This window comes from Schistocerca serialis, chromosome 3 (genome assembly GCF_023864345.2).
Source record: "Schistocerca serialis cubense isolate TAMUIC-IGC-003099 chromosome 3, iqSchSeri2.2, whole genome shotgun sequence".
Taxonomy (NCBI): domain Eukaryota; kingdom Metazoa; phylum Arthropoda; class Insecta; order Orthoptera; family Acrididae; genus Schistocerca; species Schistocerca serialis.
This window is the reverse complement of record NC_064640.1, coordinates 211,643,727-211,715,815: the sequence shown is the minus strand read 5'-3', so window position 1 is coordinate 211,715,815 and position 72,089 is coordinate 211,643,727. Positions and strand designations below refer to the sequence as shown.

At 43.5% G+C, this 72,089-nt stretch overlaps 1 protein-coding gene across 1 annotated transcript; it reads left to right on the top strand.

Annotated features, from left to right (window-relative positions):
* Positions 1-31,494: 31,494 nt before the first annotated feature.
* LOC126471569 (trypsin-1-like) lies at positions 31,495-65,601 on the top strand. Its single transcript, XM_050099794.1, has 7 exons — positions 31,495-31,557; positions 36,930-37,021; positions 41,899-41,987; positions 42,205-42,346; positions 61,550-61,663; positions 61,766-61,918; positions 64,998-65,601. Exons 1-7 carry the CDS (start codon positions 31,512-31,514, stop codon positions 65,142-65,144), a joined length of 783 nt encoding a protein of 260 aa, XP_049955751.1. The 5' UTR covers positions 31,495-31,511; the 3' UTR covers positions 65,145-65,601.
* The last annotated feature ends 6,488 nt before the right edge of the window (positions 65,602-72,089 follow it).

Sequence of the window (72,089 nt, the reverse complement as noted above, 5' to 3'; positions counted from 1 at the left end):
CCGGACACTGCGAGAGGGCTGTACAAGCAATGATCACACGCACGGCACAGCGGACACACCAGGAACCGCGGTGTTGGCCGTCGAATGGCGCTAGCTGCGCAGCATTTGTGCACCGCCGCCGTCAGTGTCAGCCAGTTTGCCGTGGCATACGGAGCTCCATCGCAGTCTTTAACACTGGTAGCATGCCGCGACAGCGTGGACGTGAACCGTATGTACAGTTGACGGACTTTGAGCGAGGGCGTATAGTGGGCATGCGGGAGGCCGGGTGGACGTACCGCCGAATTGCTCAACACGTGGGGCGTGTGGTCTCCACAGTACATCGATGTTGTCGCCAGTGGTCGGCGGAAGGTGCACGTGCCCGTCGACCTGGGACCGGACCGCAGCGACGCACGGATGCACGCCAAGACCGTAGGATCCTACGCAGTGCCGTAGGGGACCGCACCGCCACTTCCCAGCAAATTAGGGACACTGTTGCTCCTGGGGTATCGGCGAGGACCATTCGCAACCGTCTCCATGAAGCTGGGCTACGGTCCCGCACACCGTTAGGCCGTCTTCCGCTCACGCCCCAACATCGTGCAGCCCGCCTCCAGTGGTGTCGCGACAGGCGTGAATGGAGGGACGAATGGAGACGTGTCGTCTTCAGCGATGAGAGTCGCTTCTGCCTTGGTGCCAATGATGGTCGTATGCGTGTTTGGCACCGTGCAGGTGAGCGCCACAATCAGGACTGCATACGACCGAGGCACACAGGGCCAACACCCGGCATCATGGTGTGGGGAGCGATCTCCTACACTGGCCGTACACCACTGGTGATCGTCGAGGGGACACTGAATAGTGCACGGTACATCCAAACCGTCATCGAACCCATCGTTCCACCATTCCTAGACCGGCAAGGGAACTTGCTGTTGCAACAGGACAATGCACGTCCGCATGTATCCCGTGCCACCCAACGTGCTCTAGAAGGTGTAAGTCAACTACCCTGGCCAGCAAGATCTCCGGATCTGTCCCCCATTGAGCATGTTTGGGACTGGATGAAGCGTCGTCTCACGCGGTCTGCACGTCCAGCACGAACGCTGGTCCAACTGAGGCGCCAGGTGGAAATGGCATGGCAAGCCGTTCCACAGGACTACATCCAGCATCTCTACGATCGTCTCCATGGGAGAATAGCAGCCTGCATTGCTGCGAAAGGTGGATATACACTGTACTAGTGCCGACATTGTGCATGCTCTGTTGCCTGTGTCTATGTGCCTGTGGTTCTGTCAGTGTGATCATGTGATGTATCTGACCCCAGGAATGTGTCAATAAAGTTTCCCCTTCCTGGGACAATGAATTCACGGTGTTCTTATTTCAATTTCCAGGAGTGTATATAGCCTGTATCCTTCCGAATATTCATTAGACTATTGTGTAAAAATTTGAAGTAAATTGATCAAGAATTTGTCGAGCTTTTGCTAAAACCTTTTCCCGTTTGTATAGTAACTACATATTTATATGTATATGGTATACATTTAAAACATCTTCGCCCTGTGTCCTTCCTAACATTTATTAGAATATCGAGCACAAATTTGAAGTAAATTGGTCAAGTAATTTTTGAGATTTTTGTTAACAGCCGTTAACAACGACCTGTCTTTATACAATGTGCTCAAAAACAGTGTCGAATACTTTGAGAGGTGGTACTACTCGTCGAAACAAGAAAAATAAGTCAAACAAACATGGGTCCGGAAACGAATACTAACCCAGAGAAACGTGAGTTTATAGGAAGGGCTGTGCGACGCTTGGTTGTGAATATTAGCACAGTCGTTGCATTGCGCTCCGCCAAACATGTCGTCAGGGTATTACGTCTTACTCACAGTACTCTACCTGCCATTAGGTAGTCTGCCGTCAGTTGTGTGGTTCGAGTCGTATCGTAGGCTACGTTATCTTTCGTCACGTTTGTGTGCCTTATTGCACGGTAATGTCAACCCTGAGCGCCTGTCATGATGTTTCACCTTCTTCCAACTGCAGATTAACTGTTATTGCGCTGTTAGCACGCGCAAATGGTGTAGTACATTTACATTTTTTCTCTTCCATCGCTTGTTAGCAACGGAAGGCTACTACTCGATGAGTGACATGGCGGATATGATTTTCTGCTGCGGTTTAGCAAATGGATGTAACCTGCGAGTCCGTGCCCTCTATAAAGAAAAATACCCACAGCACAAAATGCCCCCTGATAATCTGTCGGGCAGATTTCTCCTGTGTCTGAGGGACACATGTACCCTTGCACCTCGGAAGACTGACAGTGGAGTTTTCACGCCTGACATGGAGGAGCATGTGCTACGTTCGGTGGAAGAAACCCCTGGGACCAGTGTTCGATGAATAACAGCAGCAGAAGGCGTGTCTCATTCCCTTATCTGGGCAGGGGGTTACTTCCTGGACGATTGCTGTACCCACATCATCTACAGCGCAGGCGGCGTTTCTGTCAATCGCTGTAGCATAAATGTGCCGCAGATATACTGTCGATATCCAAGACTTTATTTACCGACGAAGAAGGTTTACAAGAGATGGTGTTGTGAATTTTCATAACTAACATATTTGGGCAGATGTAAATCTCCAAGCAATTCAGAAAAGAGGGCATCAACAACATACATGCAGGCGTACTTGGCCATTCGTGCTACCGCATGGGTTAACTGGGGCGCATTATCTGGACTTCCTCATTAATGTACTGCCTATCTTGCTGGAAACTGTGCCACTACAGCAACGAATTCAAATATGATTCATCCATGGTGAAGGAATCGGTCTACGCCACACCAATCAACGACGTGCGGACACTAGAGGGTCGCGTCTGCAATGCGTGCTAGCAGGTACACGACAACCGGGTATACTTCGAAGGGTACGTCATTTCTTATGCCGGAGGCCAGAGGGGTGATTGTCATAAATGGACGGTACGTTGAACACCTCCTGTAAACACGTGTTTATCGCAGAAAGTAAGCCTTTCCGGACGCATGTTTATTGGACTTATCTCAGAAAGTATGCATTTCCAGATCTGTTTATTGGACTTACTTTCTTGTTTCGATGAGTACTACCACCTCTCAAAGTATTCGACACTTTTTTTTTCGCCGGCCGTGGTGGCCGAGCGGTTCTAGGCGCTTCAGTCCGGAACTACGATGCTGCTACGGTCGCAGGTTCGAATCCTGCCTCGGGCATGGATGTATCTGATGTCCTAAGGTTAGTTAGGTTTAAGTAGTTCTAAGTCTAGTGGACTGATGACCTCAGATGTTATGACCCATAGTGCTTAGAGCCATTTTTTTGAACTTTTTTTTTCGAACACCCTGTATAGTAGTACAGATTAAGTTTTTACAGAACCCTCAGATCGCGAGCCCTACTCACACTTGTCCGGCTTTTTTTCTTTTTTTTCGCATATCACCTTACGGTACCTGTGGATTATACTTCGTATTCCACATTTATTTCCCCTCTTCCCGCTACAGCCGCGAAGTACATCAACATCTACATTTATACTCCGCAAGCCACCCAACGGTGTGTGGCGGAGGGCACTTTACGTGCCACTGTCATTATCTCCCTTTCCTGTTCCAGTCGCGTATGTTTCGCGGGAAGAACGACTGCCGGAAAGCCTCCGTGCGCGCCCGAATCTCTCTAATTTTACATTCGTGATGTCCTCGGGAGGTATAAGTAGAGGGAATCAATATATTCGATACCTCATCCAGAAACGCACCCTTTCGAAACCTGGACAGCAAGCGACACCGCGATGCAGAGCGCCTCTCTTGCAGAGTCTGCCACTTGAGTTTGCTAGACATCTCCGTAACGCTATCACGCTTACCAAATAACCCTGTGACGAAACGCGTCGCTCTTCTCTGGATATTCTCTATCTCCTCTGTCAACCCGACCTGGTACGGATGCCACACTGATGAGCAATACTCAAGTATAGGTCGAACGAGTGTTTTGTAAGCCACCTCCTTTGTTGATGGACTACATTTTCTAAGGACTCTCCCAATGAATCTCAACCTGGCACCCGCCTTACCAACAATTAATTTTATATGATCATTCCAATTCAAATCGTTCCGTAGGCATACTCCCAGATATTTTACAGAAGTAACTGCTACCAGTGTTTGTTCCGCTATCATATAATCATACAATAAAGGATCTTTCTTTCTATCTTTCTTCTGTGCAAGTGGAACGACTATAGCCAATTTTCCGTGTGAGCTCGAACCTCTCCAATTTTAGCTTTGAGGCCACTTCGCGAGACATGTACAGGAGGCAGTAATGTAGTAGTTGATGCTCTCAGTATTTTAACAGTAAGCCACACCGTGATGCACATCGTCTCTGTTGCACCTTCTGCCATTGCCACTGGAATACGCATTTGCGCTTACTAAAGGAACCCGTCCCCGAGCGCGCTGCTCGTCTTCATAATTTCACTATTTCCCTATCAGTTTGACCTGGTGTGGATCCCATTATGAGAAGCAATGCTCAAGCATTGGTTGAACGAGCGTTTTGTAAGCTACTTCCTACACCTCCTGTGGATTCTTCCAATAAATCTCAGTCTGACCCCGCCTTTCCTACGATTTCTGTTATATCCTCGATCCACTTTAATTAGCTCCGAATTATTATACACTGATCAGCCAGAATATTATGACCACCGACCTGTTATCAGTTGATGTGCTGGCCCCCTAGCTAGCCAGATCTGAAACCAATCGAACACATCAGGAATGTGATTGAACATAATGTCAGAGCTCATCGCCCCCCTCCCCGGAATTAATCGGTATTAGGTGACTTGTGTGTGCACATGTGGTGTCAACTCCCTTCAGCGACCAACCGAGGCCTCATTGTTTCCATGCCGCGACGCGTCACCGTTGTTATTCGTGTCAAAGGTGGACATACCGGCAATTATGTAGTTGGTCATAATGTTCTGGTTAATCAGTGTACGTGTCTGTTTCCAGGGATTGTTTGGCAATCGTGTGATCAACCAAAATAACACGTCTTTCAGTCTATCTGCGAGCGATATCAAACCGTGCTCTAAGTACAGACCATTCTGCAGTTGGCTATAATTTTACAAAGTTACGACATCTCTATTTAAAAGAGCTTCATCAGCTGACAGCCTCATGGAGCTTCTGACGATATTCACCAGCTCATTTATGTATATTCTGAAGAGTAACCTATAAACCTACCTCGGCGTGAGCCTGAACTATTTTTATGTCTAAGGATTTCTCTTCGTTAAGAATAGCATGCTGTATTCTATTTGCTAACGTCAGTCCAGCCACAAAGCAGCCGTACGCTTGTTTCCATTCGCTAAGTGTGGAACAATAGCAACAGTCTTCCCTAGGCCAGTAAATACGGCATCAATCTCGGCGCCTGTATTTCCTTCCCTTTTGGTGCTGTGGACGAACAAAGCAGGCTGAGTATCGTTCTTTGCAGAATCCACGTTGATTCCTACAGAGGATATTTTTGGCCTCCAGGAGAGTTATAACACTTGAGCATGTACATCTACATCTACATGATTACCCTGTAATTCATCTACATCTACATCTACATCCATACTCCGCAAGCCATCTGACGGTGTATGGCGGAGGGTGCCTTGAGTATCTCTATCGGTTCTCCCTTCTATTCCAGTCTCGTATTGTTCGTGGAAAGAAGGATTGTCGGTATGCCTCTGTGTGGGCTCTAATCTCTCTGATTTTATCCGCGTGGTCTCTTTGCGAGATATACGTAGGAGGGAGCAATGTACTGCTTGACTCCTCGGTGAAGGTATGTTCTCGAAACTTCAACAAAAGCCCGTACCAAGCTACTGAGCGTCTCTCCTGCAGAGTCTTCCACTGGAGTTTATCTATCATCTCCGTAACGCTTTCGCAATTACAAAACGATGCTGTAACGAAGCGCGCTGCTCTCCGTTGGATCTTCTCTATCTCTTCTCTAGCAACCCTATCTGGTACGGATCCCACACTGGTGAGCAGTATTCAAGCAATGGGCGAACAAGTGTACTGTAACCTACATCCTTTTTTCGGATTGCATTTCCTTCGGATTCTTCTAATGAACCTCAGTCTGGCACCTGCTTTACCGACGATCAACTTTATATGATCATTCCATTTTAAATCACTCCTAATGCCTACTCCCAGATAATTTATGGAATTAACTGCTTCCAGTTGCTGACCTGCTATATTGTAGCTAAATGATAAGGTATCTTTCTTTCTGTGTATTTGCAGCACATTACACTTGTCTACATTGAGATTCAATTGACATTCCATGCACCATGCGTCAATTCGCTGCAGATCCTCCTGCATTTCAGTACACTTTTCCATTGTTACAACCACTCTATATACCACAGCATCATCCACAAAAAGCCTCAGTGAACTTGCGATGTCATCCACATTGTATATTGTGAATAGCAACGGTCCTACGACACTCCCCTGCGGCACACCTGAAATCACTCTTACTTCGGAAGACTTCTCTCCATGGAGAATGACATGCTGCGTTCTGTTATCTAGGAACTCTTCAATCCAATCACACAATTGGTCTAATAGTCCATATGCTCTTACTTTGTTCATTAAACGACTGTGGGGAACAGTATCGAACGCCTTGCGGAAGTCAAGAAACACGGCATCTACCTGGGAACCCGTGTCTATGGCCCTCTGAGTCTCGTGGACGAATAGCGCGAGCTGGGTTTCACACGATCGTCTTCTTCGAAACCCATGCTGATTCCTACAGAGTAGATTTCTAGTCTCCAGAAAAGTCATTAGACTCGAACATACACTCCTGGAAATTGAAATAAGAACACCGTGAATTCATTGTCCCAGGAAGGGGAAACTTTATTGACACATTCCTGGGGTCAGATACATCACATGATCACACTGACAGAACCACAGGCACATAGACACAGGCAACAGAGCATGCACAATGTCGGCACTAGTACAGTGTATATCCACCTTTCGCAGCAATGCAGGCTGTTATCTCCCATGGAGACGATCGTAGAGATGCTGGATGTAGTCCTGTGGAACGGCTTGCCATGCCATTTCCACCTGGCGCCTCAGTTGGACCAGCGTTAGTGCTGGACGTGCAGACCGCGTGAGACGACGCTTCATCCAGTCCCAAACATGCTCAATGGGGGACAGATCCGGAGATCTTGGTGGCCAGGGTAGTTGACTTACACCTTCTAGAGCACGTTGGGTGGCACGGGATACATGCGGACGTGCATTGTCCTGTTGGAACAGCAAGTTCCCTTGCCGGTCTAGGAATGGTAGAACGACGGGTTCGATGACGGTTTGGATGTGCCGTGCACTATTCAGTGTCCCCTCGACGATCACCAGTGGTGTACGGCCAGTGTAGGGGATCGCTCCTCACACCATGAGGCCGGGTGTTGGCCCTGTGTGCCTCGGTCGTATGCAGTCCTGATTGTGGCGCTCACCTGCACGGCGCCAAACACGTAAACGACCATCATTGGCACCAAGGCAGAAGCGACTCTCATCGCTGAAGACGACACGTCTCCATTCGTCCCTCCATTCACGCCTGTCGCGACACCACTGGAGGCGGGCTGCACGATGTTGGGGCGTGAGCGGAAGACGGCCTAACGGTGTGCGGGACCGTAGCCCAGCTTCATGGAGACGGTTGCGAATGGTCCTCGCCGATACCCCAGGAGCAACAGTGTCCCTAATTTGCTGGGAAGTGGCGGTGCGGTCCCCTACGGCACTGCGTAGGATCCTACGGTCTTGGCGTGCATCCGTGCGTCGCTGCGGTCCGGTCCCAGGTCGACGGGCACGTGCACCTTCCGCCGACCACTGGCGACAACATCGATGTACTGTGGAGACCTCACGCCCCACGTGTTGAGCAATTCGGCGGTACGTCCACCCGGCCTCCCGCATGCGCACTATACGCCCTCGCTCAAAGTCCGTCAACTGCACAAACGGTTCACGTCCACGCTGTCGCGGCATGCTACCAGTGTTAAAGACTGCGATGGAGCTCCGTATGCCACGGCAAACTGGCTGACACTGACGGCGGCGGTGCGCAAATGCTGCGCAGCTAGCGCCATTCGACGGCCAACACCGCGATTCCTGGTGTGTCCGCTGTGCCGTGCGTGTGATCATTGCTTGTACAGCCCTCTCGCAGTGTCCGGAGCAAGTATGGTGGGTCTGACATACCGGTGTCAATGTGTTCCTTTTTCCATTTCCAGGAGTGTAATACGTGTTCCAAAATTCTACAAGTGATCGACGTTAGAGATATAGGTCTATAGTTCTGCACATCTGTTCGACGTCCCTTCTTGAAATACAATCAAGTGCCTGCCAGAGGGATCATCTATTCACCTTCAAGCTATTTCTCTACCGTTCCATTCTCCAACAGCGCGCGGGATCTACCTTGAACTTTTTCGGTGTCCTCCGTCAATCCTATCTGATGCGGATCCTACACCGCACAGCAGTACTCTAGAAGAGGACGTACAAGCGTAGTGTAGGCAGTCTCTTTGATAGGCCTGTTGCATTTTCTCAGTGTTTTGCCAATAAATCGTAGTCTTTGTTTTCTTTACTCACAACACTATCTGTCTGAACGTTCCAATGTAATTTACTCGTAATTGTAATCCCTAAGAATTTAGCTGAACTTGCAACCTTTAGGTTGGTCTGATTTATCGTGTAATCGAAATTTAACGCATTCCTTTTGGTATTCATGTGGATGACTTCACACTTTTCCTTATTTACAGTCAACTGCCACTTTTCTCACCACACAGATATCTTGTCTAAATCGTTTTACAATTTGTTTTGATCATTTGATGACTTTATGAGACGGTAAATGACAGCATCATTTGCAAACAGTCTAAGAGTGCCACTCAGATTGTCTCCTATATCGTTTATGTAGATCAGGAGCAACAGAGGACTGTAACATACAAAGTGTTCTAAAATTATAGGCGAAATTGGAGCGGGTAATTTTTTTCTTCTTTACTCATTGTCAGTTTACAGTGAAATGATGCCATAGTTAGAGCGGTAAGAAACAAGCTGCTTATCTAGTATTCAGAGATTTCATCTTTCTTTTAATAGTATTCGACTCTTTTTGTCACTCTATCTATGAGTCGGCAGGAGGATAATTGTCCAGCCATGTCTGCTGGTATTAAGACAGTGTAGGAAGCACCCACTTTAGTGTCACGACTGAGCTCGGTAGATGAACTCAATCTAACTGAAAAGCAGATGTTACAGATAACACACATTAAGTGGTCCGAGATACTGTAAAAACTTATGGAACATATCACTCAAAGATAAGTATCGCTTTAATGCCATTGAAGGTACGTGCATATCTGAAGAGTTTCAATTGTCTGGTATCAAGCAATAAAAGCAAGCTACATCATGAAAGTCTTTAATCATTAGTTCTAAAATCACGCAAGTTTATTTACTGATATCATTAAGATCTGAATAATCTCAAAAGATAACAAGATAAGAATAAGTTACCAAATACATACTTTGCAGAGGAACTGAAGGTATGATTCTCATCGTATCTCGACCAATGGCACAATATAATGTGTTCCATTACAACGTAGGGTGGACTTTATTTCTAACGGATATAGCATGACGTCGTTTTCTCGAATCAGTATGAAGATACAGTTGAAATATACAGTCGCGTCCATGACTCAAGGAATCTTTAATATCACCAAACAATGCGAGGCACGTTGCTAATTTATACGCTAATAGATACTTAGCAATATTGTGACACATGTCGTAGTGATACGGTTACAGAGTATGCCAGAAAACAGGCCGTGAACCGTGGGTGGACTTATCCCATTGGTATTCCTCCGATTGTAGCAGAGGACGTCAATGTAGGGTGCCATGTTCTTGGACGACGATAGAAATATACAACGGTTCTCATAGTGTGAATAAAGAGGCCAAGTATGGGTTGTTGTCCGACAAGCACCCTCTGGAGCTAACTAACTGGCTATTGTATGGATGTTAAGGCCGCATTCTTTCGGCATAGATCGTCCCATGCTGAATCAGATTCCAGTTCGGGGAGCGCGATGTCCACACAGGACGTGTGATGTGCTCATATTGCAGGTAATAGGTCACCAACCCAGCCGAGTGTGGTCAGCCATTATCATCCATCAAATACAATAAGTATCCATATATACTACGAACGAAGTGCATAAATCGTTGTAGGATGCCATCTTTCATATCGCAGCCATAACATTACTCCTAGGATGCATATGTAGTGGCGTAAAAGCTCCTAACATAACGTCTCCCCAAATAAGAACATTTTTGCCACTGCATCAGACCATTTCCACAGGCAGTGCCAGTGTTGTAAAGCGCCACAATGCGTTCCACATGAAGATGCAGTTTCGGTTCACTCAAGATGGACAGGATTCCTTATTCGTCAAACATCGGGGTGCATTTTCCTGGATGTGGCTAGTGTCTGAACGTACAGAGACACCTTTCCATACACAGGCGTTGATATAAATCAACGTAGACAGTTGAAAAAGAACTCGGGATCTCCTGCTTACATGGCAGACGCTCTATCCATCTGAGCCACCGAGGGCACAGAGGGTACTGCGACTCCAGATATTTATCCCTTGCTCGCTTCCCGTGAGACCCACATTCCCAGCTTAATGTCCACACACTACATTCGTAGTGCCCCTGCCCATTAGACTCATTACTCGCGGCAGACAATCTTACCGAGTCCCGTAAGATTAAGGGCAATACGTGTGCATCCAGCACAGAAGAAGAAGGTCAATGACCGGTTAGCCTTAACTATATGAAGATGGTATCTGTTCTTTCGGACATGTGGGAAAGAACAAATACCATCTTCATATATTTCCATACACAGACTGACGGGAGATCTTTCATGCACATGCAGCCACGGTGTCTCTACTACACTAAATTTCAGGCTTGCATAAATTCCACTTGTTCTTTTAATATTTGGGCTGTATATCGTTCAGTCATCTTCGGAGTGAGCCGGCTCCCGCTGAAGAAGGCTGAATGGTATACGACCTAAATATTAGAGGAAGAAGGGGAATTTTGCTGCTGCACGCCCGATGTGAAATGGAATAATCATTCCGCTGCGAAGACACAAGATGCACACGAGGTCTCTAGTCTCGGCAGGTGCTTTGAAAGATGGCCGTCTTTAGACATACAAGATAACGATATTGGAACTGGATTGTACATGGGCGATCCTGTCCAGTCGGCGACGGTATGTGAGGACAGTGGCAGGGAAGGCGAATGGTCGATTTATTGGGAGAATTCTAGGAAGTGTGGTTCATCGGTTGTTGTTGTTGTGGTCTTCAGTCCTGAGACTGGTTTGATGCAGCTCTCCATGCTACTCTATCCTGTGCAAGCTTCTTCATCTCCTAGTACCTACTGCAGCCTACATCCTTCTGAATCTGATTAGTGTATTCATCTCTTGGTCTCCCTCTACGATTTTTACCCTCCACGCTGCCCTCTAATACTAAATTGGTGAACCCTCGATGTCTCAGAACATGTCCTACCAACCGATCCCTTCTTCTGGTCAAGTTGAGCCACGAACTTCTCTTCTCCCCAATCCTATTCAATACTTCCTCATTTGTTATGTGATCTACCCATCTAATCTTCAGCATTCTTCTGTAGCACCACATTTCGAAAGCTTCTATTCTCTTCTTGTCCAAACTATTTATCGTCCATGTTTCACTTCCATACATGGCTACACTCCATACAAATACTTTCACAAATGACTTCCAAACACTTGAATCTATACTCGATGTTAACAAATTTCTCTTCTTCAGAAACGCTTTCCTTGCCATTGCCAGTCTACATTTTATATCCTCTCTACTTCGAACATCATCAGTTATTTTGCTCCCCAAATAGCGAAACTCCTTTACTACTTTAAGTGCCTCATTTCCTAATCTAATTCCATCGGCATCACCCGACTTAATTCGACTACATTCCATTATCCTCGTTTTGCTTTTGTTGATGTTCATCTTATATCCTTCTTTCAAGACACTGTCCATTTCATTCAACTGCTCTTCCAAGTCCTTTGCTGTCTCTGACAGAATTACAATGTCATCGGAGAACCTCAAAGTTTTTATTTCTTCTCCATTGCTTTTAATACCTACTCCGAATTTTTCTTTAGTTTCCTTTACTGCTTGCTCAATATACAGATTGAATAACATCGGGGAGAGGCTACAACCCTGTCTTACTCCCTTCCCAACCACTGCTTCCCTTTCATGTCCCTCGACTCTTATAACTGCCATCTGGTTTCTGTACAAATTGTAAATAGCCTTTCGCTCCCTGTATTTTACCCCTGCCACCTTTAGAATTTGAAAGAGAGAATTCCAGTCAACATTGTCAAAAGCTTTCTCTAAGTCTACAAATGCTAGAAACGTAGGTTTGCCTTTCCTTAATCTTTCTTCTAAGATAAGTCGTAAGGTCAGTATTGCCTCACGTGTTCCAGTGTTTCTACGGAATCCAAACTGATCTTCCCCGAGGTCGGCTTCTACTAGTTTTTCCATTCGTCTGTAAAGAATTCGTGTTAGTATTTTGCAGCTGTGGCTTATTAAACTGATTGTTCGGTAATTTTCATATCTGTCAACACCTGCTTTCTTTGGGATTGGAATTACTATATTCTTCTTGAAGTCTGAGGGTATTTCGCCTGTTTCATACATCTTGCTCACCAGATGGTAGAGTTTTGACAGGACTGGCTCTCCCAAGGCCGTCAGTAGTTCCAATGGAATGTTGTCTTCTCCGGGGGCCTTGTTCCGACTCAGGTCTTTCAGTGCTCTGTCAAACTCTTCACGCAGTATCATATCTCCCATTTCATCTTCATCTACATCCTCTCCCATTTCCATAATATTGTCCTCGAGTACATCGCCCTTGTATAGACCCTCTATATACTCCTTCCACCTTTCTGCTTTCCCTTCTTTGCTTTGAACTGGGTTTCCTTCTGAGCTCTTGATGTTCATAAAAGTAGTTCTCTTATCTCCAAAGGTCTCTTTAATTTTCCTGTTGGCAGTATCTATCTTACCCCTAGTGAGATAACCCTCTACATCCTTACATTTGCCCTCTAGCCATGCCTGCTTAGCCATTTTGCACTTTCTATCGATCTCATTTTTGAGACGTTTGTATTCCTTTTTGCCTGCTTCATTTACTGCATTTTTATATTTTCTCCTTTCACAATTAAATTCAATATTTCTTCTGTTACCCAAGGATTTCTACTAGCCCTCGTCTTTTTACCTACTTGACCCTCTGCTGCCTTCACTACTTCATCCCTCAAAGTTACCCATTCTTCTTCTACTGTATTTCTTTCCCCCATTCCTGTCAATTGTTCCCTTATGCTCTCCCTGAAACTCTGTACAACCTCTGGTTCTTTCAGTTTATCCAAGTCCCATCTCCTTAAATTCCCACCTTTTTGCAGTTTCTTCAGTTTTAATCTACAGTTCATAACAAATCGATTGTGATCAGAGTGCACATCTGCCCCTGGAAATGTCTTACAATTTAAAACCTGGTTCCTAAATCTCTGTCTTACCATTATATAATCTATCTGATACCTTTTAGTATCTCCAGGGTTCTTCCATGTATACAACCTTCTTTCATGATTCTTAAACCAAGTGTTAGCTATGATTATGTTGTGCTCTGTGCAAAATTCTATCAGGCGGCTTCCTCTTTCATTTCTTAGCCCCAATCCATATTCACCTACTACGTTTCCTTCTCTCCCTTTTCCTACACTCGAATTCCAGTCACCCATGACTATTAAATTTTCGTCTCCCTTCACTATCTGAATAATTTCTTTTATTTCATCATACATTTCTTCAATTTCTTCGTCATCTGCAGAGCTAGTTGGCATATAAACTTGTACTACTGTAGTAGGTGTAGGCTTCGTATCTATCTTGGCCACAACAATGCGTACGCTGTGCTGTTTGTAGTAGCTTACCCGCATTCCTATTTTCCTATTCATTATTAAACCTACTCCTGCATTACCCCTATTTGATTTTGTGTTTATAACCCTGTATTCACCTGACCAGAAGTCTTGTTCCTCCTGCCACCGAACTTCACTAATTCCCACTATATCTAACTTTAACCTATCCATTTACCTTTTTAAATTTTCTAACCTACCTGCCCGATTAAGGGATCTGACATTCCACGCTCCGATCCGTTGAACGCCAGTTTTCTTTCTCCTGATAACGACATCCTCTTGAGTAGTCCCCGCCCGGAGATTCGAATGGGGGACTATTTTACCTCCGGAATATTTTACCCAAGAGGACGCCATCATCATTTAATCATACAGTAAAGCTTCATGCCCTCGGGAAAAATTACGGCTGTAGTTTCCCCTTGCTTTCAGCCGTTCGCAGTACCAGCACAGCAAGGCCGTTTTGGTTATTGTTACAAGGCCAGTTCAGTCAATCATCCAGACTGTTGCCCCTGCAACTACTGAAAAGGCTGCTGCCCCTCTTCAGGAACCACACGTTTATCTGGCCTCTCAACAGATACCCCTCCGTTGTGGTTGTACCTACGCTACGGCTATCTGTATCGCTGAGGCACGCAAGCCTCCCCACCAACGGCAAGGTCCATGGTTCGGAAGGGGGGGGGGGGGGGGCGGCCTCCAACATACACTGCGCGTAATCACAGAGAACATAAGATACGAAAAATTAGGGCTCATATGAAAGCATACAAACGGTCGTTTTTCGATCGTTCTGTTTGCGAATAGAGCAGGAAAGTAAATGACTAATACTGGTACACGGTACCCTCCGGCAAGCGCCGTAAGGTGGATTGCGGAGTATCGATGTAGATGTAGATGTAGATGTCGGTGTAGATATCTTCCTAACTCCTGGAATGTTACCCATAGCCTTTAAATAATACCACAGATGTCATTCAGCTTCCAGTTCCCTTGTACACAGTGTAGCTAAAATCTTACAGTACTCCAGCAACCCAGAAAGTCATCCACATTTGGTTAACATGCCATCCCATTATCCTTCATCTCGAATATTATGGGCCAAATGCGAACGACATGCAGTCAAAATCACTATACAAAAGACGTCTGCCCACAAGAACTATTACGGGCATACAAAGTGATCTCATGGTGACGTACCATGTATGTTAACAAGCTGTCCTACCAAAGTTTAGTTCACACACCGCCATTATGTGACAATTAACCTTTTATTAATTGATTGATGCATTATTTGGTTCAGATGGCTCTGAGCACTATGGGACTTAACATCTCAGGTCATCAGTCCCCTAAAACTTAGTACTACTTAAACCTAACTAACCTAAGGACATCTCACACATCCATGCCCGAGGCAGGATTCGAACCTGCGACCGTAGCGGTCGCGCGGTTCCAGACTGAAGCGCCTAGAACCGCTCGCCCACACCGTCCAGCGATGCATTATTTCCCGTTGTATATATTCTGTAATGGATTGTGCTTCTACTAAACTCTTCTGTTCATTGTCTACAACTACAACTACTCTTACGTATTCCTATGGCCACTTGGCTACAAGTAAGATGGATCACCATCCTTTTGGCATGAAGATGGTTTTCTTCTGAACAACCCTACTACTTTATACCTAATCTAAAATAAACAACGTAGCTACCACACTACCGTTATCGAACAGTTAATACAATTTAAGTTATCATCAACGTATGACTGCATAATAATTTAAAAAATGATTCATAATTCAAGTGGGAATAGGGAAACAACCTCCAACTTCGAGTCTCCATTTCCAGGCTCAAAAATGGCTCAGATGGCTCTGAGCGCTATGGGACTTAACATCTGAGGTCCTCAGTCCCCTAGACTTAGAACTACCTAAACCTAACTAACCTAAGGACATCACACACATCCATTCCCGAGGCAGGATTCGAACCTACGACCGTGGCGGTCGAGCTATTCCGGCCTGAAGCGCCTAGAACCGCTAGGCCACCATTTCCACACTACCAATATGCAGTTTTGCAGTATACATGACCTCATTTATTGTTCAATTACGTATGACTCAGGTATCCTGTATAGCCCATTTGCGGGTTTTTTGGAAATGCTGTGCTACAGATTCGTCCAGTATCTTCCTGGTTTCTTTCAAACTATTAATAAATGTCTGGTGTATAATGTCTCTATCAGCTAAGAGGCAGCTTGTGCACATGTAGGGCATTCAAATAGTTACTTAATCAGGAGTTCGTTCTGAAGTGCCATATTAACATCTCCCAGACCGACAACGGCGGATAGAGTACTTAACCACTGATGAAGGGTATTACTTCCTTTGTTAGCTGCAGTTGCCTCATTTTTAATCTACCTCGGATAACAGGAGACGCTCTAAAAGCTTATTGGCCAGTGGATACCATTTCCTGTTGCAGATGTCATTGACCTAAATTGACTTTTCTTACATATGATTTATTAAATGCTTGATGATCTAGTATAAAACTCACCTTTTCTTTAAAATCTCTCTTTTTTAACATACATTGCATATTAGAGCTTATTTGATAGTTTCAAAGTATAGGTTGATTCTTACGAGTAGTGCAGCGATATCTGATGTCGAAAAGCTTTTGTGCGTCTCAAAAGTAAACATCACCAACTTAGCTTTACATTATAAGGGAAAAAAGTATATATGTAAGGTATCAACCCCAGCAATTGCCCCGCAAGAAAAATTGGGCCATAATCCTGATACAGCGCAGTTATGCCGTTCTGAAAGTACAGGTGTTAAGTTTCGCGCGCACCGGTTGTTTATCACTCGGTCCGCCCAATTGCAGCCGTCTAATGCCCTAGTGTGATGTACTGTAGTGAGTATGCGGTTTGTGGAACGCTGTTTTCACTTTGTTAACAATTGCACGTCTATTCGCCCTTGCGTTTCTCTGCATCAGTCGTTCACCCCTGTCATCTATGACCTGTGGTGTACCACAGTTGCCTCGGTGCCGGTTTTGGATAGTGCCATTTTGTCATACTCAGTATACTTTAACAACAGTGACACATGAACAGTTTACCATAAAGATCTGACTTCTGACCATCATCCAGTGAGTGGCAAACTGACCAAAGTATTGGATCGTATACGTCCACCAGCAAGAACGACCACCAATTGGAGCCGCGCGGGATTAGCCGAGCGGTCTCAGGCGCTGATGTCATGGACTGTGCGGCTAGTCCCGGCGGAGGTTCGAGTCCTCCCTCGGGCATGGGTGTGTGTGTTTGTCCTTAGGATAATTTAGGTTAAGTAGTGTGTAAGCTTAGGGACTGATGGCCTTAGCATTTAAGTCCCATAAGATTTCACACACATTTGAACATTTTGGGGCCACTACAAGGCATTTCTCAACAACAATATCTGCCCTACTTCTGACCTATCTGTCACAGACCTTTTTGAAGAGTCCATTGCTATTTTCTCGGGAAAGATAAAGAGGGCCTTTCCCCAAGCATCCATAACCATCGGACCCCACACTTGGCATCACGACCAGTTCTCGTCTTTACTCGAAGACTTGAAGGGTCTTGAAAAAAAAAGTCGCAAATGGTGGCACCGTTTCGGAATCCAGAGGATCGACGAGAACTGAAACACCTCTCAAGAGAACTACACTATCGCACGGTGGAACACAGATTAGAAGTCTGGGAAGAAAAAATGGCTACAGTGAGACTTCAGTACAGGAGTGCGAGTACTCCGCACCCCACGACTAGCCAACCCAGCCATTCAGGGCCCAACAGGTCACACCTACGACCCGCTAGGACAGGCAGCACTGTTCGGCTGTACCTACATGCACAAAACGCATTGGACGTCATGGAAGAACTCGAAGAAACTAGCAGGGTAATCCAACAGGCGGAGGACATTCAACAAGCTGCACAAAGGAATGACCCTCTTCTAAGAACACCAGCGGAAGCCAGTGCTATCATTCACAACCTCGGATCGCTCTCGGCCTCAAGAGTTGATGGGATCACAACGAACAACTCAGACAGCTGCCGAGGAAGCCATAGGTGCTCACAATGAGAGTCTTCAATGGTTGTCTCTAACTGAGTTCCTTCAAATCATCTTGGAAAATAGCTCACCTTGTACCGATCCCCAAGCCAGAAAAGTTACTGACAAACCATCGGCCCATCAGTTTGTTGCCTACTTTATCAAAGGTCCTCGAAAGGATACTCTTAATACGACTTTGACAACCCTTTGCCATGCAGGACGTAATTAGATTAGATCAGTTCGCCTTTCAAACAAGGCTATCGGGGGCCTTTCAAACAAGGCTATCGGGGGAACTTCAACCGACGTGCCTTATGGAATATATAGCATACAACATGAATCGCTCAAACTAGACTGCGGCTACTTTCCTGGATGTCGAAAAAGCCTACTACCGAGTGTGGAAGGACAAACTGGTTGCCAGGTTTCACGCCTTAGGATCGATACTGGACTACCGCATCAAGACTGTTGACAGTTTCTTCTAAGGACGGCGCATCTACGTGAAGGTAGACGGACAACGCTCCAGTACGTTGCAGTTACAAGAAGGCCTACCACAAGTGTCCATCCTCTCGCCAATGTTTTTATATTATACGTGATTGACATGCCAGTACTTCCACAGATTGTCCTCGTGCAGTTCAACGACGACACCGCGTTATTAACAAGCAGTCGAAGCATCACCGCGACATCACAGAACAATGGACAACGGCACTACATATAAAACTTAATCATACGAGATGAGAGACGCTCTCTTCAGCAGTCGACGACCTGATCTTCGTGACAGCCTCGTTATAAACAAAATTCCAGTCCCTTGGACTGATCATGTCCGTTATTTAGGATTCATAACTGGTAAAGAAATTATTCTTCAAGGAACAAGTCAAAGCTAAAAAGGATAGAACGTTGCGCCTTATTTACTGCTTGTACTCTCTTCCCGCCAGTTTTCACATGTCCGTAATCACAAAACTTAAGCTATACCCAGCAACGATCCTCCATGTTATACGGCTGTTCGTCCTGGGGTGCCACAAGCAACACAAATACCAAACAACTGTAGGTATTGCAAGATAGCTGTCTTCGGCTCAGTCCCAAAGCCGCTCGGTGGGTCCGAAAGAGGGACCTCCACCAAGATCTTGACATCGAGCCCATCCTCGACACCATCAAGAAGATAACACGTAAGCTCCTTGGCACCATCGAAGACCTCCGGCCGACCTCCCGCCATCTGGACTGCGTCAGATCTGTTGCCCCACGATGTTGGCACCGGATTCAGGTATCACAGGCTATCATCGAGGCTCCTCAGTAACCAACAAAAACGTGAAGGAATCACTATCATAGAAGGGCTCATTGACCCAGACGCTGCAGTCCTTACGAGTAAATAAAGAGAACAATACCCATCTACCTTCTAGCCACACAGTGGTAACACTTCTCTTACAATACATATTGAAAACAAAAAAGAAAAAAGCTAACAGTTTACAGACTTAGCTGTTTCTGAAATGCTTCCACCCTTGGCCAGAAAAGCAATGATCATGTTCTTTTGGACGTCAAATAAATTGCTCCATTTCTGCATTATGACAACTGAACTGTTTACCGCCTCCCCCCGACATGCTCTATACACCCTCCACTGCTAGTGCTGCCACCTGCCTTCTCCGAGTAGTTATTTGCTCGTTGACGTCGAATATAGGCGGTGACCACGTTAATGTGACTTCACTGCATAAACTGCCCAGTATGCCAAATGTGATTTGAAAGTGTGAGGATGATTTCGTTTTCTGGCTATTAAGTTGTCGCAAAACTCAGCACTGAACTTGTTCACTACAGGGAGCAGTGCCCGAACTTCTATACAGAGCGGGCTCCACGCGGAGAATGGCAACACGCTATACGGGGTGTCCTAGGAGGAGTGGTCTATATTCAGGTACAAAGGCCATTCAAAAAGTTTTGCACAGTCGTCTCTAACTTTTTTTATTTTTTGCAAGAGGAGAATGAAATTTTTTGTGAACATACAGGAATGACTATACGAAGCGAAAAAAGTCTAGTTCAAATGGCTCTGAGCACTATGGGACTCAACTGCTGAGGTCATTAGTCCCCTAGAACTTAGAACTAGTTAAACCTAACTAACCTAAGGACATCACAAACATCCATGCCCGAGGCAGGATTCGAACCTGCGACCGTAGCGGTCTTGCGGTTCCAGACTGCAGCGCCTTTAACCGCACGGCCACTTCGGCCGGCCGAAAAAAGTCTAGTAAACATGGGCATTAAAATGAAACAAATTTCTTATACTGAAAGCTCTCTGCTTTCCGTATTTTGAGAAGTGGTGGTATGGACCAAAACAAGTAAAGAAGGGCTCCAAATTGCATACTTTTAGAGCTATGGCCACTTGTTCAATTGAAGACATGTACACTACTGGCCATTAAAATCGCTACACCACGAAGATGGCGTGCTACAGGCGCGAAATTTAACCGACAGGAAAAAGATGTTGTGATATGCAAATGATTAGCTTTTCAGAGCTTTCACACAAGGCTGACGCCGGTGGCGACACCTACAACGTGCTGACATGAGGAAAGTTTCCAACCGATTTCTCATACACAAACAGCAGTTGACCGGCGTTGCCTGGTGAAACGTTGTTGCGATGCCTCGTGTAAGGAGGAAAATGCGTACCATCACGTTTCCGACTTTGATAAAGGTCGGATTGTAGCCTATCGCAAATTCGGTTTATCGTATCGTGACATTGCTGCTCGCGTTGTTCGAGATCCAACAGAATATGGAATCGGTGGGTTCAGGAGGGTAATACGGAACGCCATGCTGGATCCCAACGGCCTCGTATCACTAGCAGTCGAGATGACAGGCATTTAATCGCATGGCTGTAACGGATCGTGCAGCCACGTCTCGATCCCTGAGTCAACAGATGGGGACGTTTGCAAGACAACAACCATCTGCACGAACAGTTCGACGACGTTTGCAGCAGCATGGACTATCAGCTCGGAGACCATGGCTGCGGTTACCCTTGACGCTGCATCACACACATGGTGTACTCAACGACGAACCTGGGTGCTCGAATGGCAAAACATCATTTTTTCGGATAAATTCAGGTTCTGCTTACAGCATCATGATGGTCGCATCCGTGTTTGGCGACATCGCGGTGAACGCACATTGGAAGCGTGTATTCGTCATCGCCATACTGGCGTATCACCCGGCGTGATGGTATGGGGTCCATTGGTTACATGTCTCGGTCACCTCTTGTTCGCATTGACGGCACTTTGAACAGTGGACGTTACATTTCAGATGTGATACGACCCGTGGCTCTACCATTCATTCGATCCCTGCGAAACCCTACATTTCAGCAGGATAATGCACAGCGCATGTTGCAGGTCCTGTACGGGCCTTTCTGGATATAGAAAATGTTCGACTGCTGCCCTGGCCAGCACATTCTGCAGATCTCTCCCCAACTGAAAACGTCTGGTCAATGGTGGCCGAGCAACTGGTTCGTCACAATATGCCAGTCACTACTCTTGATGAACTGTGGTATCATGTTGAAGCTGCATGGGCAGCTGTACCTGTGCACGCCATCCAAGCTCTGTTTGACTCAATGTCCAAGCGCTTCAAGGCCGTTATTAGGGCCAGAGGTGGTTTTTCTGGGTACTGATTTCTCAGGATCTATGCACCCAAATTGCGTGAAAATGTAACCACATGTCAGTTCTAGTATAATATATTTGTCCAATGAATACCCGTTTATCATTTTCATTTCTTCTTGGTGTAGAAATTTTAATGGCCAGTAGTGTATTTCACAGTAGCAAAGATGAAGAAGCGGCCATAGCTCTTAAGGTACACACTTTGGAGCTCATGTTTACTGGACTTTTTTCTTATTTTAGTCCGTACTACCACTTCTCAAAATATGGAAAGCACAGAGCTAGCAGTAGAAGAGATCTGTTTCATAGTATCTAAGATGAAGTGCTCAAAGCTATTAAGATAAGTATTTTAGAGCTCATATTTACTAGACTTTTTTGCTTCGAATGATGTTTCCTGCCATGACGCTGAATATCGACCATTTCTCTTGGCACACCCCGTAAAAAAGGTGTAATTGAAAGGTACGAGCGAACTTTCACGACACATGTTATACGGACATGTGTTACCAACAGTCAACTTTGGCAGCTTTAAAAGTTTGAAATGTCCCTGATGGATTTGTTATTCAGGTTACATCTAATAACCAGTCCACATCCGAAGTCATTAAGCTTTTCTATCGACCCATTGTGCTGCTTACTGCTTCACTACTACAGGTAACAACACAATACTCCGCACCTCCTTTTATGTTGGTGGGTTCGCCCCTGGAGGTCAATTCCGCAAAATGTAGGGGTATCAGGATACTTAGAGCCAGATACCGTAATGGATACATCTTTGGTGCACTAAATACCACAATGTGATGTTACAAGAAGTAGATCATACACATACAGGTTTCTTATAATTTAGCTTTCGCTACTTGACAGGGCCGCCATGAAAATCGAGTGGTCATATGACAATGAAACTTTTTCGAAACATTTGTAAGAACATGCGTAGAACAAATGGATAAAACATTGAAAGAAACACATTTGAACCATTTCAGCATGAGAGATCAACATTTGCTAATTGAGTATCATGTTTATGTTCCAGATTACGAACGTTGCTCACAAGGGAACCTCCCCATCGCACCCCCCTCAGATTTAGTTATAACTTGGCACAGTGGATAGGCCTTGATAAACTGAACACAGATCAATTGAGAAAACAGGAAGAAGTTGTGTGGAACTGTGAAAAAATAAGCAAAATATACAAACTGGTCATCAGTCTTGGCCACATAGGCAACATAAAGGAGAACGTAAGCTCAGGAGCGCCGTGGTACCGTGGTAGAGTGAGCAGCTGCAGAAGGAGAGGTCCTTGGTTCAAGTCTTCCCGCGAGCGAAAATTTTACTTTCTTTACTTTTGCATAGTTATTAGCTGTCCGTTCGTTCATTGACGTCTCTGTTCACTGTAATAAGTTTAGTGTCTGTGTTTTGCAACCGCATCGCAAAACCGTGCGATTAGTAGACGAAAGGACATGCCTCTCCAATCGGAACCGAAAACATTTGATCGCAAGGTCATAGGTTAACCGATTCTGTTGTGGCGTAACAAGACAGCTACGCCACACTGAAGTAGCCGAAAGGCACGCGTAATCTCACGTAGGCTAGATAGAGGTCTGAAACAGGATACGTAATGAATGGTAGCAAGAAAAGTACGTAGCTGCTTTAATACTTAACTTTTAATCCTTCATGTGAATACAGCATTCCTTGATGATACAAGTGAGACTCTATCTTAAATGATTAATGGCGCCTTGCTAGGTCGTAGCCATGGACTTAGCTGAAGGCTATTCTAACTGTCTCTCGGCAAATGAGAGAAAGGCTTCGTCAGTGTAGTCGCTAGCAAAGTCGTCGTACAACTGGGCGAGTGCTGGTCCGTATCTCGAGACCTGCCTTGTGGTGGCGCTCGGTCTGCGATCACACAGTGGCGACACGCGGGTCCGACTTGTACTAAATGGACCGCGGCCGATTTAAACTACCACCTAGCAAGTGTGGTGTCTGGCGGTGACACCACACATTCCTCCACTGGAAAACACATCTGATATATTCTATACGACACTGGTGACGGCATGTGCGTCATATGACAGGAATATGTTGTCGACCCACCTAACTTGTACACTTGGCGAATGGGTAAAAAGATTCTTCTACCTTGCCCGATTTAGGTTTTCTTATGGATGTGATGATCACTCCCAAAAAAGTGATGAAAACATAAGAGTTTGTCACATAAACTGAAAATAAAAAATTTAAGTTTTCACTCGATGGAAAATTTGAACCAAGGACCTTTCGTTCCCCAGCTGCTCACGTTACCACGAGACCACGGCGCTGCTACGGTTACAGTGTCCTTAATGTTGCCTATCTTACCATGAACTACTCAGTTTGTATATTTTGCTTATTTTTTCACAGTTCCACACAACTTCTTCCTGTTTTCTGAATTGATCTGTGTTCAGTTTTTCAAGGCCTATCCACTGTGCCAACTTATAACTAAATCTGAGGGAGGTGCGATGGGGAGGTTCCCTTGTCAGTGCGGCGACCATCTGCATCCACGACAGCCTGGAACCGCACTAAAAACTTTTCTAACACCGTCCGAAACAAAGGTGGACCACGTAATGTTCAGCTGCCGTCATACAGCACAAGCACTGTTTGAAGATTGCTGGCTGTCAGTCTCTCCCAGCAGCAATTCCCAAATCGCCAGTTAATTTGAGCTTCCGAATTATTTTCCTCAACCCAGATGCGAAAAGAAGACCTCTCCGTTTTGCTTTCATGCGTCCGTACTGACGATGAGCAGCAGGAGTATTGCTGTTGTTTTGATGAAACAGCTTCACTAGTAAAACCCTGCTCACTGCTCACCTTTTTCAGACTCATGCTGACTATCTGCAGTTGTAATGCACAATAATGCTTGTATTTCAGGCCTACGTAGCCGTACCAATTCTGGCGTCTAACGGCAAGTACAGTTGAGTAGCCATACGCCGGGTTCGATTCCCGGCGGGGTTAGGGATTTTCTCTGCCCCGTGATGACTGGGTGTTGTGTGATGTCCTTAGGTTAGTTAGGTTTAAGTAGTTCTAAGTTCTAGGGGACTGATGACCATAGCTGTTAAGTCCCATAGTGCTCAGAGCCATTTGAACCATTTTTTTTGAGCCATACGGTAAACAGTCTTCCCTCTATACTGGCTCAAGTACCGAAGGTTTAGTTACAACCACGCTGTATATTACAATAGCTGATTAAAAGCAGTAACGGTAGTAACGCAGTTCTGTTCTGAGATAGTCGGCTCAGTAATGTACTCGTATCCCCACTTACAGATTCCTTCCATCATATCACAGCACTTGTGGAGAGTAGCTATGCACTTAGAAACAACCTGCACGTCATATACTCGTTTGTCTTCTGGATCACACGTCAGCCAACGTGCGTCAGAGCAATTGACAAAGGGATCAGATGTATTTGTTTGTTCTTATCGTTTACCTCGAGGGCATCGTACGTGCGATGGACCTCCCTTCCTCAGTTTTCTGACCCGTTTGCCGCCAGACAGCTTGATTCCGACAGACTTTATCAGTTTAAATCACTTTTCCATACTCATTTAACCGAATGTCTTGAATATTTCCTAGTGTAATCTCACGAAATATTTATAAAATCATTCATTACACTTACACAAGAGCTATCCAGGAAATCAGCGTTGCTTTTAAATATTGTGCGAAGGGCCTTGTCTACGCGATGGCGCATACTGAAGCACAATATGCCAATTCACTATCATCAGTGGTTCACATACTGGTTTCCTATTTGGAATGAACCAGCCTCAAATCCCGAGCAGGGCAGCGTGGCAATGGATATCCCTTAGTTCCCATAAATTACCCACAACGCACATGGCGATGAAACCTTCAAAAAGCCTATGGCGGATCGCTTTACTTAATGCCCTCGCTGAGAAGAAGAGTAAAGTTGCACAATTCTTTGGCAAAAAATGGTGTTATTGTATATGCCCATACTGCGCGTATGCGTCTTGGCTAATGTATGCAGAGTGATCCCGAACCTACCCGACGATAAATCGAAGGTTATCCGGTAATTTTTTATTTTATTTATTTATTTATTTGTGTAAGGAGGCCATTGTCTCCGGTGGGTCACTACAGAGTAATTGCATTTTTGTTTGATTTATGACCCCATTTATCTTCGTAGCTGGATTACATTGGAAATATCTGCACACAAATGACGACGGTATGCGGCTGCGCTGTATGTATTCTTTGGAAGCAAACTTGTTCCATTCACTCACGGTACTTGTTGAGAGCAATAATGTCCACTTCAATCTTCGCTCTCAAGATTACATTTTAAGTTCAGCCTCGAATTTGGTTTTAAGCTAGTGTTAGTTTTACGTTAACTGTGCTACACAGCAATCTGGATAGATTTACTGATGAAGAGCTGGCCGATACGCACGTCGCGTATGGTCACTGAATGTAATGGAAGAGCACCGCAATGCTGCGAAGATCCTGCAGCAACGGCAGTCGCATCACAGCACTTGTTTTTGTGGTCTAGGTGTTATGGTGTGGGGAGGCTTGATATTTAATGATCGTACCGTTCTCCAAATATCTCAACTGGGGCCGCGTGGAGTGGCCGTGCGGTTTGAGGCGCCATGTCACGGATTGCGCGGTCCTTCCCGCCGGAGGTTCGAGTCCTCCCTCGGGCATGGGTGCGTGTGTTGTTCTTAGAATAATTTAGTTAAGTAGTGTTTAAGTCTAGCGACCGATGACCTTAGCAGTAGGGTCCCTTGGGAACTCACACACATTTGAACACATTTCTCAACTCGGTACACTCACCGCTCGACGCTGTTGTGACACCCTACTCTGTCCCATGTGCGTCTTGTCAGTGGTGGATTCGACCATGACTTCATTTTTATGAATGACAATGTGCGATCGCATCGAACGACGCATGTGGATGAGTGCTTGAAACGAGACGATATTCGGTGAATGGGCTGCCCACCCCGTTACCCCAATGTAAATCCTGTTGAGCACTTGTGGGGTGCGTTGGGGAGCCGTATTGTAGCAAGTCCACATGAATCAATAACAATCCACCAGCTGTCGATCGCGCAGGTGGAGGGATGGAACGCCCTACCGCAAGAACTCCTTACCAAATTGTGGCCATCATTGGAGCACATTGCGAGTGGAACAGGAAAGGAAATGATTAGTAGTAACACAGGGTACCCTCTGTGGAGGGCTTGCGGAGTACGTATGTAGATGTAGATATAGATATGTATGGTGCAAGTTTCATTGAGCTATCTTAGTCGGCAGTTACACATCATAAGGAAATTACTTTCGTCCTTAAGTTTTGCACAGCGATGTATATAAACTGACGAATTAAGGTGTTAGCAATTCATTTCTGAAGATATTAATGTGCAGTGTGGGCTTTTACGGATGTGAAACATGTGTGATAAAAAGTTCAGACAAGAACAGAATAGAAGCTTTTGGAATTTGGTGCTGCAGAAGAATGCTGAAGATTAGATGGGTCGATCGGACAACAGTTGAGGAAGTACTGAACATAACCAACACGGGTTCAGAAAATAACGTTCTTGTGCAACACAGCTACCTCTTTATTCCCATAAAGCAATGAGTGCTGTCGACAAGGGATCTCAGATCGATTCCATATTTCTAGATTTCCAGAAGGCTTTTGATACCGATCCTCAAAAGCGACTATTAATCAAATTGCTTGCGTATGGAGCATCGTCTCAGTTGTGTGACTGGATTCGTGATTTACTCCAAGAGAGGTCACACTTCGTAGTGATAGACGGTAAATCATCGAGTAGAACAGAAGTGATATCTGGCGTTCCGCAAGGTAGCGTCATAGGCCCTCTGCTGTTCCTGATTTACATAAATGATCTAGGTGATAATCTGAGCAGCCCCCTTAGATTGTTTGCAGATGATGCTGTAATTTACCGTCTAGTAAAATCATCAGACGATCAATTCCAATTACAAAATGATCCAGAGAGAATTTCTGTATGGTGCGAGAAGTGGCAATTGGCACTAAACAAAGAAAAGTGCAAGGTCATCCTCATGGGTACTAAAAGAAATCCGATAAATTTTGGGTATACAATAAATCGCACAAATCTAAGGGCTGTCAATTTGACTAAATATCTAGGAATTACAATTACGAGCAACTTAAATTGGAAAGACCACATAGATAATATTGTGGGGAAGGGGAAACAAAGACTGTGCTTTGTTGGCAGAACACTTAAGAAGATGCGACAAAGCCACTAAAGAGACAGCCTACATTACACTTGTCCGTCCTCTGCTGGAATATTGCTGCGCGGTATGGGATCCTTACCAGGTAGGATTGACAGAGGACATCGAAAAAGTGCAAAGAAGGGCAGCCCGTTTCGTGTTATTGAGCAGTAGGGGTGAGAATGGCACTGATATGATACGCGAGTTGGGGTGGCAGCCACTGAAACAAAGGCGGTTTACTTTGCGGCGAGAACTATTTACGAAATTTCAATCACCAACTTTCTCTTCCGAATGCCTAAATATTTTGTTGAGACCCACCTAAGTAGGGAGAAATGGTCATCATAATAAAATAAGAGAAATCAGAGCTCGAACGGAAAGATTTAGGTGTTCTTTTTTCCCATGCGCCATTAGAGAGTGGAATGGTAGAAAAGTAGTATGAAAATGTTTCCATGAACCCTCTGCCAGGCACTTAAGTTTGAATTGCAAACTAACCATGTAGATGTAAATGTAGATGTAGAAATGAAATTCATGGCACAACTTGGCACAACTTGGATCTGATGACAGCATACATCGTGAGGCACCCAGGAATGGTCAGTTGGGTGATGGATTAAGGATGGAGGAGAGAGAGGGATAAAATTATAGACCAAGCAGTTTCAAATGTTTATAGGTTGCAATTGTAACGCAAAGGTGAATAGCCCAGCACAGGATTGTCTAACGTAGTAAAACCAGTTTTCCAGTTGAAGGCCACTACCACAATAACACCGACAACATTAAATTAAAACTTGAGTCGCGTTATCGCACTACTTGTTCAAAGATAAAAAGTTAAAATTTCGTTGATACGAACTTCGTTTCTGTGCGAAGCCGACCCATTTCCCCATTTGATCTAATAATACCTTGTAGTATGAAATTCACTGACGGAAAAAAATCCCAACACCGAAGAATAATTAATGGAGAATACTGAAATTTCGGGAATACATTTGGCTAGGTAACATATTCAAGCGATTATATTGCAAGATCACAGATTAATGAAACTTCCTGGAAGATTAAAAGTGTGTGCCGGACCGAGACTCGAACTCGAGACCTTTGTCTTTCGCGGGCAAGTGCTTTACCAACTGAGCTACCCAAGCTTGTGCTGTAGAGTGAAAATTTCATTCTAGTCACAGGTTAACGTAAGTGAGAGATAAGCCATTGCATATGTGAAATGCTGACACATTAATAACCGGTGTAATCGCCCGATTGTTGAATGAAAACATGAAAACGTGCCAGCATTGTCCTGTCCAGGTGCCGGATGTTAGTTTGTGGACTGAAATTTCATGCCTGTTGCAATTTGTCGGTCAATATAAGGACGGTTAATGCTGTTTATGGATGACGCTGGAGTTATCGTCCGATGTTGTCCAATATGTGCTCCATTGAAGACTGGTCTGGTGACCGAGCAGGCCAAGGCAATATGTCGACACTCTGGACAACATCTTGAGCTACAACAGCGGTATGTGGGCGAGCGTTATCCTATTGGAAAACGTCCCCTAGAATGCTGTTCATGAATGGCACCACAACAAATCGAATCACCAGATTTACGTACAAATTTGCAGTCAGGGTGCCTGGGATAACCACGAGAGTGCTCCTGCTGTCACACAAAATCCCACCCCAGACTCCAGGTGTAGGTCCAGTGTGTCTACCACGCAGATAGGTTGATTGCAGGGTCTCTTCTGGGTTCCTCCTAACCAACACACAACCATCACTGGCATAAAGACAGAACGAGCTTTCATCAGAAAAGACACCAGATCTCCACTCTGTACCCTGCACTCCAATGAGCTCTCACTTGGCACCACTGAAGTCGCAAATGACGGTGGTTTGGCGTCAGTGGAACGCACGCTACAGGGTGTCTGGCTCTGAGCTGTGCTTGAAGTAACCGATTTGTAACAGTTCGCTGTGTCAATTTCGTACCAACTGCTTCTCACGTTGCTGCATTAGATGCAGTACGGTGCACCAGAGCCATACGCCGAATACGATGATCTTCCCTCTCGGTAGTGCCGCATGGCAGTCTGGAGCCCGGTCTCCTTGGGACCGTAAATTCGCGTCATCACCGCTGCCAGCATTCATGTACAGTGGCTAAATTCTTACCAAATCTTTCTGCAGTATCGCTGAAGAATTGTCCAGCATCTTGTGGCCCTATACACGACCTCGCTCAAACTCACTGAAGTGCTGATAATGACATCTTTGTCGCCTTAAAGGTATTCTTGTCTAACATCAATTCACCACGTCCAATCTCAAAGACAACCAATTCTCACGACCGTTACAGCATGTACTTATAGCAAACCTGATTTGCTTCCTCCGGTTCCACTCTTACGCGACTAAAATGGTTCAAATGGCTCTAAGCACTATGGGACTTAACATGTGAGGTCATCAATCCCCTAGACATAGAACTACTTAAGGGGGGGGGGGGAGGGGGTAGGACGTCAAACGGGCCAACTTGCAGCAGGAGAGGCACTACAGGACATTTCAATTTCCACTGTCTATACTTTTACAAATAAATTCATAAAACTTTGTCAGCATGACCAGGAAGGATTCAGAATTTACACTCATAGCAGTGGGAGATCTAAAACATAACAAAATAATTTTTTTACGTGCGAAATTTCATCATTTTTTCACTTACTAATGGCTGCATTTGTTGCTATAGGTACACTTTTCTTCATAAGTAAGAGAGATTCTTCGATGAATTTTACACAGCATACAAACCATACTGAAAGGTGTATTAAACTCTATAATTTTCCAAATCTATTAAAAAGTGTGGTAAGAATTGAGGTAATTAACTATAAAATTTGTGTTTTTTTCTAAACATGAAGTTTAAAATATAACAGTTCATTAGTTTTTTCATAAATTAAATAAATTCTAGAGTTTCATACACCTGTGAGTATGGTATGTATGCTGTACAAAATTCATCGAAGAATCTCTCTAACTTATGAAGAAAAGTGTACCTATAGCAACAAATGCAGCCATTAGTAAGTGAAAAAATGATGAAATTTCGCACGTAAAAAAATTATTTTGTTATGTTTTCGAACTTCCACTGCAATGAGTGTGAATCCTGAATCCTTCCTGGTGATGCTGACAAAGTTTTATGAATTTATTTGTAAAAGTATAGACACTGGAGATTAAAATGCCCTGAGATGCCTCTCCTGCTCCACGTCGGCCTGTTTGACGTCCTGCCCCCTTAAACCTAACTAACCTAAGGACATCACACCATGCTCGAGGCAGGATTCGAACCTGCGACCGCAGCAGCAGCGCGGTTCCAGACTGAAACGCCTAGAACCGCTCGGCCACAGCGGCCGGCTTTACGCGACTAGAGAGAAATTTGAATAGACATCACGTTTCAGATGTAGAAACACGCCTACCAACTTCAGTTCATGTCACACAAATCTTTCTTGGTGTTACGATCTTTTTTCCGTCAGTGTATTTATTTCTATCGTACAACGCATAAGTAGTTGCAGATTTTTAAGTGTTTGTGTAGCTTATTATTTTCATTTTAGGATTTATGTCCAGCGTCCAGGACCAATGATTCGGCTCGGATCTACGCTTCCGGAACTACCGTCTGCGACACGTTTGGCTCTAAGCTGTTGACTAGAAACGGAGACGCAGCATGCGTAGGCGAGCTGTCCCGAAAAACCTGTGTGACACTACGCCCCAACGGCCTCGTTTGTAAATAAACAGCGCCCTTGATCGACGGGTTCAACTGGGTGGCATGCGGGAGATGTTTGCGGCGATAAGCGGTGACTACGTGCGTCCGGCCTCGGCGACGGCGCCTCACCGTCTCGATTCCGGCGCCTACGAGCAGAGACGCACATGTGATTTTGCAGTTGCACAATAGTTATCGGAGAATAAAGCACAGGCTTTATCTCTGTGGGGCTCAGTAGACGCGCCTCCAGAGAGCCGACAACATGGATGTTGCCCGCTGCCTGCTGTGGCTCCTCGCCGCCTTGCCGCGTGAGTTCCCGCGGTCGCGCCGCTAGCTGCTAACTTCCAATCGCTTCACCGTGCCTATATCGCACAGCTCGCCCGTCAGCAGCTGACTGTCGGCTATTTGCCGTCATTTCCGAGAGCCTTCGTTATTCAGTATTAAAGACTGCCTCACACGTTAACCGCACTGGGAGGTATATTGTCAAGAAATAAGCAATGACTTAGTGTAAAAACTCATCTCGGTCCGCAACCTGCACCGACAGTAGATGCTATAGGGGCATTGTAGCAAAACTGGTTTCTTTTCTATATTCGGAAACATAAGAAAACAGAACAGATTAACTGAAAAGGTTATCCTTCTCGCTGTAGATGATTCACACAAAATGTAGAATCATACAAATTGTCTCATGATCAGGTATGTGTATTTCATGGGCTAAGACGACGACATCAAAATAAATTGATTCCAGGTTTGAACCGAAGGAATTTCCTCCCGCTGCCTTCAACATTTTTACATTTATTTTCGGAGTCAAAATGTGGCCTTTACCGAAAGTAATTATATATCTTATCAGACATTCTGCAACATGAGTTATTTCGTGTTTTTAAATTTTATTTTGCAACAAGTGCACTAAAAGTTTGCGGTGTGTTTGAGTACTTTACTGAACACAAGCTGGTCGAGTTCCCGAGTTCGAGTCTCGGTCCGGCAGACAGTTTTAATCTGCCAGGAAGTTTCATATCAGCCCACATTCCACTGCAGAGTGAAAATCTCATTCTGAGGACATGTGGATTGTCTACGTTGACAGCAAAAATTGTGGTCGAGCGGTTCTAGGCGCATCAGTCCGGAACCACACGGCTGCTACGGTTGCAGGTTCGAATCCTGTCTCGGGCATGGATGTGTGTGATGTCCTTAAGTTATTTATGTTTAAGTAGTTCTAAGTCTAGGTGACTGATGACCTCAGATGTTAAGTCCCAGAGTGCTTAGAGCCATCTAAACCATTTGGAAAGTAAAAATTGTATTTGTGATCAGTTCAATGTTTGTAAAGAATTTCCTCACTCATAGCTGTTATAGTCCGTGTTGCAAGAAACCGAGAGGCAAGATAGAAATGTCCTCACCATTCTATAACTTTTCTTATGATATTTGCAAAAGCACTAGTCTACTCAGATAATTTTTTCAATATTCTTTTGTGCACCTAAAAATATACGCTTAAGTATGTGAATCTGTTTCATTATAATGCAACAGAATTTGCAAAATGGTGTGTCTCAAGCAGGACTGCAGATTTTAGTTTCCACCGCGTCTAATAATTAGGCCATTATCTCATTGCAACAATTTCAGTAATTACTCTCTTATTTCCCCGATTTGTAACAGTGACTGTGTTAGTTCGTTGTGAATTTCATAATAATAATAATGCATAAAGTCGTTGACACATAAGAAAATCAGATGACTTGTTTAGTATCACCACTTTCTCATCTACTTTCGCAAATTTACGGTGGGTTAAATATAAAGAAAGTAAAACGCCGTTCCTCTTACCATTTTTTAAAATGTACTCAAAATTATCCTATGATTATTCGTGTCTCAGCTTCTTGACGGCTCTTTTCGTTCTATCAGGCAGGTTCGTGTCGTGGTTGCGAAGGCTTGATCTCATACTTTCTTTCACTCTCCCTGTCCTCGAATCAAAAGAAAACTCGGGACACGCCACATGCAGTAATTATTTTTTTCCTGCTGTGTTGAGCCGCGCTGTGAGCAATTTTGTTTTCTTGATGCTACCGTCATTTAGTTGACCTACAACCCTGAAAGTACCTAAAGAGCTTCCCTCGAATATTAATAACTTGACGCTCAGAGCGTGCTATATTAATCTGATAATTACTGTATCACCATCGTCTGCCCCAACTAATGAAATTCAGTCATTGAAATATCCATGAATAACACCTATGGTGCATGTTGATGATACCCATAGATGGGTTGAAAGCAACAAATGAGGTCCAGAATGAGATTTTCACTCTGCAGCGGAGTGTGCGCTGATATGAAACTTCCTGGCAGATTAAAACTGTGTGCCGGACCGAGACTCGAACTCGGGACCTTTGCCTTTCGTGCTTGGATAGCTCAGTTGGTAGAGCACTTACCCGCGAAACCCAAAGGTCCCGAGTTCGAGTCTCGGCCCGGCACACAGTTTTAATCTGTCAGGAAGTTTCAATAAATGAGGTAATAATTTCTCAAGATTTAGTTGTGTTACAGACTAGTCATGAAATAATATAGAAACCACGTCGACCACTGCACAGTTTCAGATCACCAACACAACGAAGCAGTCAAAAGCATCAGCGACATTCTAAAGAAACCACAGTTCAGTTTAATGTAACTGCTGTCATATGCGAAAATAATAAAAGCGGTGAAAGGGAAATCGAAGACACCTAAAATAACGATTATGCGGCCCGAGTCACAGTACATGTATGGTCGACGGTATATGCGGTTCCACCACTCTTTTCCTATTTGGGCCGGCCGAAGTGGCCGTGCGGTTAAAGGCGCTGCAGTCTGGAACCGCAAGACCGCTACGGTCGCAGGTTCGAATCCTGCCTCGGGCATGGATGTTTGTGATGTCCTTAGGTTAGTTAGGTTTAACTAGTTCTAAGTCCTAGGGGACTAATGACCTCAGCAGTTGAGTCCCATAGTGCTCAGAACCATTTTTTTTTTCCTATTTGAGTAACATGTATGGACTGTAAGATTCTATATCAGTCCTAATTTCCCTGTTTTATAGCCGTGGCCCTGTGCGAAACATATGTAGCATGAATCAAATAGGACACTGCGTTTCTACAAATTGTAACTGAAGTAACTTGCTGCACTTGAAAAAAATTAGTGATGAAATTACTTCCTTTTGTAATTATTCTCCTAAATTCGTGATGTGAAAACTGAGTGTTATACCTCTGATTTTTCGATCACGTTGAGTACAAGTGATAGGCATTAGAATAGATCAAGATTTTCATCGCACCTTGCTACACACTTCCAGAAATCTTATGGGTTATGTTACCAACGGGTAATGCTGAATCGTGTAATTTCGCTGTGAGAGATAGAGGGATAGGAGCCTATAGGACAGGAAGTGGAGTAACAAAAACAGGCAAGAACGGACATCTAATACCACTGGAATCACAGCTTTAGATTGCTAAAAAAAAAAACGTCATAAAGACAGTAGGAAGCGTTCCTTTCGCGAAGTCTCTCAACTGTTATCGTGATTTGGGAGTACCCGTGATGACGTCCTCAGCATTTCTAGATACTAAGTAGCGCTGATTTCATGAGAGCCATTTGCGTCAAAGTCTGGACGACTTCCAGCTGTGGGGAAAGGCTCGAGCGATGACGGCCGCTCCATCTTGTGCTGCTCATAAGGCTTCCACAGTATGATGAAAGAGCATCGGGAAACGAGAAACACTGCCATTACTTTGCTAGAAAGTAGATCCATGTTTATCGTTCATTATACATCCGGTTACAAATGGCTCAAATGGCTCTGAGCACTATGGGACTCAACATCTTAGGTCATAAGTCCCCTAGAACTTAGAACTACTTAAACCTAACTAACCTAAGGACATCACACCCACCCATGCCCGAGGCAGGATTCGAACCTGCGACCGTAGCAGTCCCGCGGTTCCGGACTGCAGCGCCAGAACCGCTAGACCACCGCGGCCGGCATCCGGTTACATTTCCTGCTGGAAATGCAGCTGCGTTTGGCACTCTGCAGGCTGAATAAATAACGACCATTCTGTATGCAATCTTTTTTTTTTTCTAAATATGTAGACCGGTATATCAAAAACAACAGCCATTAGTGAATAGATAACGTATTTCCAGTAACAGTATTGAATACTTAGATTCATTAGTACAAATGACGCGTTTGTTCGATTGCAATAAGTGAAAGTGAAGTGATAGTGATCTACGCGTTTCCTCATGTTACAAGATTCCCGCGCTTTCAAAGAAAATTTTTCGTTGAGACAACATCGAAGTTGTTACTGACTATGCTCGAACTGAACAAGGACAGAAGAGAAATCTCTCGTGCTTAGAGAACTACCCTGGCATTAACGATGTGATGTGCGGAAACGATGAAAAACCAGAGTGGCTGGAATGGAATTTGATCATTGGGGGGTAATAGTCCACTGAAGCACCTCACACGAAACAACCATTCCATCACTGCGATGAGTAACTTCCTGCAGGATCAAAAATTAATGGCCGGCCAGTGTGGCCGAGCGGTTCTAGGCGGTTCAGTCTAGAACCGCGCGACCGCTATGGTCGCAGTTTCGAATCCTGCCTCGGGCATGGATGTGTGTGATGTCCTTAGGTTAGTTAGGTTTAAGTAGTTCTGAGTTCTAGGGGACTGATGACCTCAGATGCTAAGTCCCATAGTACTCGGAGCCATTTGAACCATCAAAAATTACTGTGATGTTGGTGAGAATAAAATCTGAATGTCTCGCCAGCGCCTTGCTCTGCGATGAGGAGTTAATTGTAAGACAATAATCATAAGGAACATTTTTTCATACTACTCCCACAAAGTAACAAAATGGTTCAAATGGCTCTGAGCACTATGGGACTTAACATCTGAGGTCATCAATCCCCTAGAACTTAGAACTACTTGAACCTAACTAACCTAAGGACATCACACACATCCATGCCCCAGGCAGGATTCGAACCTGCGACCGTAGCGCTCACGCGGTTCCAGACTGAAGCGCCTAGAACCGCACGGCCACACCGGCCGACCCACAAAGTAACAATGCACGCTATGAGCGCTATAGGTATTCAACAATGGTTTGTGCCTGTCGGGTATTATGGGCTAGGGAACTAATAATTGTTTGCTAGGTATGGAAGACGATCTCGTTTTCTTTGCCGATGTCATGTTAGGGCATGTCGAACAGAACCTCATGTATCCGTTACGTAACTAATAAAAGACAGTTAACCATGTCTAGTGTTTTACATGATCCCTCTACAACATAATTCCCGTTTTCGCAAAACCACAACTTTAAGCAAATATAAATACAACACACCAGCTCTGGTAGGCCGTTAGGAAGTGAAATATATATTGAAAAAAGATGGAGGGGGGGGGGGGGAGGGGGAGGAGGGGAGCTCAGGAAAGATATATAAATTTTATTTTTCCCACAATTCAGTTGTCACACATTACTCATGCTTGGATTTTTTGCCAAACGTACATTGGCACTTATCCTATATGTAATCTGAGGTGGAAAGACTAACGACCAACAGTGGACAATGATTACTCCTGTGTAACAGGCACCTTAATTCTATGCACTTCGGAAACAGCTAATGTTCTTTGCGTAGCTGTATGTCACTATATTAAAATAAAGTCCTTTAGAATGCATTCAAATAGCTCACATTTAAGTCTGGTAACAAACTTTTTAATTCGTGCTTTCTCTGTTGACAGTTTTTTGCCGAAACGCTGACTGCCGATCGCTGCACAGGCATCGTCGCATAGTTGGCGGACTGCCGGCAAATATTACGGAAGTACCTTATTCCGTAAGTATGATACATAAACTTTTATAGACACCAGCCATAAGTGGCCAATAGATTTCACATTTGTACTTATGGTCACTTTACTGTAATCTTAGTGAATTTCCTAGACAGTGGACAATTACAATTAGCTGCGCTTGATACGACGTTATTTCTTCATTCAACTGAGTTAAATATTAACCTATGGATGACTGGTCTTACGGTGTTGTTGTTGTGGTCTTCAGTCCTGAGACTGGTTTGATGTAGCTCTCCATGCTACTCTATCCTGTGCAAGCTTCTTCATCTCCCATTTACTCTCTCCATTTGTTTCTTCGTGGTAAAACAGGTAGAAAATACAAACGATTTACTATTTCCCATTGTCATGTAAGAACCAGGACATAGGAAAGCATATGGACGTCTTCACTTCTTCTGTAAAGAAAGAAGGCAAAGTAATCCAGACTGGTGCATCACGCTTGAAAGGAAAACACGACTGTGACGTATTTCCAGTCATACGTTTACTGTCTTCGACTGCCTGCTTGCGATTAAAGTATATGAATTCTTTGTGCGAATACCCAAAATGTATTAATCCAATCGTAATTTGCTTCCGAACGAGTAGCAAACAGAACATTACACAGTTTCAAACTATTGATCACTTCATATGTTCTTGTCAGAGTTTCATCTTGAAGCTTGTTTCATGGCACACGTTTCGTGTCTCTTGTCGAGCTGTTCCTCGTTTACAAATTTCGAACTGTGAACGAGAGATTCTAAGTACCTTTCGCTAAACACGGCTTTTTGTCACTGAACATGTTTGTTCCTTATCAGTCTTCTGTAAGCATCATTTACTTTTCAGTCAACTGCAATGACAATCAATTGCTAAAGCTTTTGGGTTATCTTGGATGTAGTCTAATTTTAATGGTTTGCCCAAGAGGACGAAATAAATTTTGTTACGTCTGTAAAAAGAGGAGAATGTGCTATTACCTGAAAGACGACGCAACAAGCGAAGAATGGATTGTGTAATGCGTAGCCTCTATCAAGATGTATTAATATGCGGAAAGAGAATGCCGACCACCATGAATCGCCACAACATTTTTAAACTAATCCTAGTCAAGGAATATTCAGTTCAATGTAAGAAATTATATACTTTGATGGAAGATTGTAGGAAACATTGGGTGTGCGGAAAAAAAATTACATTTTACCAATTCCATCCAGGAAAAGAAGCTAATAACGACTATACAGGTGAAATTACCTTTAGGAGTATAAAAAATGAACAGGAGTATTGAAAAAGAATACCAGTGAAATATTACAGACAACGTATCAGTTGGCCTCGTTGACTGCAGATGTTCATACCAGAAGGGTAGAAATGAAGTGCAGTCTGAAGCAAAATAACCAAAAAAGGAAATCACATAGGATGGTAGATGGAGCACAATCCGTTGGGGATATCGTGTTAAGGGAAAATGGAACTGAGTACACCCGAAGAGAAATTGCTGAGAGATGGAGAAAGAAAGAGAAATATTGGTAGAGTTCCGTGTATCCATCTTATATTTCGAATGGAGAGTAGGATAACGGCCTGTTAGTATATGAGAATTAATGGTAATATCTTCAGCCGTGTGTTTGAATCTCTTTTTCGGTGACACACTGCACCGTCATCAGGTCCCTCTATTGACAATAATTGGTCCTATAACCAACTTTCCATGCTGGAATAACGGAGGATATAAATCAGACTTAGAGTCAGCAGAGCTACCCATGCATGAAGTGCCCGCTACACACTGAATTTTGTGCCAATAAAGCGGCCTGATGCCAGAGCGGTGTGTCCGAAACCGGCCGCATTGCAATAAAGAGATTCAAACACATCGATGAAGGTGTTACCACGAATTCTCATATATTGGTACAAGGTTCTCAGAAGAAGAAGATTTAAACTGGAATTGAAAATGGTCAGATTACGAAAATTAAATTGGAGTTCCTATAAGGTTCTCTCTCCGGACCTATAAGGCCAACTGATAACTAGCGACAGTATGCGGAATATGAAACAACAAAAATGTTAGCAACGACACTCAAAGCCCCAAGGCGAAGAGGTACGTTTGCAGGTAGTCGCTCGTAGCCAGCAGGTGTGAAAGTGTACTGAGGCTAGACATTGCAAGAGTAACACTTTAGGTCTCTATAACTCCACGATAGTTCTTTGCAACAGATCTTAAAAATTAGAATCCCATTGAGAGTGAGATCAGAGCTTGGCTCCAGACTATTGCTGACTAGTGCATATCGTGTAGAACGCCAGTAGTCCTGATCTTAACTCTCTTTTGTCAGATTAAAATAATACATTGAGCATAATTACATATAACATACATCGCAGACGGTTCATACATATCTGGTAGCTTAAATAAAAGTGAAAATTGTATTTTACTACATTTCTTCTCGCTTTTGACTGCAAAACTACAAATTATTTCCTGGGTAAAAAATGTAGTGCAATATACAAAGTAGGCAAAATTGTAAAATTCACACAACTGCAGTGTGCAATGTTAAAAACCTCTGTATGTATCTGCGCGTAATTTTACATTTAGAACAGTTTACTACATATATTTATTGACTGAAGAAAAGGTTTAAGAACTATTATCTCAGTATAAAGACCCTTAACATATTTTATTTGAAGTGTCATGTTACTGTATATTCGAATTCCTTGGTTAAAATTAGAGATATTGAAACTGAAAGCTCCTGATCTTTCAAAGAAAATCTATATTTTACCCTTATACTAAAATGAGGAAAATGCAGGTTTATGCTAACGTTACTCTTGGTTCTCTACAAACGTAAGCTTTTATGAAGAATTAAGAAACGTAAATTTGAGGGACTGAAATTTTTTTAAAGTTAAGAGTATAAGTATAAATGAATTTTTCACCGTGGGTTATTCTAGCAGTTCTTTGTTGGATGATAAAAATATTTTCTCATTCTCCTACGCCAAGTACTAAAGTGATTTTTATTATGTCACTACGTAAAGTAAGTATTCTGTGACGAATTGTTCCAGAGACAGCTTATGGCATCGCACACGGATTTGATTTTTTTTCCTCTCACTTGTGTGATAATCGAGATTATTTAGAAGCCGGAAGCCAAATAAGAGCACCTCCAATGACAGTAAGGCTTTCTTCGTTTCAGGTCTTCCTGTCTCTAAATGAGACCTCAGAATTTGTTTTTATTCGTATTAATAAGCTATTCCTTTAAAAAACGTTGAATTAAGTTTGCTTATTTCTCCATACGTAAGTTCTTCAATCAAATGTTACCAATGAAAAGGAAACGCATTTTAGCTACAGAGTTAACGCTTGATAATTCACTTATGGAGAGAAAGGAACTGGCTCGAGTATGAAATCCCGCGTAGCACTTGGCCAATGTTCCAATAACTCGAGAAGTGAATTCTAAGGTTCCTAGTCTTGCACCCATATTTTCCGTATTCAGGCTCTAGGTTACAGAGTAGTGATTTCCAACCTTTCTGAGACCGTTACCCTCGCGTACAATCAGGTGTTAGCTATTAACCCCCCTCGTCCCCTCACCGCCATCGACAATATCGCCTCACTAACCTTTAAAATGAAAAAAAAAAATTACTTCGTACACTTTCATTTTTAAAACGACCTAAGATAAATGATTTTTATGTGTTGTAGGTGCTTTATTAAATCACGAACTAATGAATCAATGAAACAATTGGTACTGCTATTTCTATCTTCTTGCTACAGAACTATGAAGCAATTTCCAGTAAATCGTAGTGCTACCTACATCTCCTTCCGAGAAAATGAAGCTAATTATCCACATTGAGAGTAGAAACATGTCGCAAAACATGGTTCCTCTGCACCACTCATCTTCCTAGCGATACCTGCTTCAGCGGCAACCTGCACCCCTATCTAAAACAACCAAATTAAAATGTGGGCACTACACTTAGCCCTACTTTTGCTAAATCACTTGATTGCTGGACTGCTTGATTCTGAACTGGCAGAAATTGGAATACTTCAGGCTGCCAATGCTTTGTATGTGTCGACTGCCTAATAATAATAATAATGCAGAGTAGGTGCAACAGCAGTATAGTAGCCATTACTTACTGTTGTGTTGGGATGTAAATTAGTTGGTTTGTTCTTGGGAAATTAATAACGAATAAATTTCTGATAAAAATGTAGTTACTGGCAACTTACGTAATCAGTATTACAGTATTACGAAACAGTGATAATAATAAAGATCCTTTAAAAATAATTTACTTTCGTGACCGAAACATAATTGAACACCTTTTTTACGGTTCAGAAAATTAAAATTTACCTCTAACGGTGTTATTATCACCATGTTTGGGACCACTGTGACAGAGTGATTAAATTTAATTAGAATGCCTTTGATGCCACACTACTCAGGATATGCACGCGAAGTTTTGAAATCCATAATCATTTACATACTTCAGGAAAGAGGTCAACTGCTCCGCGAATATGGTAAAATTTATAAAAATAATTTTTAAAATAAAAATAAAATATCTTACCTCCTTCATCCGTTTTCTCATTTAAAAATTCATTGATGGCATAAAAAAGATAATTCTTATTTTTTCTGTCAGAGCTTCCTGTTTCATCGTCTTTTTCCAAGTCGATGTTCGATCCTTGCAGTGCAGTTTTATTTCTTGTCGTGAGCAGCAATTTTGTATAAAAGCTTACTTTAAGTTTCTATGCCGGCCGGTGTGGCCGTGCGGTTCTAGGCGCTTCAGTCTGGAACCGCGTGACCGCTACGGTCGCAGGTTCGAATCCTGCCTCGGGCATGGATGTGTGTGATGTCCTTAGGTTAGTTAGGTTTAAGTAGTTCTAAGTTATTGGGGACTGATGACCACAGATGTTAAGTCCCATAGTGCTCAGAGCCATTTGAACCATTTAAGTTTCTATGTCTTCCTTTTGTTTCAGTTGTCGCTACTGTTAGATGGAAAACACATGTGTGGTGCTGTTATTATAAACGAAAACTGGGCAGTTACTACAGGATACTGTTACAACTTGTAAGTAGCAAAAACATCTGCATGAATTTGTTTACCATTCTCAGTTAACTTCATTTCTGTTATGAAGCAGAGCTTCAGCCAGTTTCATCATTGTGATCGATGAAATCTAAACATTCATTATCTCTAGGTTATACCACAGCAACAGTAACACTTTGCAAATGCATGTTTTACGGCGATGTGCGTTAAATGTCACGGATTCTTGTATTGTTGTGTTTAGGGCTGTGCCAGCACAGAACGCGACCGTAAGGGCGGGCTCCAGTGTTCGAGAGACAGGTGGCAGCGTGCACACTGTTGAAAGATTTGTGCCACATAGTCACTACGTCCCCGCCTATTCGGACTACGACATAGCAGTACTTAAGGTATGAATGTATCACTACTTCTTGTAGAATAAAAATAATAGTAGCGACCAATGAAAATGGAGTTACATTGCTTCTTAAACCTGCGCTTCGCTATTTAAGTGCGCTATATTATGGGTTTGAACTGACCTAATGTGGTGCACGGCAAGCGAGAAAAATTTTGGGATTCACCATACCGCGATTCGTTTCCATCAGTTAATAGGCATATTTAATAACAGAAAATCGGTAAATGTTTGTGAAATGAATATGCTTTTCGCACTGATTCATTCTTAGATAACTACGTCTGGGATACACTCTACTAATGATTTTAGAAAAGTTAAGACACCCAAAGAAAAGTTTATAATAATAAGGAGACTCAGGAAAGAAATTAATTTTTGCATTCTTAAGCTTAGGGACGCTGTTTATCTCTGAGCAGTGAAAACTTACAGCGAAAGCAGTTCTCACAGTGATCTGTGTTCACCCATAAGATAAATTAGTGACACACAGGAATCACCGTCCAGCGCAAACGAGGGTGACTGCTAAAACCATAGTGGAGTTGGCTACGGGTTCCAATCAAATCTTAACCAATCTTTCACAGTTCAATATGTTACCTCAAAACCATCCTCGTGAGCAAGTAGTCAATTACATGCAATAAAATAATCACACGCAAAACTAAACAAAAACGTATGGACATAACAGTGAAATAGAATTCGAAAAGTGGTATTTTGGAGAGGCCCCAAAATGCTAGGCAGCTACCCAAGGTCCAAAAGGAAACTAAAAAAATTAAGAACTCAATGAAAGATCGTAGATGTCATGCAAAATTGTTAATGCTGTCCGGAAACTGTGAAGAGAAAATATAAAAACAGTGGGCCAGGATAGGCTGCCAATGACAAAGGACGCGATCGGGAAATACATATAAAATGTTAGGAAGAAAATCACGAGAAAAATGGCTACACACTTGGATGGGACTGTTAACAGAATTAATTGCTAATGTTGACCACGTCCTCTGCCGAAGGCAATGTAATTAATGTTTTATAAAAGTTTTAGTGGCCTACAAACGCACGCAAATGTGAAAATAATGTGGTACTAACAAGATATTCAAATTAAAACATGGTACTGCGTGATTTGAATTTGACAGAGACAGAGTGTGCAAGGTCTGTCTGTACAGCTCCCCTGGACGGCCATTTTAGATGAATATGTAAATGAATTTTAAGGACTGTTGATGCCGTGTATAACGGTCGTGTAAGATGAATGTATAATGTTTATCCAGGTCCGTGGAAGTTGTGAATATCTGTGTGCTTGTGGAAAACATAGCATCAGAAATCGCTAGGTCTTAACGAAGCACGAGACTGAGAAATGAGCAAGTAATAAAGTCTCAACAGGGACTCTATATGGTCGAGCCATAGCAGTTGAGCGGGGTTCTTCGTGAATGTAGCTGATCGTATCGTGAAACTGCAGACCGCAGGGGGTACTATGCCAGTATATTTACATTTGTGTATTTATCAGTACCACGCCAGCCATCATTCGATGTGTGTCAGAGGTTGTTTTTGATAGCACTACGATTTTCCAACTAACCTGTGACGATCGTCAAAAGTACGCTGGACCAGACACTGTCAGGAAGCCGTCGGCTTAAGGGCCGTGCATTCGAACGTCAACGTTGAGCATGCCGAGTTTCTGACGTCATGGTGTGGAAAAGCACGGTGAGGAGTCTTTCCGAACGTGTAGAGCAATATCAAGAACGGCAAATATTCTGAACGTACGTTCGAATGTAGACCAATAAGGTGGAGAAATGGCACCTTCGTCACAATCACGGCATCTCTTTTCAGTACTGAGTCTGGAGACGCCATATTAGCCTCAGTTGAACTCATATTTGGTGGCTTTTATATTACAACTTACGTTCTATGAATATATGCCGTTTCGAAGCATCAGAAAACTGATCTTTGGAAAACCAGTCGTTTATCGGTACGATCTGTTGTGACAAAACGACAGGAAACGTCGTATTGGTGGTTAAATAATTTTCGAATTGTAATTTGCGTGTTATGAAGGTATGCCATTCATAGGCAAAGGCACATTTAAGATCCATGTAGAATGTGTGAAATCTTATGGGACTTAACTGCTATGGTGTTCAGTCCCTAAGCTTACACACTACTTAACCTAAATTATCCTAAGGACAAACACACACCCCAATGCTCGAGGGAGGACTCGAACCTCCGCCGGGACCAGCCGCACAGTCTATGACTGCAGCGCCTTAAACCGCTCGGCTAATCCCCCGAGGCCAAGATCCATGAAGAACACATTTTCTTGGTACAGTTCGTTATAATTAAATATCAGTTAATAAGATATAGTAAGATATCTGCGATTATAGCCGTCAGAAGATGGTAACCTACAAGGCAAGGTCGCATGATACAAAAGTTCGGTATAGTGTAATCAATAGAGATGCAGAGTTACAAAGTGATGTGTGGTATGTTGCAGGTTTGCGTCTCATCACGCCCTTTTTTCCCCCTTTCCGCGTTTTCTAATAGGTTCTCAGATTTTCGTTCTGTTTTAGTACGACTATATTCTATATATTGGACACTATGTAAATATAATTCTCCTCTCTCTCTCTCTCTCAGTCTCTCAAGAATGTGAGTATATTCCGTTCGGAGCCGGCCGCGGTGGCCGAGCGGTTCTAGGCACTTCAGTCCGGAACCGCGCTGCTGCTACGGTCGCAGGTTCGAATCCTGCCTCGGGCATGGATGTTTGTGATGTCCTTCGGTTAGTTAGGTTTAAGTAGTTCTAAGTCTAGGGGGCTGATGATCTCAGATGTTAAGTCCCATAGTGCTTAGAGCCATTTGAACCATTCCGTTGGATTTATCTACAAGAGAGCTTGCACTCGGTAAGATATTTTGCGTATTATTGCTTAGTCTTCTGTTTCACATGTTGTAAGGTTTCTGCTACTGAATAGAAACAACGATAGAATAAGAATGACCTTAGGCCATTACTAAGAAGTGATAATTATGAAATAATTTTTAACTTATATGGAAGACTATTGTATACATGTATCGCACTATTTGTAATGGAATTTTTGTAAGCTGATGTTCTTACTGACTGTACACGGAGCTTTCCTTTTTGCCTTATAACATGTTCATGGATACTTAAGTTTTTATTTATATATACTACCGACAGAACAATATAAGGAACATATGAACAACGGAAGATATGTGCATTTTAATAGTGCTGACATAGGAATTTTACGCCCGTCCATTTCGTAAACAAACTGTGTGACTGCGAGCCATATACAGCCGACAACTGCCGCTGGAGTGCTCTGTGATTGCGTGTAGCACGCACAAGCCTCATCGTTTTTTGAGCGTTCAGCAACACGTTGAGCTCGGCACGCTCAAAGTTGACGTTCGAATGTTCGGTAAATGTGCCGTTGGCTTAAGGCTCTTTATGAGCTCGAATGTGCCGGATTTTAACGTCATGATCGGGAGAACTAACATGCTGCGTGACTCTGCCTGTAGCGGATGCTCTCGGAATTTTAACAGAAACCTCTCGGCGATTCATAACGCCTCTTATACGGCTCTTGTAACGTCTGCCATATTCTTCGACACACATCCCCGTGACTCTCTCGTGCATGCTAAACGAAACCGGGAGGAAACCTGCAACTCTTGCATCGAGTATTTCTATCTCCTGTATTAATCCTACGCGGTTTAGGCCCCACACTGATGATTATGTAAGTTACCTCTTTCGTGGGTGGAATATTGATGCATATATAGAGGACGTGGACCCGAGAAGGTAGAAAAAAGGGGAAACGTCAGGATTTAGAATGTCATAGACGATTAGGTCATTGGAGATGGATCACGAGTTCGAAAGAGAAAATGTCTTCGTTGTATGACTGTAGGAGGATACGGAATTGCTCAGACAGAACTTTCGTTTCGTATAAAGAATCGTAGCTCGTTCTAAATGTAGAAAAACTTAAGTTAATGCAGTTGAGTAGGGAAAACGACGTTGTAATGTTCCGACACAGTCGGGGTGATTAAATATCTAGGCATAACGTTGCGAAGCGATGTGAAATGGAACAAGCTCCTAAGGTCGGTAATAGGAAAGACGAATGGTCGAGTTTGGTTTGTTGGAGGAATTTTAGGAAGGTGTAGCTTATCTATAAAGAAGATCGCATACAGTACATTAGTCGACGCAGTCTTGCGAACTGCTCCATTTTTTGGGATCCCCACATGGTAAGATCCAAGAAAAAATTTGTAGCAATTCAGAGACGTGCTGCTATATTTGTTACCAGCAGGTTCGATCAACATGCCAGTGTTATGGAGATGGTTCGTGAACTCAAATGGGAATCCCTGGAGGAACGACGACGTTCTTCTCGCGAAACACTCTTCAGAAAATGTAGGGAACAGGCAGCTGACTGCAGAACGATTTCTCTGCCGGCAACATACATGTTGCCCAAGGACCAGGAGGAAAAGATAAGAGAAATTAGGGTCCTTACGGGGGCATGTAGACGAGTGGAACAGGAAAGGGAATGACTACTAGTGGTACAAGGTACCCTCCGCTATGCTTGCGGAGTATGTAAGTATATGCGTGTGTAGGGGAAGAGAAACGGCCTTGTCCTTTGCTTTTAAGAAACCATTTGCCTTAATAGATGTGTGAAAACCACAGGCCGGCCGCGGTGGTCTAGCGGTTCTAGGCGCTCAGTCCGGAACCGCGCGACTGCTACGGTCGCAGGTTCGAATCCTGCCTCGGGCATGGATGTGTGTGATGTCCTTAGGTTAGTTAGGTTTAAGTAGTTCTAAGTTCTAGGGGACTGATGACCATAGATGTTAAGTCCCATAGTGCCTCGGTGTGCACGAGGAGAACGGATCAAGTCGTATACCTAGCAGTTGACCACAAAATGTGACACAGGCACAAGGTTCCAAGCAATACGTGATTGCACTTACTTTGGAATGTTGTACCAGGTATCTGCTGAAGTAAAGATGTGGCTCTGTCACGTGCTGGAGACAGCGATTGCCATTCTGAGTCATTTCATTACTGATTTCTCTAAGTTATCAATGATACCCGATGGCTGTCCACACGATCACGTTTCCAGCTTGTCGAGTATGACGTTACAAAAAGTACGTGGATCCTGGCGACCTTCTGATGCAAAAGTATGACTCAAAATATTCAAGATATTCGAAAATATGACCTGTTAGCAGCTTGGACGCCACTTTCTGCCTGAAGCATACGAAATACGCACTAATTACCTACAGTACTATTGCCCATCTGCCGTCTATAGCATACAAGATAGGTGTAGTTTCTCGTGGAGTGGATTTTATAAGCGGGTGGTAAGTGGACAGAGAAGTATGGCAACAGCTGTTCACGCAAAAGTCATGCAGTTCCTATAGATTACTAGGAAGTTGTATGTGATCTCAGCACGTGCGCTCAATGACATACCATATGTGTTTCAACAGGATTAATAACTGGCAGATTTGAGTACCAGGACATGAAGTAGAACGACAACTGTAGTCTTCAGAACCACTGCAGGACAGTTCTGGGCTTGTACGCGCACAACCGTTCTGTTGAAATGCGACGTATCAGGGCGCGAGAGCCATCCTAACACACGTCAGTTACGCTACAGATTTTCAGTGAAAACGGGTGGTGGTAAGTTCCTATGGAACCAAACTGCTGAGGTCATCGGTCCATAGGCCTACACAGTACTTAATCTAACCTAAACTAACTTACGCTAAGGACAACACACACACCCATGCCCGAGGAAGAACTCGAACCTCCTACTGAGGGAGCCGTGCGACCCGCAACGCGCCTCAGACCGCGCGAGTGAAAACGGGGTTCTTACGCCCACGTTCTTGAACGAAGCGAAACATACATCGTCTTGTCTTCCACTAGTTGTATCAATATCGTCGTTCCGCTGAAGACAGATGGTAATGACCGCAGCTACCTAAAATACGAAGAACTCGAGCTTTTCCACCACATTCACCTAAATCAGAAGGCCATCACAACCTGCCTATTGACAAAGTGGCTTAAACGAACAACTTTCACTACCGCCTGTACAAAGAGCCGGTGCTCTGATTCCGTTTTGCCGATGTGGCGGAGCGGTTCTAGGCGCTTCAGTCTGGAACCGCGCTGCTGCTACGGTCGAAACTTCGAATACTGCCTCGGGCGTGGATGTGTGTGATGTCCTTAGGTTAGTTAGGTTTAAGTAGTTCTAAGTCTAGGGGACTGATGACCTCAGATGTTAGGTCCCATAGTGCTTAGAGTCATTTGAACCATCCTTTTTGCCTCTATCATCTTTTGTACTTTTACTGTAGCATATCCCTATCCTTCACACTACTCAAACATATTCATTCTTACATTAAAGGAAGGAAGATTAGGGTTCAATGTCACATCGACAACGAACCATTAGAGCCAAACCACAAGCGCGGATTGTGAAAAAGTGGGAAACGAAATTGGCCGTATGCTTTGCAAAGAAACAATCCAAACATTTTCCTCGAGCCATTTAGGAAGACCACAGAAAACCTAAATCTAGAAGTCCTGAAGTCAATTTGAACCGCTGTCCGCTCGAATGCGAGTCAAGTGTCCTGCCGCCACAACGCCTCGCTCGATCCCCATAGTAAAGGGCTAGCCAAAATGTTCTGGTTGGCCAGTGTAATGCCATTTCCAGCTAGCATTTTGAAGTGGTATGCTGGACAAATGGAAGGGGTGACGTTGAGGGACAACATACGCTTACCCAGAAGGTACCTGTAACTAGGATGTGCGGGTACTATCAGTTATCATATCCATTGTCCACGGCTCATGGTCTAGCGGTAGCCGGCAGGGGAGCTCAGCCTGTTCGGTCAGCCGTCCAGCCATCCTCTGTAACAAAAAACCGAGTAAAGTTTTCATTCAAGGAATTTGAGAGATGTAATGCGACAGCCGCACAGAACTGCATAAGAAAAACGACGAAGAAACAAATAGAAAGAAGACAATAAATAGGTCAGCGTTGCTGCCTCTAGATCCTGCGGTCCCAGAATCGATTCCCGGCCGCGATGGAAATTTTCTTCGCTCGGGGTCTGAGTGTTTGTATTGATCCGATCATTACATCTCATCGTCATCACCTCGCAAGTCGCCCAAGTGGGATCAAATAGAAAAGCTTGCACTAGGCGCCCGAACTACCGCAGGTGGGCCTTCCTGGCCATTAATGCCATAGCATCATTTCATTTTTTTATCGTCTCCGTCTTAGGAAATCTATGAAAATCTAAGTTCTAATCTTCCTCTGGAGACTCTACTCTCAAAGAACTCTAAGAATGTGGCTCCAACCCTACACTGCTCCGACGAGGTTCCCTCTGTAATACAACAAAACTCAGTTCTTTCGTTGTCGACTAAATCGCAAGACATTTTGCTGACTGAACAAGTATGAGCAACAGTCGCTCAGCAATTGGCCTGCTAGTGTCCTTCAACAATTTGGACCAACGACCTGTGATCTAGAGTAGACTTGACAGACAGTGCCATAAGAATATACCCATTTCCTCTTTTATTTTATTTCATGACTAACTGAGCACGCGGCGTTGCATTGGTATGTATGTATTCCAATCTTTTATTAGTCAGTATCCCTCTTTTTCGGATCATCTCCTCCTTCCACCTCTCCGACCACTTCCTCCTCCCCCTCTCTCCGTCTATCTCCTCCCCCCCACTAAGTCCATTTCTTCCTCTCCCCTGTCTTTGTGTGTCCCTCTCATCTCCCTCTCTGTCCGTCCATCTGCTCCTCTCCGTTCTCTCTCCATCACCACTTTATCATCCCCATCAAAACAGGAAGTTGGTGGTTCTTACCCCAACAATATTTCTTTCTAGGTAGCAAGTAATAAATGTACCAAGTGTGGTTGCAATCAATGCAGGAGTTTAAGAGGAGCTTTTTTACCTTAGGTTTTGCACGGGTACCCCACATGTCACATACATTTCAAATATATTTCACATATTTAACAGATATTTGTACACATATTTCACCTGTATCTCTAGCGAGTTTCGCCCTACAGTTTCGTTTTCCTGCACCTCCGGGTTAATGACGTCCTATCTCCTGAACTATGCGTCGTACAGTGATACAATTTCACAAGAAGCTTCAGTGGTATATCTGAATACTGTCTGAAAAACTTGCGGAAAGAGTTAGTAGTAAATAAGTAGTAAATTAAAAATCATGCTTGATGCGGCAGTTTTTCGCGCGTGTCAGTGTTTATGTCGTTATATCTCCTTAGATATGTGTTGCATAATGATATTATTTTGCAGTTCATTCATTTATACATGTAGATAATGTTTGCGAAGTTTGTTGCGAATAGAGACTACGAGGAAAGAAGCAATAAATTAAAACGTCACGCATGATGCGGCAATTTTTCTCGTATCTCATTGTTTATGACGTCATATTTCCTGAAATATGTGCCGTACAATGAGATATTTTTGCAGGTACATTCAGTGATATAAACGAACACTGTCTGCAAAATGTGTTGCAAATAGACCACGTAGTAAAGCAGTAATAAATTAAAACGTCGTGCGTGAGTAAGCAGTTGTACTGCATGAACAGCGAGAATGTATTAACCGATAAACTTCTATTCCTTTCTCTTATCATTTTGTGCGACGTGGGGGGGAAGGGGGGGAGAGAGAGAGAGAGAGAGAGAGAGTTATGTGCATAGTTTGATGCAAGTCTGCAAGTCTCTGAGTGCTCGCATTCTCAAATCCTGGATGAATATACTCTGGCTATTTGCGCGTCTTTACGCTTCTTTTTCGCCTCTACTCCCACCCCTTTGACAGGCAGGTGGTTGTTAGCCCCACAGTGGTGCCTTCCAAACAGTAAGTAATATATATGTACCAAGTTTGGTTGAAATCAGTCCAGCGGTTTAGGAGGAGATACATACATACATTTTTACAATATGCTTATGGATAACATAATGGCACTGATTTGAAATTCTAATCTTTTGGTAGAATCACTGACAGTCAGTTATAAATGATATTACTTTGTAAGTTTTTCAATGAACTGTTTATAGTCTCTTGATTAAATTTTCTTTATATCCAGACGAGTGTATCTATCAGAATTCCTTCAGCATTGAGAGCAAAATTCACTAAATTGCCACTGACATTAATCATACCAAACTTCAGCACTGTGACAATGTAAATAATCTACGCGGTTGGTCTCTGTTCATCATCAGAAAAGCTAATCAGATGGAAGAGGCCTGTCTGTTATGAAATCTTGACTAGCATTCGTATAAACTTACCACTGTCGAATCTGTACAGCTCTGCAATACCATAAAACGTGATTGGCAAATGCTCATTTTTCTTTTAATGAGTCACACTGCCATTATAACCAAAAAATCGAGATATAGTTCTCTCAAAAAAAAGTTGTGAGGACACATTCATTGTTCACACACATATCAGAAGCTATGATTTACTGCAAAAAGGTTGATCCGTTAGTTCTGTTGCACGAACTGCATATCGCACTCCTGCTTTCCCTCTGTGCAGTGACTCTTTTGCAACTGATGAGGATATTCGGCTTCGATTGTTCTACGAGTTCATGTACGCTGATGAATGCAGACACGATTCAGGCGTCAAATCGAAATACTTGCACCTGGCGCACACACGGCAAAATGACCACTTTAGGCTGCCAAAATTCAAATATGTTGTATAATATGTGCGTTTATACTTAGAAATTCTTCTGACCTTATGGTTGATGTGTATTCAGACTAGACAAGATTCTGAAAGTACCTACCAACCCAAAAGGTGATTTATATGTAGCTAAAAATGAAAAAGTAGAATGAAAGTCAAATTAGTATATTTTACTTAAAGTTTACAGACAGTAAGACAGTTAGTATCTCTCATCATAATTATCCGTTATTCCGTCATCGTCGTTGTCGTCGTCGTCGTCATCATCATCATCATCATCATCATCATCCATTGTTTCTTCGTCACCATTATCTTCAAGCATTTTCACAACAGATTCTTCTAACATTAACAGTACCTCCTTAGGAAAGGGTTTTCTTTTTTTAATGTGCCTCCTCCTCTTTGGCGCAATGATAGGATCTGAAGCTATCAGCATCCAGAGGACAATATCCGTATTGGTATGTATTCTTGAAATTTTCCTTGCATGGAAAAGTCTTAAACCCTTATATTCTTTCTGACTAGATTCCAAGACATCTGAAAAAAAGCCCCACAGGCAAAGGTAGTTCCTTTATTACGTCTGCGCCCTGTATTAGCAGCTTGTGCACAGACGCACTCATTTTACCGAGCGAGGTGGCGCAGTGGTTAGCACACTGGACTCGCATTCGGGAGGACGACGGTTCAATCCCGCGTCCGGCCATCCTGATTTAGGTTTTCCGTGATTTCCCTAAATCGTTCCAGGCAAATGGCGAGATGGTTCCTTTGAAAGGGCACGGCCGAATTCCTTCCCCGTCCTTCCCTAATCCGATGAGACCGATGACCTCGTAGTTTGGTCTCTTCCCCCAAAAACAACAACAGCACTCATTTTGTACCACTTGTACGTTTCTAAACTGATTTTTGCTGTTTCGACGCAATAATTTTTAAAATTACTGTAATTAACATTAAATCAGCAAGACAAAACGCTTAGGATGTTTGCAAATCTTTTTATAATTTCGGGCTCTAGACCTGTTACAGTCGTAGATTTCGTGGGCTGTGAAAAAATTTTCTTGCAGTATTCCCGTCATTGGAGTTACCTCCTCCTTGCATGGGCTGGTCTACCACTAATCCCATTTCACGATAGATTTTAGTGGTTATTTCTTCCTTTCTTCTTTTTATATTTTCTTTGGCTTCTTTACCTCTTGCTTGCCACTGCTTCAGTTCCAGTTTATATTATATATGTAACAAGTACTCGTAACATCTAAGGTATGAGTGTAAGACAGATATCCCAAACTTAAATGAACTAGTCGTAGAATATTGTTTTTGCAAAAGTTGAGAGCTCTCTTCAAAAGATTTTTCAGGCCTTCCTCTGGGTTTTTTTCACGTGTAAATCTTCGTTTGTGGTTGTAGTGCTTAGAGCTGGCAAGACCATGTCGTTTTTTAACCATTCTGAATTGGGTTTGGTAAATCTTTCCATATTCCAATTGGATTTTTTCCAATTTGGTAGCAATTTTGAGACAAACACTTTTAAAATTGACTTAATTTTACATACACTGTCTTTTGACTGTTTATATTCACTAAATTTATCCAATATGTGAGTCGTTAATCGTCCTATACACTTAGACTGTGATTGTTTGTAAAAGTTCTCCTTTTTTAACACTAAAACTAGATTCATTTTCCTCATATTTAATTCCGAGTAACTTGGTCCACTCCGACTACCTGTATAGAAAAGAGTCTGCTGTCACAATGCGTTGGTTTGAGTTCCTAGAATTTACAATACTAATAGTCAACAAATGCACAAGTGTAAATATTTAGGACAGAAAGCGGTATTAAGTGGAACTTTTTTTGAAAGTCTAAGGAAAAATATTTTTAATAAAATCGTCATTTACTATTAACAAGGTTTAAAAAATTGAATTGTAACGTTGTCTATTTAATGAACACACCTGTGGCTTCCACCTCCATGATAAATATTGAGATTTTCGCATGAGATGATCAAAAAATTCACGTTATAATACTTTTGAGTTTCGAATGCACCTTGCCTGTCAGACCCTTACACGCCTTTATTGTCAACGTAACTAAGGATATTTTACGGCAGTGCGATGGACCAGTTACCTGAGGTGAAGAATACAAGGACGTTTAGACCTAATCTATAAGTGTGAAAATCGATTTTTGGCCGCCTAAAGTGGTCATTTTGCCGTGTGTGCGGCGAACGGTCTACCCGAATGGAGGCCCTAGTCACACGACATTTATTTTTATTTATCAGGAAAAAAAAGCTGCAGGACGGGTGGCTCACAGCAGTATCTGTACTGATCCGCCAATGAGTTATCATTACTTTATAAGTTTGTAGTTTGTGCACAGTCCTAGAGCAGATGGCACTGACTAAGGGGCCCCCTGACGGGGCAATATCCTCACCCTCCCACCTGTGAAATCTGGAGTACAGAGATTTTATTCATTAGAGAATTCTCACACACTTTTAGAAGAGAGTTAATAACTGCAAATTCTCTGGGATATACTAAGTTCGAGCTATGCCGGTGTGAGTTAATGAATCCACGAAATCTAAATGCAATAGCTAACAGAATAATTTACCAGCAGATTAGTTGCACAACTTCAAATGATCGCGATGAATAAACATAAGGTGACAGTCCGTCCCGCACTTTTTGGGACAGTCACGATGTTTTCACCTCTGTCCCGAATTTTTCCATTATCCTTCATTAGATTATTTCACCTATACCTGTATGTATCGGTTGTTGTTGTTGTTGTGGTCTTCAGTCCTGAGACTGGTTTGATGCAGTTCTCCATGCTACTCTATCCTGTGCAAGCTTCTTCATCTCCCAGTACCTACTGCAGCCTACATCCTTCTGAATCTGTTAAGTGTATTTATCTCTTGGTCTCCCTCTACGATTTTTACCCTCCACGCTGCCCTCCAATACTAAATTGGTGATCCCTCGATGCCTCAGAACATGTCCTACCAACCGATCCCTTCTTCTAGTCAAGTTGTGCCACAAACTTCTCTTCTCCCCAATCCTATTCAATACCTCCTCATTAGTTATATGATCTACCCATCTAATCTTCAGCATTCTTCTGTAGCACCACATTTCGAAAGCTTCTATTCTCTTCTTGTCCAAACTAGTTATCGTCCATGTTTCACTTCCATACATGGCTACGCTCTATACAAATACTTTCAGAAACGACTTCCTGACATTTAAATCAATACTCGATGTTAACAAATTTCTCTTCTTCAGATACGCTTTCCTTTCCATTGCCAGTCTACATTTTATATCCTCTCTACTTCGACCATCATCAGTTATTTTGTTCCCCAAATAGGAAAACTCCTTTACTACTTTAAGTATCTCATTTCCTAATCTAATTCCATCAGCATCACCCGACTTAATTCGACTACTTTCCATTATCCTCGTTTTGCTTTTGTTGATGTTCATCTTATACCCTCCTTTCATGACACTGTCCATTCCGTTCAACTACTCTTCCAAGTCCTTTGCTGTCTCTGACAGAATTACAATGTCATCGGCGAACCTCAAAGTTTTTAATTCTTATCCATGGATTTTAATACCTACTCCGAATTTTTCTTTTGTTTCCTTCACTGCTTGTTCAATATACAGATTGAATAACATCGTGGAGAGGCTACAACCCTGTCTCACTCCCTTCCCAACCACTGCTTCCCTTTCGTGCCCCTCGACTCTTATAACTGCCATCTGGTTTCTGTACAAATTGTAAATAGCCTTTCGCTCCCTGTATTTTACCTCTGTCACCTTCAGAATTTGAAAGAGAGTATTCCACTCAACATTGTCAAAAGCTTTCTCTAAGTCTACAAATGCTAGAAACGTAGGTTTGCCTTTCCTTAATCTAGCTTCCAAGATAAGTCGTAGGGTCAGCATTGCCTCACATGTTCCAACATTTCTACGGAATCCAAACTGATGTTCCCCGAGGTCGGCTTCTACTAGTTTTTCCATTCGTCTGTAAAGAATTCGCGTTAGTATTTTGCAGCTGTGACTTATTAAACTGATTGTTCGGTAATTTTCACATCTGTCAGCACCTGCTTTCTTTGGGATCGGAATTATTATATTCTTCTTGAAGTCTGAGGGTATTCCGCCTGTCTCATACATCTTGCTCACCAGATGGTAGAGTTTTGTCAGGACTGGCTCTCCCAAGGCCGTCAGTAGTTCTAATGGAATGTTGTCTACTCCTGGGGCCTTGTTTCGACTTAGATCTTTCAGTGCTCTGTCAAACTCTTCACCCAGTATCGTATCTCCCATTTCATCTTCATCTACATCCTCTTCCCTTTCCATAATATTGTCCTCAAGTACATTGCCCTTGTATAGGCCCTCTATATACTCCCTCCACCTTTCTGCTTTCCCTTCTTTGCTTAGAATTGGGTTTCCATCTGAGCTCTTGATATTTATACAAGTGGTTCTCTTTTCTCCAAAGGTCTCTTTAATTTTCCTATAGGCAGTATCTATCTTACCCGTAGTGAGATAACCCTCTACATCCTTACATTTGTCCTCTAGCCATCCCTGCTTAGCCATTTTGCACTTCCTGTCGATCTCGTTTTTGAGACGTTTGTATTCCTTTTTGCCTGCTTCATTTACTGCATTTTTATATGTTCTCCTTTCATCAATTAAATTCAGTATTTCTTCTGTTACCCAAGGGTTTCTACTAGCCCTCGTCTTTTTACCTACTAGGTCCTCTGCTGCCTTCACTACTTCATCTTAAAGCTACCCATTCTTCTTCTACTGTATTTCTTTCCCCCATTCCTGTCAATTGTTCCCTTATGCTCTCCCTGAAACTCTGTACAACCTCTGGTTCTTTCAGTTTATCCAGGTCCCATCTCCTTAAATTCCCACCTTTTTGCAGTTTCTTCAGTTTTAACCTACAGTTCATAACAAATCGATTGTGATCAGAGTGCACATCTGCCCCTGGAAATGTCTTACAATTTAAAACCTGGTTCCTAAATCTCTGTCTTACCATTATGTAATCTATCTGAAACCTGTCAGTATCTCCAGGTTTCTTCCATGTATACAACCTTCTTTTATGATTCTTGAACCAAGTGTTAGCTATGATTAAGTTGTGCTCTGTGCAAAATTCTATCAGGCGGCTTCCTCTTTCATTTCTTAGCCCCAGTCCATATTCACCTACTATGTTTCCTTCTCTCCCTTTTCCTACTACCGAATTCCAGTCACTCATGACTATTAAATTTTCGTCTCCCTTCACTATCTGAATAATTTCTTTTATTTCATCATACATTTCTTCAATTTCTTCGTCATTTGCAGAGCTAGTTGGCATATAAACTTGTACTACTGTAGTAGGCGTGGGCTTCGTGTCTATCTTGGCCACAATAATGCGTTCACTATGCTGTTTGTAGTAGCTTGTCCGCACTCTTATTTTTTTATTCATTATTAAACCGACTCCTGCATTACCCCTATTTGATTTTGTATTTATAACCCTGTATTCACCTGACCAGAAGTCTTAATATACACTCCTGGAAATTGAAATAAGAACACCGTGAATTCATTGTCCCAGGAAGGGGAAACTTTATTGACACATTCCTGGGGTCAGATACATCACATGATCACACTGACAGAACCACAGGCACATAGACACAGGCAACAGAGCATGCACAATGTCGGCACTAGTACAGTGTATTTCCACCTTTCGCAGCAATGCAGGCTGCTATTCTCCCATGGAGACGATCGTAGAGATGCTGGATGTAGTCCTGTGGAACGGCTTGCCATGCCATTTCCACCTGGCGCCTCAGTTGGACCAGCGTTCGTGCTGGACGTGCAGACCGCGTGAGACGACGCTTCATCCAGTCCCAAACATGCTCAATGGGGGACAGATCCGGAGATCTTGCTGGCCAGGGTAGTTGACTTACACCTTCTAGAGCACGTTGGGTGGCACGGGATACACGCGGACGTGCATTGTCCTGTTGGAACAGTAAGTTCCCTTGCCGGTCTAGGAATGGTAGAACGATGGGTTCGATGACGGTTTGGATGTACCGTGCACTATTCAGTGTCCCCTCGACGATCACCAGTGGTGTACGGCCAGTGTAGGAGATCGCTCCCCACACCATGATGCCGGGTGTTGGCCCTGTGTGCCTCGGTCATATGCAGTCCTGATTGTGGCGCTCACCTGCACGGCGCCAAACACGCATACGACCATCATTGGCACCAAGGCAGAAGCGACTCTCATCGCTGAAGACGACACGTCTCCATTCGTCCCTCCATTCACGCCTGTCGCGACACCACTGGAGGCGGGCTGCACGATGTTGGGGCGTGAGCGGAAGACGGCCTAACGGTGTGCGGGACCGTAGCCCAGCTTCATGAAGACGGTTGCGAATGGTCCTCGCCGATACCCCAGGAGCAACAGTGTCCCTAATTTGCTGGGAAGTGGCGGTGCGGTCCCCTACGGCACTGCGTAGGATCCTACGGTCTTGGCGTGCATCCGTGCGTCGCTGCGGTCCGGTCCCAGGTCGACGGGCACGTGCACCTTCCGCCGACCACTGGCGACAACATCGATGTACTGTGGAGACCTCACGCCCCACGTGTTGAGCAATTCGGCGGTACGTCCACCCGGCGTCCCGCATGCCCACTATACGCCCTCGCTCAAAGTCCGTCAACTGCACATACGGTTCACGTCCACGCTGTCGCGGCATGCTACCAGTGTTAAAGACTGCGATGGAGCTCCGTATGCCACGGCAAACGGGCTGACACTGACGGCAGCGGTGCACAAATGCTGCGCAGCTAGCGCCATTCGACGGCCAACACCGCGGTTCCTGGTGTGTCCGCTGTGCCGTGCGTGTGATCATTGCTTGTACAGCCCTCTCGCAGTGTCCGGAGCAAGTATGGTGGGTCTGACACACCGGTGTCAATGTGTTCTTTTTTCCATTTCCAGGAGTGTACATGAATATGCTTTTTCTAACGAATTAAAGTGATATCTTGCATTTATTACGTTTCATTAAGATTTTTTTGCAATATTAACAATTTTTAATGTGTCCCAAATTTAGGTCTCGAAAATATGGTTATGTAAGAGTATCTTACATTTCTTCCGAACAACTTCTCAGAATCAAAAAGTAAATAATATACCCTGAAAACTTCGTCTCGAGTGGCAATGCTACTTGTAAATCAATTGAGTTTACCGGTGAGTAGTGCTGAAACCTATTGCGGTGCTAGTGGCTGGCTACGATCTCACCGTAATATCATTTGTTTGCTGGTCGAGTGCACTGTTTGCTACAACGTGCTGCACCGGGCAACGAACAAGGAAACAATTTCTTTGCCCAGCATACCGAGGTGAAACAAGCCGAATTCTGCCACCTAGCATTCTCATTTGCCAGACCATGTCAGAGCCCTCCCCTCGCGCCAAGACAGGATTGTACTTTCTCGTTTTGGTGAAAATACGTAGTTTTAGCAGGAAGAGGCGACGCCTGGCTGAATGTATGTGATCAGACAAGTGACTTTCACCGAATATTGAGCAATTCCGCAGTGCATGGAAGGCGCCCGTTCCAAAACGGTCGTCATTCAAAGGGTAATTTTCTGAAGATTATAAAACCAAGATCGTCCATGTGAACCCACCACCACAAACGAGCATTATCGCTTGCACACAGACTGTCGGCAGAGATGTCACAGCATATGGATTTCGGCGGGCCCAGTAGATGGAAACAGAATGCAAAATATTAACCTAAATTGGTCGCAGTCGCCTTCGAACTCTATGCAAGCAAGGTGATAGGGTGCATTCCATGAACAACATGATACTGCAGTGCTCGAAGACATTGGGTCAATAGTTCCGTGGATGAAGGAATACGAAATAAACACACTATGGCACCCACATTGTACCAGATCACTCGATAATGACAATGTTACCCGAAACGGATTTGTAGTGAAAATGAAAGAAATAAAAGTCAGTATCACACAGCAGCGAGTCTGGACATTCTTCATAAATAGCTGTCAAGAAGTAATCAGTAATCTTGCTAAATCCATATTTTACCAGTGAGAGGTGCTGTTGGTCTTCTGCGGTGAGCGCCTAACGCATTAGGAGACACAAATGATGACTCCCATCACCTTTTTTTTAAGTTGTTCCATAGATGTAAAACTTTTCTGTCATTTATTGTATTATGTGGATTGCAAGTACAGACTACCTACATCAATGAATCAGGGTAACATACTTGATCTGAAAGTAAATCCTTTTATCAGTGTGAATTAAAATCATATTTATGTTGTGTCATCCGTTAACGGTTTTTATGAAATTTGACATCTCCCTGATCTCTGGATGAAATCACAGAGTGACAGACGATAATTTCCAACATACTAAACAAACGAGTGGGTTATAAAAAAAATCTTCATCATACGAACACCAATTGTATCTTTGTTTTGCTGTGCACTCTTTCGCGCGATGATCAGAGAATAAAGTTGGGTAGTGCTGCGGGCTGCCTCAATCCTCAGTAAATGACAGCAAGAGTTTCAGCCGCACAAAAGGACGAAGTGAAACGTTCTCTGCACGGCACAGAGATGGCGTTGGTATCAAAGCAATTCTATTTTCTAACATTTTAAAGTAACCATGCTACATGTGTTCTGTTCAAATAGATGAGCTAGGTAACTTTGCTGCAATAAAGCTCACTGTTGGAAGTTCATCCAAGTAAGTGAAGACTTGATGCTTCAAGTCTAGCAATAAAAAATCGAGTGGCTAAATTCAATGTCTTGACGATGACCCGCAGGGACGATATCCCAAAAATTCAACAACTTGAGAAACCATCGAGAAAGTGCACAACGAATCATTTTAAATCTTATCCAAAAGCATGTTCTATGGCGAAATTGTCAGTAATATTTGCAATATTTCATAAAGAATCCAACTGATTTTGTGTGCCAATTTGTTGCTCAGAATAAGGCGTGGGTTCGTCACTACGCGCCACAAACAAAATAGCAGCTGGTGGAAGCCAGTGTCCCTGCAGCAAAAACAAGTGAAGTCGATTTCATCCGCCAGAAACACACTGATTAGTGTTTTCTGGAACAAAAAAATGGATTATTTTTACCGATACTAATTTCCCTGCAAGGGCAAAACAAAGCTAGCAAAAAAAACTGCTCAAATCTACCGGCCTGACTGAATGAAAAACTACATGAGAAGGGGCCTCAGCTGCAAATGGAAAATAGTCACATTTGATCAGGACAACCCAGCAGTCAAAAATGGTGACTTGGAAGTGGGGAAACAGGGACATCAATACTAGCTTTCTGAAGAAAATATCAGTCTGTCAGGAAGTTTTCGCCTTGTGTTTGTATACGTAGATCTCTACTACCAACAGTAAAGCATTTGCTGTATTTTAAACGATATCGACAACTAAATGAGAGTAGTCTCTTAAAACTGCACTTTCTCTGTTTAAGATGCAACGTGAAATGGCAGACAATTTCTTTCGTCGTGTTTTAACCAAGTGTCGATGTTCTAGAGTTGCAACATCTTTGCAGCAGAAACTTAGCGCCAGAGATGTGGGTTGCCCGTCCGAGTTAAACGAACAGTATATTTTAAATTCTCTTGTGTAATGCTCCTTTGTGCGTGTGCGTGTGTGTGTGTGTGTGTGTGTGTGTGTGTGTGTGTGTGTGTGTAAGAAGACAGTTCTTTCAGTTTCTGAATTACAATTGGTGTATTTGATTACAGGTGAAGCCCGCATTCAGGTTTAGTAAGAAGGTGAAACCTGTGAAGTTACCAAAGCAGGATGAAGAGTTCTCTGCTGGCACCGTCGGAGTTGTTGCAGGATGGGGGACTAAAAACGTATGTGTTGATTTGTTACAGAAAGGCCACTGACTTCACATGCTCTGGTTCAGAGTACTCATGTTCAGAAATTTAAAAAAATACGTGTAAATCTTATTTCAGTTTGGTGTTCCCAAGTACACTCGAACGCTGTACAAAGTGGAAGTGCCAATAATCGACTTCGCAGAATGTGATAAATCCTACATGTATTTCGGAGGTGTCAACAAAAGAATGATATGTGCTGCATACCCGTCAGGTGGAAAAGACAGCTGCCAGGTAATGTTCCAAACGAAGGCAAAGGGTTGGACAAAAATATGGAAAAACCACGAGAAATGCATATCTGAACATGAATGCTGATGTTAGCCACTCCTGCTGTTGTATTTGATCATGAGCGGCACGTCAGTACGTTGCAAGTGTAAGCTGCGGTCAGAATAGTGTTCTGAGTAGTTTTGAGTGCATTCCGTCGAGGCTAATTCTATTCGAGCGTGGGAAAATTGTTGGTGCTCGTATGATGAGTATCCAAGATATCCGATGTGTTTAGTGTTTCAAGAGGTGCCGTACCGAACATTTGTACCGCATACAGGGAAAGCGGAAAAACATAACACGCTGTCAGGACACCGACCAAAGTATATTGAGTGACAGTAACACTTGGTCACTGAGAATATAGTGACGAAACATAAGAAGTCGACAGCTGTAGTAGTCACTGCATAACTGAAGGCCGCACTCGCGAACCCTGTCAGCACCAAAGCGGCACGAAAAGAGCTCCATAAGTGCGAAACTGCAGAGAGAGCTGGAATTCCAAAAGCACCCATCAGTGTTGTAAATGCCGTAACAGAAAACCGTGGTGCTGAAGCCGAAAACGTGGGCTATCGAACAATGTAAAAAAATCATTTGTCGGATGAGTATTTTTTCACTCTATTTAAAACTTCTGACCGAGATTACGTCCAGTAGTGAAACGTAGTGAGGGTTCGTTGATGATTCGGGCAGCCGTATCGTGTTATTCCCCCCACGGTTAATCTGTAAGGTCACGTTAGTGCAAAGGAATATGTGACCATTTTAGCTTTCGGGTCCATCCCATAGTACAATGTTTGTTCCCCTATGGTGCTACTGTGTTCCAAGACGACAGTGTCCCTGTTTCAACAACTCGCGCAATGACTGGTTTAGTGATTATGAGGATGAGTTGTTGCATCTCCCCTGGAAACAGCTTTGGAGAGAAGGGTGCGTGATCACTTATCCACCTCCATGATCGATTCCTGAACTTGTCACTATTTTGCAGAAAGATTGGTAAAACATTCCCTTGCAAACCATACAGGACCTGTATATATCTATTCCAAGATGACTGGAAGCTGGTTTGAATGCCAAAGAGTTTCTATGCCGTAGTAGGCATGGTATTGTGTTGTAATAATAATAATAATAATAATAATAATAATAATGTGTGTGAAATCTTATGGGACTTAACTGCTAAGGTCATCAGTCCCTAAGCTTACACACTACTTGACCTAAATTATCCTAAGGACAAACACACACACACCCATGCCCGAGGGAGGACTCGAACCTCCGCCGGGATCAGCCGCACAGTCTATGACTGCAGCGCCTCAGACAGCTCGGCTAATCCCGCGCGGCTATTGTGTTGTGCTTTTGGTGTTTCCATATTTTTGTCCACCCCTATATATAGTCATTAACAGTAACTATTAGTGAGACAAAATATTTTTAATGAAAAAATTTGTTTCTCACGGTTGAGCTCCAAGTTCTTTAAATACGATTACACGATTTAACGTCTAAGCACATATTAGTGATTTGCATAGTTCTGTGTTCTTTGAAGTTAATGGTGGTGAAGCCTGCTGTTAACTGTAGGTAAGAGATGGGTGCAGATGGGAGTGGAGTGGAGATGATATGAAATAAGAGGCAGGATGTGGTACAGTGAAAGGAACTGTTTAGTGGGATGTAGTAGTTGTATGTTTGTAACTAGGTATGAAAAAGATGAGAAAAGCCTTCATGTAGTATAGGATGAGTAGCATATGTCGTAACTAGCAGAATGAGTAGGCAAGAACGTGGCAGAAAATTAAACCTAATCATTCTGAATGATCATTTACACATTTGTCTGAGTGATATAGTGTAAACGTGAAAGACCTATAATGGGATGGTCGGAGGTTTTTTGAGCCCAGATCCTTCTGAATGTGAGTCAACTATAGTAAAACGGTCTAGAAAAACGTGATAAAAAATCATGGAAGCAAAACACAGATGTCGAATACTGATGGTCGTCGGTTTAGCTCACTTGATAAGATGTGACAAAAATTCAGTAGCATGTTTTGATGTTCGACATCCAGTGACTGAACGGTCCCAATTTTTGAAAGTGCTTTAATGGTGCCAATCTTATAGGGTTTGTGCTCGTGAGATGTTAAATTTGGTGGCAAAACTTCAGATAACAGTAGCTTGGCACTGTTCACACGCTGATCCTACCTGCACGTATTTGTTCTGAAAAGCACTGTGGCGCAACAGCAGTCTCTGCGGACCCTTGTTCCGATTTTTTTGTAGTGCTTTTATAGTACTTCATATGGAGACGAACGTTGAAGTAGTTCGTCTCTGGCAATGCAATTACTTAAAAGTTTCTCTCTGTAATCCACTATCAGCTCTGATTGGATGAAGCCTTTAAATATAGTCCTATGTTGCCTTTTATTCGTTAGCTGCTCGCTAAAAAATTCAAAACACAGTTGTTTGTTGATCTAGATACCATACCGCTGTTACCTGCCACAGCGAACTGAAGACTTTTCAGGATGGAAACCAAAGAAACAAATACCGCAGAAAGACAACACAATAAAAGTTTCATCGAGACAGTTTACTTATATAATCCTGATACACTTTAATAAACAGCTGAACGTAAGGTAAATCCATTGTCGACCCAAAAGTTGGTTTGCACACAGCAGTGCTTTATTAAGCACCGTACTACTAGAAGTAGAATGCCCTTTCCTCCCTCCAAATTCTGAACTGATCTGCCACGCCAGTGATACTGTAATCTACAGTTTAACATGGGCTCTAAATCATTGTGTAACTTGGCGTTTTTCACATATAAATGTCTTTTCCACTGGTTTTTGATGTGATAAGTGACTGACAAAAATCATACTGTCTTCTTAAGGTAGTCCACCAGACTTTTGGACTTATAGTCCAACACCTCACCCTCAGAGCCCCAAGCCAAACAGACCTTTCTATAAGAGCATAACATCAGCAACAGAAAATGTATCTTACTTCAGAGTAATAGTTATTAAATTACTATACTTAACTAAGATGTATTTTGTAACACTCTGTATAAGAGAATATAGACTAAATTGTTTCTAACATCTATTCATATCTTCCATAGGGTGACAATGGCGGTGGTTTGGTAGCAAAACGGAAGCTGGTTGGACTCGTGTCATGGGCAATTGGTTGTGCGAGGAGTGAATATCCACATGTGTACACTCGAGTTTCTGCTTTCAGTAACTGGATACTCAATAACACAAATGTCTGAATGACTAATAAGGCTGACTCAGTGACTGTTCTATGCACATACAACTAAAATAAATATGTTGTTACTTAAGATAAACTATATTTCACTGAAACCAAATGTGTAAATAAAACTAAATATCACATCTCATCAAATGGTGCGTGGAAGTGGAGCAGAATGACTTTGTCAACTGCAACGAGTTTGTAAAAAAGAATCATTATTGCCAGAATTGTCATTCCAATGAACACATAGTCTTCATTTTTCATTCTGTGATGTTGATGAGCTGTTTTTATACTTCATCTGTGACTGTTACAATGGTTTCTTTTTTAAAGTATATTTTTTATAAAGTACAATGTGTTTGAATGTGGACTGATTTTTGTATTATTTATCAGTGTGTTGTATGTCATTAGTGTCATTTTTAACTGTATAAGTGATATTTGCTAACAACTATTTAATTCTTCTGCAATATTGTCTTCTTATGTATCACAGTGAAAATGATAGTATTATTTAAATGTTAATCTGAAAGAATGTATTGTGATTTTTTAAATCAGAATATTGTTCCATTAAAGACAACGTTCCAAATTTCCAGAGTACTTAAAGTTAGAGTTCCATAGTATATACATCTATTACATTCGTTACACATTTTTCCTATGCAAAGGAAATCTGAAAGGTCAGAGTAAGGAGTGATTACTGAAAGTCTTTACTTTACATACAGAAATCAAAAACACAACTGAATTGTTATTGTCCAAAAAAGATTTTTAAAAAATTAAATGGAATATAAATTGCATTTTCAAAGGGTGGTGAACTAAGAAAAACTTTTTGCACTATTTCTACTACTAAAAATTTATCTGTGGTGTTAAATAATTTCCACAGGAATAAATTTCTGTTAAGTGTACACTAAATTCATTGGTATACTATGAAACTTGCCCATTAGAACCTATTATTTTCTTACAAAATAGCTTCCACATACTTCTCAGAGCCTGTTATTTTTGTAACAGTTACATGTTACAAATGTACCCGCAGCAGCGTTTAAGATTATCTATCGCCTTTCCTTCAGGAACTTTTTCATATTATTAATAGAACTATTACAATAAGGAAAGCAAATTACTTATATTTTCATATTCTGACAATAATTAATGTTGTTGAGAGCAAAGATTAAAAAAAACCTTCAGCGTATTAGCCTTTATTCCATTCTGTTATCACTGGCCATCTCTCAGATTTTTTTCCATACTTGAATTTTTCTCAGAAACTGATGTTAAACTAGGTGGAATCTGGTCAGGTATTTACAGTCATGTGTGACACTGGACTCAGCAACAGCTGTGGGAATAATGGTCCACAATTAAATAAGAACAAGATTAACACTAGGTACTTTATTAACCTAGTAATGAAAAGCATGTAACACGCGAAATATACACATTAGACAAATGAATTACTCGAAGACAAGGTGGGAAATGGAAAGTGCTGCACACTCTGTACGTAAGTCAAAGTAAAGGCGTTGCACGTTTAGTCTTAATAGTCGACTATTTGCATCACCACACAGGCATCCCTGCCCTCTGTAGAACAGACCTCCCATGATGAATGAATATGTGTGCCATATGATTCTTCATCCCTGATGAGTACTGATAGTAGAGTTGGAGACACAGAATGATTGCCCTGGGAGTGTTCTTTCTGTGGCTGTGTAGCATTGGTAGAAGCTATGTCCACTGGCATAGGTAGGAGAGGTTGGGCTCCTCCTGGCCCCAGTGTATATTGGTCAGTTGCAGTAGACCGAGCGAGTATAGTGACACAGTGGTTAGCACACTGGACTAGCATTCGGTAGGATGACGGTTCCTACCCGCTCTCTCTCATCCTGATTTAGGTTTTCCATGATTTCCCTAAATCGCTTCAGGCAATTGCTGGGATGGTTCCTTTGAATGGAAATGGCCGATTTCCTTCCCATTCCTTCCTTCATCCAATGGGACCGATGACCCCACTGTTTAGTCCCCTTCCCCAACCAGCAAACCAATCAGCTGCAGTGCACTGCAGTGTAGGCATCAGACGATATTAGAGCAGGAGGCCTGCAGCATTGCCCATCTGGACCAGTTAGGCCAGCTTTATGCACTCAGTAAAACCTTGGTCAGTTTGTTGTTGATTGATATCGTCAGTGTCTGGCTACTAAGGTCCAAAACTGGGTACAGATCCATGTAAGGTGACTGTGATGGGGGCTTGATGAGGTCTGTGCATAGCATCACATGTGTGACCGTAGACAAGTCTTTCCGGATAAAAATTGGTCTGCCTGGTGGGATGCTGAAGATGAATGGAAATTACAAATGCAGTTTTTAATGTGATGGATTAAGAAGGGTGGGTCTCAAGGGAGGTTGCCTCGTTGTTGACTGAAAAATTTCTACATAAGTCTGATTGTCTCGCCATTTCCAAAATTGTGCTGCTGCACTAAGATCGGTTTGAATACAGTACATAAACAAAATGACACGATGGGCAGGACCTTCAACCAAGAAAAGTAGTGACACATAGGGGTTGACTTGAAGGTCTGGTGCCAACATTCCACCATGCCATTACTCGTTGGGTGGTAGCTCATGGCACGATGATGCATAAAACCACATAAATCTGCCACTTCATGAAACAAAGTTGACTCAGATTGACGGCCCTGGTCAGTCCTCATGTTCATAGAGCAGACAAATTGCGCCATCCATGAAGTTAGAAATGTTTGTGCGGAAGCCTCTGTCGAGATGTCTGTGGTGGGTACAGCTTCTACTCATTAGGTGGATCCATCAGTAGCAATGAACACATATTTGAAACCTTGCACGTTGGTGAGCGGCCGATCGAGGTCGATATGGATATGAGAAAAACGCTATGTAGGCTCTTGGAGTATCCAGTTGGTTTGTGGACATGATGTCCCACTTTAGCTGACAGACAAGACAAACCACTTTAGCTGACAGACAAGACAAACGAGTTTTAATCCATAGCCGACACACCTGGCCATACAAATATGCCCATCACCATTCGTGTAGTGGCGTTGGCTCCTGCATGCACAAGCCTGTAGATGCCATTAGACACCTGTTTCCAGAAACATAATGGAATGAACAGTCGTGGCCTGTTTTGGGAAAAGTCACACAACACAAGAGAGTTGATCGTTGGTAATGTCTGCAGACACAGTCCTATGTTCGATTGATTGATAAACTCCTGTTTCTCTGCATCATTTTCTTGTCTACCATAGCCAGTTGCGTGAAATCGATGCCCACGGAAACTGCATTTATTTGGGAGAAGTCATCAGTCACAATATCATCAGTTTCCTGCAAGTCACGAATTTGGTAGTAAACTGACCTACATAGTGGAATTTCTGTGGTGAGAAGGGGTCGTGGGGCTTCTGAAAGCCGAGGGAAGGGTTTGCGATCACTAAGAGCTATGAAATGTCGTGGCTAGACATCTGGTCTAAAATGCTTAATGGCTCACAGATCACCAAAAGTTTCCTATCATCGGCACTCCATTTTGTCTGTACTTCTGTCAATTTATTTGAAAAGAACCATAATGACTGCCACATACCATTCACTTCCTGTTATAGGGCTGCTGCAAACACAATCTGCCTGGCTTCAGCGACAATAGCTAGTTGTGCAAAAAAGAGAGTGTGTGCTGACAGCGCCGAATACAGACAACATTGCCGAGTACCATGTTACTGAGCACTGACCTTGTGAAGTCAAACCAGTGAGGGCAACAATGAGTGGTGCTTGTATGGCCGCGGTATAGTGCTGGAGGTGTCTGTAAACGTTTGCCTTATCCGAAAAGGCATAACTGCTGGAACTTCTGTTGGTGGGGAACCAACTGAATAAAGTCAACATTAGTTTCTAAATACGATACTGCAGTGCCTGTGTCATTCCGAATTACGATGCAAAGTTCCTTTGGACTTCAATATCGTATTTATCCGCCGACACTGGGCAAGTGGCTTTCAAGAAACATGTCTCACCAGTACAGGAATATACACTCCTGGAAATGGAAAAAAGAACACATTGACACCGGTGTGTCAGACCCACCATACTTGCTCCGGACACTGCGAGAGGGCTGTACAAGCAATGATCACACGCACGGCACAGCGGACACACCAGGAACCGCGGTGTTGGCCGTCGAATGGCGCTAGCTGCGCAGCATTTGTGCACTGCCGCCGTCAGTGTCAGCCAGTTTGCCGTGGCATACGGAGCTCCATCGCAGTCTTTAACACTGGTAGCATGCCGCGACAGCGTGGACGTGAACCGTATGTGCAGTTGACGGACTTTGAGCGAGGGCGTATAGTGGGCATGCGGGAGCCCGGGTGGACGTACCGCCGAATTGCTCAACACGTGGGGCGTGAGGTCTCCACAGTACATCGATGTTGTCGCCAGTGGTCGGCGGAAGGTGCACGTGCCCGTCGACCTGGGACCGGACCGCAGCGACGCACGGATGCACGCCAAGACCGTAGGATCCTACGCAGTGCCGTAGGGGACCGCACCGCCACTTCCCAGCAAATTAGGGACACTGTTGCTCCTGGTGTATCGGCGAGGACCATTCGCAACCGTCTCCATGAAGCTGGGCTACGGTCCCGCACACCGTTAGGCCGTCTTCCGCTCACGCCCCAACATCGTGCAGCCCGTCTCCAGTGGTGTCGCGACAGGCGTGAATGGAGGGACGAATGGAGACGTGTCGTCTTCAGCGATGAGAGTCGCTTCTGCCTTGGTGGCAATGATGGTCGTATGCGTGTTTGGCGACGTGCAGGTGAGCGCCACAATCAGGACTGCATACGACCGAGGCACACAGGGCCAACACCCGGCATCATGGTGTGGGGAGCGATCTCCTACACTGGCCGTACACCACTGGTGATCGTCGAGGGGACACTGAATAGTGCACGGTACATCCAAACCGTCATCGAACCCATCGTTCTACCATTCCTAGACCGGCAAGGGAACTTGCTGTTCCAACAGGACAATGCACGTCCGCATGTATCCCGTGCCACCCAACGTGCTCTAGAAGGTGTAAGTCAACTACCCTGGCCAGCAAGATCTCCGGATCTGTCCCCCATTGAGCATGTTTGGGACTGGATGAAGCGTCGTCTCACGCGGTCTGCACGTCCAGCACGAACGCTGGTCCAACTGAGGCGCCAGGTGGAAATGGCATGGCAAGCCGTTCCACAGGACTACAACCAGCATCTCTACGATCGTCTCCATGGGAGAATAGCAGCCTGCATTGCTGCGAAAGGTGGATATACACTGTACTAGTGCCGACATTGTGCATGCTCTGTTGCCTGTGTCTATGTGCCTGTGGTTCTGTCAGTGTGATCATGTGATGTATCTGACCCCAGGAATGTGTCAATAAAGTTTCCCCTTCCTGGGACAATGAATTCACGGTGTTCTTATTTCAATTTCCAGGAGTGTATATAATGGATGCACGAGTACAGGTTATAGACACATGGTTGACGACACATGGAAGCTTGGGTGTCGCTGTGAGTCATGCTCAGATAACCTAATGGTAAGGTGAACACTTTTGTTAAGCGGGAAATCCGGGTTCTAATCCTGGTCTGACACAAATTTTCGTTGTCGTCATTCCAATAAATAGTGGATGGTTGTCCATACTCGTAACTGTGAATACATTCATGCATCAGTTTCTAAAGGTCAGATGCCTGAGGGGGGACCCAATGTCCCAAATATTCCACCTCTTGTTGTCTAAGCGCATCTTTGTCGATTTGCAGTCCACAAGGAGAAACTCTGTCAAAAATAATTTGCAGATGTTGGTTATATTCAGCAGCAGAGACGGAGAAAACCAACACATCGTCGATATATGAGAACCATAACGTAGACCACGAAGGACTTCATCAACAAATCGCTGCCATGTTTGAGTCGTGTTCTGTAGGCCAAACGGCATTTTGGTACATTCGCAGAGGCTGGCAGACGTAATTATTGCTGTCTTTTGTATGACCACTGGTGGCAGCTGAATCTGCCGATCTCTTTTTTTGAAAATTATCATGTGAAACAGCTGTAAAATGTGGCTGTAAAATCCTGAAGATGTGCAGTGGGGTAGCAGTCACGTATAGTTTGCATGTTTAAGGCGCAATAGTTCCCACAAGTACGGTAGGACGCTTCTTTCTTCTTAGTGAGCGTGGGTGTAGCATCGATGTGGTGGGTAGTGTTATGCTGTATTCTGGGGAGTGACGCGGACTGCTGTCTCACGTGGTCCAAGGTTGCTGGAGGAGAGATGTCTAACTTACTTATGTGCACATGGCCTATTTAGAGTTCAGCGGTGCGGCCGTTAATGAAAGTGCACAAAACATCGTTGACCACAATAAAACGTGTTTTCTCTTCTTCCACTGTTGTCACTACCCCGGTAAGCTCAATAACTGTGTTCAATATGATAAGAAGATAATTTAATAATTGTGATTTCACATGGTCAGAGGAGTACATTGGAGCAACGTCCGTCCATTTTTCCACATCATGTGAACGTGCAGAATTTTTATAAACAGTCTTATCGTTCAGGCCTAGTAGCGCCGCTCATACAGACACAGCAGTGTGAAAATGAAATAGAAAATCTGTCCCAAGGAGAGGCTCAGCGACGCCCGCATTCAGGAGGTTTCACCAGAACTTTTGTGTGAAGCCCCTCAGAACCTCACTGCGTCAAAAAGCAGGTATTCGAATATTGTCTGCAGCCGTGAGCCCAGATTCAAATGAAGAGCAGTCTTCGAATGTTGCCGCTAGGACACTAACATCCATTCTTTTCGTGCATTGCAGGTGTCCCGAACATACAAACGGTGTGAAGTAGGAAATCTGTGAATAGCAGAGCATTGCCAGACGTGTCACAGACAGACACATACAGGGATGAGATGCGCTTTTTCACGATGCAGGGTTCACTGCAGGCGTCGGGCTGTATGATAGGGAACTGTTTGTAGCGGTGTGCAGCGGTCAGTCATGTTTTATTCCGATTGCTGTCTGCGTTTGGGATTACACAGAGGGGCGT

Excerpts from the sequence above, each read along its gene's own strand:
- LOC126471569 (XM_050099794.1), top strand. The coding sequence starts at position 31,512 with ATGGATGTTGCCCGCTGCCTGCTGTGGCTCCTCGCCGCCTTGCCGC. Across the intron at positions 37,022-41,898 it reads TTACGGAAGTACCTTATTCC|TTGTCGCTACTGTTAGATGG; the intron begins GTAAGTATGATA and ends CTTTTGTTTCAG. Across the intron at positions 61,664-61,765 it reads CAGGATGGGGGACTAAAAAC|TTTGGTGTTCCCAAGTACAC; the intron begins GTATGTGTTGAT and ends ATCTTATTTCAG.